The following is a 72,089-nucleotide window of genomic DNA, read 5'->3' as shown; positions in this document are numbered from 1 at the left end:
GGTTCTCTGTCCCCAGTCACCACTCGCATGCTGAGGGCTCCCTCTGGGTGGTAGACCCCATTTCTACACATTGTTCCATCGAACCATTGCAACGCTTCTGGGAGGTGAGACTTGTCACCTCCATTTTCCAGGTGAAGGAAGTGGGGTTTGCAGAGATGGAGCTACTTGTAAGACGCCTGGGAATTAGGAGCAGACCTCCAGGTCCCGGCACGGTTGTCCCGGGTGCACCAGCGCCAGGTTATAAAGCGCTCACTCCATCCATCTCTCTGCGCTGTGTGGTCCCATGGACTTGGGTTCCAATCCCAACCCTGCTACTCACAAGTCCTGCTGCTCTGGGCAAATTGCACCGTCGCCTGGCCTCCCTCTCCTTACCTGCCCAATCAGGACGGCCCTCCCTCTCCTTACCTGCCCAATCCGGATGGGGAGGAGCCGGCTGCTCACAGCTCCTAAGACTAGGAGCTCTGCTATGCCAACCCTGGCTGCCCCTCACCAGCTATGGGCCCAGGGAAGCTGCACCACCCCTCGGGGCTCCATGCCCCCATCCTCAGGGCATGTTTAGGAGTAACACCTGCCCCCCTGGAGTACTGCAAGGACGACAGGAGGTAGTTCTTAGCACATGAGCCCGTCCTCAGTGGACACCCTCAACTGAAATCATATCATACTCCATCCAGTCTAAGATGCTACCACAATGGCAAGAGGGGCCCCGAATCCGGAGGTGCTAACATGTGAGAAACAGTGTGCTTAGAATAAAAGAACACCCTCGCGTGTGTGACGCCTGCTCCACGTGACACATGACACTGGCATCTCATATACACTTTCCCACTGGGTCCTGATAATATTTCTAAAAGGTGGGGTTTGTTCTCCCCATTACACAGGTGAGGACACTGAGTCTGGGGGAGGTGAAGTCACTTCCTCCAAGTTATATAGTTGGTAGGAAGCGAAGCTGGAAGCAACTCAGGTCTGTCTGCTGCTAAATGTACAGCGTGGATGACAAACCCCGGCTATGATCCTGTTTTGCAAACTACACAGTTCCAGTCAGACGTGTAGGATGAAAAATGGAGGAACCTGATAATGTTATTAATAATAATGTCTATTCTGCATCAGGTGCCGATCACGTGCCAGGCACCGGGTTAAGGGATCTACATTTAATGCTGGCAACTACTCTCTGTGGCAGTCTCCGTTTTGTAGATGAACACACCGAGGCTCAGAGTGGTAAAGCAACTTACCTGAGGTCACACAGCCTGGAAATGGTGAAGCTGACAGGCTCTGGAGTTGGCTTAACCTTTAACCTGGGCCGCAGGGAGCTTAGCTGAGAGGACCTTCTCAACCCTTCCTGTGGCCCCCTCCCCCACCGGGCTCCAAGCAGGGAGTCCACTGGGCCCCTCCTCACTTCTCTGTGACCCGTCCATCTTCAGCCCCCGTGGGGACCGGGGCTGGGGCGGCGGGCACGGCGGAGAGAGCGTACAGTATGCAGATCACCCCATTAAAATTTCATGTGGATTCAAAAATTCAGTGTTGACTCCAGTGACGCAAATAGGTATGAAAATTCCAAGGAAGGCACACTCATTGTTACCGAAATCAAATGGTTGAACGGCCACTAATGAGGCAGACAAGAAGCCTGGCTCACCCTCTGAGGATTGGGGGAGACGAGAGGAGCAATCCTGCTACATTATTCATACCCTCTTGTTTGAGCTTCAAATCTCAAGGAGGCTCGGGAAGGGGAAGGGAGAGAGGGCAGAGGCGGCAGAGGGGGGTGGCGGGAAGGGAAGCGGCCCCCCCTCTGTCAGCTGCGGTAGGCAGGCCGGGTGACTAATTGACAACGAGGCGCAGGGCCCCTTCCCCCAGGGCGCCCCTCTCCTCCAGCTCTCATGTTAGCTCCGGCCCAGGAGCACCTGCCACAGCGCCCGGATTTCCTCCATCGGCGCTCAGTGTGCGAGTGTGAGATGCTGAAGGAGGGGTGGGGGGCGCCTGGTGTCCGGTCCTGGCTCTGTGTGAGTTCGGGCTGGTGGCTAAACCTCTCTGAGCCTCAGGCACCTCTGAGGTTCCGATGCCACATGGCAGCACTTCTCAGACCCGAATGGCTCACAGGAATCCGGGAGGATCTTGTGGGACGGTGGTCCCTGAGTCAGTAGGTGGAGGGGGCGGGGCCTGGGAAGCTGCATTTCCAACCAGCTTCCAGGTGGGACAGGTGCTGCTGGCTTGGGGACCACCCTTGGGGCAGGGAGCCAGGCCACAATAACAGAGCCGCTCTGGGCAGGGACCATCCCATCTGCTGGGCATCAGCCTCCGTGGGCAGTTTGTACAAGCACAATGCCTATCCACGCCCCTTGAAGGTCAAGTGTAAGGGGCTGGGCCCAGGCACCTGTAGTCCCCCCGCCCCCCCTTGGTTCTTATATGCAGTCAGATACTTGCAGTTATTCTTCTTAAGACTCCTCTCTTATTGATTCCTCTCCTATTTTGGGGTCATTTTGCAGGACCCCCCCTTGTTCCCAATTCTCCTTCAGCATCCAGTGCCACCACGTACCAGATACTTCCATGGACACATTTCTCCCTTTTCACTGAGCAAAACTGTTTGCAAGGACGAGCCTGACGAACCTCTCACTTGCTCTCCAGGGGGAAGGGATGTCGCCCCCCCTCCCCTACACCCCCCCCCACCGCCCCCCGCCCCCCTAGGAGACTGGCCTTTCTCCAGGTTCTTGGGAAGCACTTGGGGCCCATTCTCTAAAGAGGGGGGTCAACTGGAAATCGAGGGCCACCCGGGCAGCCGCCCCTTCTGCGCTTCCCGAGGTTGCTGACCGATCACACCGCGGACACCTTCTCTGAGCGTAGGAACCGAGGAGCCACGCCGCCGGGGAAGGGGTTGATCTTGGAACGCGCATTCCCCCCCGTTGACCACGCACCCAGCGCCACTAATAAACAGGTTCCTGAGTGCTCCCTGCGTTTTGTAATTATTACTCGGCCGTAAACACCCCTTCTCCCTCCTGCCAGCGTTATCTTAGTAAACGTTACGAGCGCTCGCGAGGTTAATGCAGGGCCGTAAATCCGCGGTGGGTCGAACAAGTGAGACTGGAGGGATCTTCATAAATCTGCGGGAACGGCTCCACGTTGTTTATTTAATAAAATGTCATTTCATAGACATGCACGGGGCACGGCGGGGTTTGCACCTGGGCGTGTGTGTGTGTGTGTGTGTACTAGTATGTGTGCGCGTGGGGAGGGAGTGCGGGTGAGGCCCGCAGAGGACAGCGGATGCGGGCACACAGGCCGGTCGCATGGCCTCAGGGGGCACCGGGGCCCCCACATGGTCTGTTATCACACCAGCCATTCTGAACTCAGTGCCCGCTCCACGTAAAGACACCCCACCTCTCAGGGTTCGGGTCTCGCTACTACTTGAAAGGGGCTGCAATCCCAGGACACGTGCAATGCCGTTTGCGCAACACGAACACCTCCCCCAGGCAGTCTCCTGGGATTTGTCAGGGGCGCGTTGCCCACGCTGGGCTGTTAAATCAACAGGAAGTCAGGCTCCCCCACACGGCACGGAACAAAATGCTACGAGCACCGGACTAGAGTACACAGACATGGGTTCTCACACCAGAGGCTCCACTTACCAGGAAGATGGCCCTGGCGAGCACCTCTCTGGCCTCAGTTTCCTTCTCTGCACCGTGGAGGTCGGCATCGTGCGTCAGGGCGTACAGACGGGAGATGCAGAGGGACTGGCCTGGAGCCCCACGTGGCTCCCCCCCCCCCCCCCTCCCCGCGCAAGTCCTCAGCATTGCAGTAACGCCAGCTGCCTTCGTTAATTACGTTCGGCTGAAGGTCATCTACAGGGCGCTCGCTCTTTGCTTTTTAATTGACTGGGCCCCAACCTGGAAATAAAAGACAGTGGGATGGGATCAATGGACACAGCGGAGACACCGCAGAACCCGGAGCGGCGTTCCTGACCGGCAGGGGTACCATCGCTGAGTCCCTGTGCCGGGTAATCAGGTCACGCAGGGGAGGAGACAGACAGTGCGATGTAGTGGTGAGGGCCGAGGAGTGGAGAGACCTGGGTTCGAGTCCTGACTCGAACACGTAACTATGTGAGGGACCTCTGTGGCCATGTAATTTAACCCTTGGCTTCCTGTGAAATGGTCGTACCCCTCTCTCTCAGGGGTTCTGAGCATTCCAGGAGCTAATGTAGACAAAGTGTTTGCATAGGCCGGGCATGTTGTACAAGCTCTTTAAGTAGCGGCTAGATGAAGAGTGGAGGAAATGAGAGAGAGAAGCAGACGTGAGCATGAGTGTTCCCGGGACTGTCCCGGTCTTAGAACTGAACAGTCCCATATCCTGGGAACCCCCTTCACGTGGGAAAAACCGGACGGCTGGCTGCCCTCAGCGGGAACGGAGAAGCCGATGCTGGAAGCACTCGTAACTCCGGGTCTAATTTGGCCACAGCTATTGATGCTTTAATAACAGCTGGCTGATTACGGAGGCTTCATCTAAAAGACTCTAATATCCCCAGGCTAATTGCTGAGCATTTGATTAACCCACAGTCTCTCATTAGCATCACCTGAGAGCTTTCCAAACACACCAATGACAGGGCCTCACCCCAGCCCTGGTTTCGCACCACCATTGACATATTGGGCCGAAAAGCCTTTGTTGGGGGGAAGGGGCGGGCTGTTGTGTGCAGTCATCTCTGGCCTTTATCCTTCAGATGCCAGGAGAGCCATGCCCTAGTCTTGTGATCAGCAAAAGTGTCTTTTTTTGGGGGGGGGGGGCAGAGTCTCCCCAGTTGAAAACTATTGTCCTGGACCGATTTGAGAATCTGGGGGTGGAGAAGGAACTGAGATTTGGGATTGTGTATTAAGTCCCCTGCACCCAGCCGAGTCTAGCCTTGCCCCAGGGCCAACCTCATTGTGGATGTGGGTGGATGCTGATGTCCAAGGGGAACTTTTCTAGGAGGAGCTGGAACTGACTTGGAGTTTGACTCAGGGTGACCTTGAGGGAGAGGAGATAGGTAAAGGCCTCGTTATAAAAGAGGCGCTGAATTCCTGCCCCCAAATATGCCCCTTTCCCCACCTGCTGCACAGCCCCAGTCTCACCCTTCCATGAGTTCCTTTAGGAAGAGTCCCGTGTGTGTTCTCCTTGGCCTGATGCCTGAGCCGTGGGATCGGATTAGGGGAGCATCCAGAGGTCACAGGCCAAGCTGACAGGTCTGTTGATGTCTAGTCTATGTCTTCAGGCCCCTGAGTTCTTCCCCAAACTCACGAAGCAAGTCAGCAGCTAAACATGTAAATATTGGCTCCCTCAGCCACCTCTGTCCCTGAGGCCTCCTGGGGCGGTACCGAGACTTGAGTTGTGCAGCCAAACCACAATGGATTTAAATGGTGGCTGGGCCTCTTGCTTGTGAGCAAATTGCTTAACCTCCAACAGCCTTGGTTTACCCACCTGACAAGTGGGGATCATAGGCAATGTTAGGTAACAACAGGGCTGACCTCATAGGGCCATTATGAGAATCAATACGTTGATTTGAATTAAAAAAGAATGACAATTGCTATGATGCCCGGGAGGCACCAGGAAGTGTGGGCAGTATGAACCCTGCCAGTGGTGGTGACAGCCATAGAAACTTCCCATAGGAGGTGCCTAAGGGGACTTTAATGGGGATAACGAATGCAAAATGCTCAACCCCTGATGTGAATTATGTGTTCAGGAAGAAAAAGGGAGAGAGGAAGAAAGGGGGTTGGCTGAGGTTGCCGGGGGACCGAGGCCGCCCTCCCAGCACCTCAGTCCTGACCCTTCTCTTCTTCCTTCTGTCCCACCACTGCATGCACGCCTGGCCTTGGCACCTTACCTTGAATCCTATTGCAGGGGCACCCAGCAGGCACAGCCCTGACGGGAGGGAGAAAGGCAGAGCTGGAAAGAGGGGCCTGAAGAAGATGGATGCCGGCATTGTTGTCATGGCGACGGCAGGATGAACTGGAGGCCCCACGGCCCGGGAGCAGCTCCTGTAGTTCATCTCAGATTCCGGAGCTTTTTGAGGGGAGATGAGAGACTTGGATCGGGGCCCTGAGAACACAGGTGGAGCCTCAGGGTGACGGCCCATGAGAAGAGGCTCTTCTGGCAGCATCTGTGGCCTCAATGGGCTCCTAGGAAAGATCTGTCCAAACCCCTGAATTGAAAGGTGGGGAAACTGAGGACGGAGGAGAGTGGCTGGGGACAAGGACCGTGGGAGGTTGGCTATGGGAGCGCACTGACCACCAGGGAGCGGCTCCTGCATTCAGCGTCTGCCTCCTGGTGGTCAGTGCACATCATAGCAACTGGTTGACTGGTCGACCAGTCGTTCGATCGTTCGGTGGCTTAGGCATATATATATATATATATATATATATATATATATATATATATATATATATAATATTATCTGCTTCAGAGAATGGTTGAGTTTCTGAATGACAATGGATATAAAATGCTCCATGCAGTGCTTGGTAAAACATACATGCTCAACAAATGTCACATATACTAATGATATTGGAAGGCTATCCAGAGAAAAGGAAATTTGCATTTTTCTGGCATAAACCCCGCACTACTGTTACTTGTATAGGTGCAGGAGGGATGGGATATGGTTTACTTCTTGAACCATCTGGTTTTGCCCCTTTGCCGGCCTTACATTTATATCTATATTTTTCTGTCTCTTAGAGAGCAGAGCTCGATGGGCTAATGGGAGCACAGGGGTCAGCAGTCAGGAGACAGAGGTTAATAATAATAATAGCTTTCATTTCCTGGGAACCTACAGAATGCCACGCTCCCTGCTGAGTATTTGACATGAATTCGTCACAGTAACTCTTGAAGTTAGGCGCTGTTCTCATTCCATTTCCTAAGAGAGGAACCGGAGGCTCAGAGAGGTTAACATTTCAGCCAAGGTCACACAGCTGGCTAAGTGGCAACGATGGGACATCAGTCACTGGTGGAGGAGTTTATTGTTGAGGATGGGAGAGAGGGGGTGAGGACCAGCGCCGCTGACCATGGTGCTGAAACCTCATCGCCGGGAAGGGTTGAGAGGCTTGTTAGAAGGCTAAGTTTTTTTTTTTGTTTTTTTTTTTTAAATATATTTTATTGATTTTTCACAGAGAGGAAGGGAGAGAGATAGAAAGTTAGAAACATCGATGAGAGAGAAACATCGATCAGCTGCCTCCTGCACATCTCCCACTGGGGATGTGCCCGAAACCCAGGTACATGCCCTTGACCGGAATCGAACCCGGGACCCTTCAGTCCGCAGGCCGACGCTCTATCCACTGAGCCAAACCGGTTTCGGCTAGAAGGCTAAGTTTTTCAGAGCCTCCTGTCCTGCCTCTCCCAGGACTCAGGCAGATGAGAGAAGAAGTTGGGAAAAGGGCACAGAAGGGAGGACACGTTGCGGGGGGTTGTGGGGGAGGTGGAGGGGGGGGAGAGAGAGAGAGAGAGAGAGAGAGAGAGAGAGAGAGAGAGAGAGAGAGAGAGAATGAATCAGAGCCTTATGGAAGGACAAAGCTCCTGAAAGATTGCTAAGGAGAAATTGACCTGATTTGATAGATTTTGGATAACAAAGTCACTTTGAGGAAGTACTTTGGGGGACATGCAGTCCTTTCCCTCCTTGCCACACTCGTGGTCAGTAGCCTGTTCTCTCTCCCGCACAAATAGAGCCTCATGGTCCCTACCTCACCGATGTGTTTTGGGGAGCCCAGGAGAGAATAGCGAAAAGCCTCAGCATGATGCCTGAGAGCATTCCCTTTGGCCCTCTCCTGCCCATATCGCTCTGGCCCAGCCTGGGTGGGCTGCCCAGCAAGTTCCCCACGCAGAACAGTTTCCTGGGTGGAAGTTCTGCAGCCCAGCCGCCCAAGTTCATTTGTCATGGAAGCTTCTCCTGCCATAAAACTCCAAGCTGCCGGGAAGAGCGAGGGACCGCATTTCCCTGCATCAGAAAGTGCCTCGAGTGAGGATCTTGTTCCAGGGGTGGCATGCAAATGCCTCTTTCAAGAGAGGAAATTGCTTTGAAGTTACTATTTCCCTGGCTTTGATAATAATCTGCTTAATGTCTTGTGTCAAACTAATTACAGCATAATTACCTTTTTTAATAACAGGTACTTTTAATTGGTGCGGGGTTAAACAATTCTGTTGTAAAAATCGCTTGTTTTACATTCATGGCTATAGTTTACCAAGATCTGGGACAACCCGGTGATATTAAACACGCCATAGAGCTGGGATGGGGCATGACGGAGGATGCCATCATGCCTCCTGTCCATGACATTGGACTCCCGCTTCCGGCAAAGCTTCGCCTGCTCTCTATACAGAACTTCTGATGTCAGACTCTTGGAAGAGGAGAAGAAGGATGCTTAGGGCTACATGGGTTCACACACATCATCTCACTTCATTCTCATGTGTACATGCTTAAAAGCATGTGGAAGAAGTATTGCTGTCTCCATTCTACAGATGGGTAAACGGAGGCGCAGAGAGGTTAAGCAACCTATGCCAGGCCACAATGTCAAAGGACTGAATCGGAATTTGAATTCATGCCCCTCGATTCCAAATCCTGAGTTTCAGAAAGGTGGTCTAATTGAGCGGTTAGGAGCTTGGGGATGGGCCTGGAATCAAAAAGATCTAGGCTTGATTCTAGCTCCATAACATAATTGCTGTGTGACCTAGGGTTATTCCTTACCCTCTCTGGGCCTCAGTTTCCTCCTCTGTAAAAGTGAGAGGTGCTAATATATCTACCTCACGGGGCTCATAAGAGTCTAAAATAACAGAGGCTAAGTGCCTGACATAGCAGGTGCTCATCCTGACATAGCAGCTGCTCATCCAATGCTACTTCCTCCTATCCGCTCTGAGCATTGCTCCAACCATGCTTTCCTTCTCCCGGATTCTTTCCTTCGAGAACGGAGTACCCCAAGGATGCATTTCCTCACGTCTTGGCTGAAAAAGTGCACACACTCATCTCATTACTGCAGCTTTTTGCATTTCATTAAAAAGCCTGACAGGCCATTTCATAATAATTTATTAGCACAGAGTCAATTTTTATTAATTACGATCATTAATTTATCAGTGTTCCCGTCATCTGAAGTTTGGTCAGAAATGAAAGGCGAGAAGTGCAGAGAGAAAAATGGGGAAAGTGGAAGTTTGGGGGACTAGGATCCAGTGGGGGGTGGGGGGTCAGGGAGGCTGGTAGGCTCCATGGAATGGGAGGCCCCACCTTGAATGCAGATCCAGGGGGAGGGGCTGCACTTGGCGCTAAAGATCCGGGGCCTGGCCATTGAATGATGCTTCCTGCATTGATGCAGGGACAAAGGAAGTGCAAGGATAGCATGTGGCTAGGCTACACACACCTCAGGGACAAAGTCCTCCCAGTCCTGGCTGTCACCCTCCAACTCTAGCCCCTGCCCCGCTCTGCCTTGCTCACTCTACTTAGGTATTAATTTTTCTAGTTGATGTCTGCATCTCCCTCTGGGTTGTAAGCTCCTGGAGACAAGTGACCTTGTCTTGGCCATCATTTGATCTCCAGAACCTAGTAGAGGACTCAGCAAATACTAGTTGGCAAATACCTTGCTTTACTCCATTGGCCCTGTGCTAGCTTTGTTCGTAGTGTCCATGGGATGATAGCTTTCAGTTCCATGTAATGAATTCCATCCTTTACCATTGTCATCATCTCTAATATTTAGGTGTTTTCAAGAATTCCTACCCACGTCCACTGAAGGTCACAAAAATATTCGCTCCTATATTTTCTTCTATTTGCTGTGTAGCTTTTGCTTTTTCATGTTTAATCTATCTGGGCTTTATTTTTGTATATGGTGTGAGGTAGGACTCTGCCTTGACTTTCCCCCAGAGAGTAATTAAATTTTTTCAATAACATTTATTCACTAACTCATCATTTTATGTCATCTGTCTATCTATCTATCTATCATCTATTTATCTATATCTATTCAATTTATCTCTGTACTCCTTATTTTGCTCCATTGTATTTAAAAATGCACTGTTAATATGAGTTTAATCAATAACAGCAAAAGCTGAGCATCCCCACAGGGTTGCAGGCAGTCAAGCCTGCAAACGGACTTAAGACATTACTTCATCTGATCACGTCGTAGCCACATGGGGCAATTAGGCTCCGAGGATGGAAGCTCCATGTTCAAGGACACAGTCAGAAATGAGATTCTTGTCTCCTGACCCCCGCCCTCACCAAGCCCTCCTGAATATCTGTTCCATTTCATGACACCTGAGGGTGTTTGGAAGGGTGTGCCTTTTAGGGGCAAACATATCCCAAGCCTTACTGTTAGATGAAACACCAAGTACATTTGAAAAAAAAAAAGTGACATTTATTATACTGAGTTGTAAACAGAGGAAAAATTACAATAGAACCCAGTGTAGAGCCTACATAAATGGCACCCATTCGGTGTAATGACTCTGAGAATGTCAGTGCTAACAAGCACATAATTGGCACCGGGGAGATAATTTTTGCCACCTTATGCAAAGGGGGAATCGTTCTGCATAATGATTTTACGTAGGAATATTCTTTATTCAACAGGCCTATTTGCATAACCTTCCCAACTTTCTCGAGCGCCACAGAATGCTCTGGAGACATTGCCAAGTCTATGCCAAGTTTATTCCATAAAACCTTCTTCCCCCACCTCCTCCTCTTCCTCCTCCTCTTCTTTGTAGTCAACCCGGCCAGCTTTATTGAAATATAATTGCCACATGTTATTGGGAAACTTTAAGATGTCTTCTTCCTTTTATTAAAAATCCTCACATGAGGACATGCTTACAGAGAGAAAGGAGAGAGAGAGAGAGAGAGAGAGAGAGAGAGAGAGAGAGAGAGAGAGAGAGAGAAAGAAACATTGGTGTGAGAGAGAAACATCAACCAGTTGCCTTCTGTACATGCCTCTTCTAGGGATCAAACCCACAACCCAGGTATATGCACTCTGATAAGGAATGCAACCGGCAACCACTCCAGCCAGTCAAGAGGTACGCTTCTTGAAATAAGTTTCCATCCCTCTCCTGGATGTACTGTGGGCCTGGCACTATGCTCCCTGCCTCCCGTGCATTCTTTATTTAAGGGACAAGCATTTGAGGTCATTTTTTGAGGGCTGGGTTCTTTTCTGTCCCGCCCATCATCATAGTCCTGGCACCTAGAACAAGGCAGCCCCAGACGCAGGGGTTGCCCAGCATTGTTGAGCGAATCTGTGAGTGAATGCCACGACGATTCCTTGAGGTAGTGGTGTTTGTCACTGTAAATTGGAATGGCTTGTCTCAGCTCCAAATTCCAGTAAATGGCCAACTGGGATTTGAACGCAGGCCAGCCTGACTTCGGCTGTATTTATTTTACAAGCATATTTCATTTCCCTTCGGAGAGCAGAGTGTCTAGTCTCATGCTGTCCAATATGCTGGCCACGAGCTACAGGTGGATCTTTAAATTAATTAAAATTAAGTACTATGTAGCTATCAACATACTATCTAGCTAGTAAATACTAGTATTTGAGCTCTGGCTTCATACAGGTCTGGATTCTAACCCTCATTCAGGACTTGACTTGTGGTTTGAGTCTTAACCTCTCGAAGCCCGAGTTTCCCTCTTCTGTAAAATGCAAATAAAGACAGGATGTTGTGAAGAGTAAGAATGGGGAAACACAGGGAGCGTGTAGTACAGTCCCCGTCTGTTTAAAGGGAATGATCCCCATCCTGCAATGAAGAAGCTGGAATCCAGAGACGCGATGGGACTTGTCAAGGTCCTCGTGCCACTGAGCAGGTGCCCTGGGGTTGGAGCCAGCCTCTGTCTGGTGCCAAAGTGTAGGGGCTTCCTGCTCCGGGGGACCGACTCTCGAAGCCTCGCCTCTCACAGGGCGGGGAAGATTGCAGTGCCCACGGTTGGAGGTAGTTCAGAGGCTACAAGGAGTGGCTAAAGGCAGGAGAGCTGTGTCCATGGCAACATGGCCTCTTCCCTACCTGAAGAAGACACCGTTCTGCACAAAGATTTAAAGAGAACATTCCACTTCAAAAGAGAAAGGCTTAGCCACACAGAAGACAACTCTTATTTTACGTAAGAGAGAGTTAGGCCTGGTGAAGGGAAATGAGTGTCCTAGGGTCACCTCACCTGCTTACTGGCTCTGTTAAATCTCAGATCTGTTAACTCCCAGTGCAAAGCCCCGTTCTTCCGCACTTTAGTAACGGTTAACCGAGAAAGAGATTTGGGAAACGTTGCTTTTTGATCAGGGCTGTTTCCCTGACAGATGCCAGGAATCCAAATGGAATGGTCTTCACCGAGAAAGGGAATGTATTGGTTTCTGTTGAAAAAGGGGAAAAAGCGTCAGGTCTGGCTGGTTCCAGGTGCTCGAGCGATATCAAGAGTCTTTGTCTCTTCATTTCTTGGTTCTGGTTTTCTCTGAGTTGGCTCCATTCTTGGGGAAGGACGGTCTCTCTGTGACGGTAAGATGGCCATCGGCAGCTACAACTCCTTTAGAATTATTGGCCCCCCCTCCCCCACCCCTCCCACCAGGGAGCCTGCTCCCTGAGTTTCAGCTGAAGTCATAAAGCTGGCTCTCATTGGATGGCGTGGGTCATGTGCCCATTCCTAAACCAATCACTGTGACCTGGAAGAATAGGACTCCTTCCTGGATCCGTGAGACTAGAATCCCATGAACTGAGAACAGAGGAAGGTGGGTCCCTAAAGAAATATAAGAACTCTGTTCCCAGAAGACAGGGGAACGGATGCTGGATGAGTGAGAACAACAGGTGTTTACTGTACCTTGTCTAGGTCACTGTTTACAATCGCTCTGCCCACTTGCCTGACAGTGTCTGAACGGCTACCCTTACGGTCTTCATCCACAACAAGAATTTAAAGAGGAACAACAGGAGCACATTCAGCCCTTTACACTCATGAGTATTCAAAAGGATTCAGGGTAGCCGGACAGTCTTACGCTCAGAAACGTGGATGGAGAGAGCGATGCCATCAAAAGGGCCACCAACACCACTAACAGCGAAGGAAGGCACCTCAACTCTGCGCAAGGCTGACTGGGCTTGTCGATGAAGCTTCAGGTGTCTTATCAGCTGGCTCAGCAGGAACCAGGAGCTGCCCTGGGGAGATGCGGACGACTGGGAAGGCTTCCTCGAGTTGGTAATGACTGGGTGTTGCAGGAGAAGGACACTGGCATAGACGGAGGAGGCACAGCTGGGGAGAGGAATGTTAACTGTGAGAGACAGCGGGCGATCTGGCAAGGTGCGATCTGGCAAGGTGCAGGGCAGAAAGCTGAGAGATGCTGGGCGTGCCTTTGCCTCCACTCCCTTCCTCCACCTTCTCTTCATTCTTCTACCCAGGACCATAGGTAATCCATTTGACACCTCTGTGCGTGTTAGCAAAGGCTCTTCCTCCGGGTAGTACCTACGCCTGCCCAAGGTATACAGCTTCGTTGGTTGAGCATCCTCGAATAGGTAACGGTCCCCAATAGTCCTCTTCTGTCTGCCTTCTCGTCCCTTCCTTCCTTCCCTCCTCCCTCTCCCCTGGCAGTTCTTATGATAGACGTCATGGAAATCTGGCCTCTTTCAATGTTGGCTGTCCAGCTGCCTCTCCCCATGCATGATCCTGTCCCATCACCATGGTCACCACCTTTGCAGGGAACACTTGACCTCCTTATCCTTTCTCTGAGCCGCTCCCCCCCCCCCCCATCTCTGAGGCTGTCAGAGGGCCCCAACACTGGCCAAATCCACCTTCAATTCCTCCCTGGCTGAAGGGCTTTAACTCACAGGCCAAGACCCACCCCCACTCCCCCCTGTGACAGGCTTGATTTGGCTCCCTGCACATCTGGGCCTCCCATCTGGCCCCCCGCACGTTGACTGTGCGAGTTGCTTTATGGACATAATAAATATTACTTCCTTAATATGATTTCGCTTAGGTTCCCAGTGACTCACTCAAGCACATCTTCCATTTAGCACATGACTTTCTCTTCAGAGAAAATATTGTTATTGGAAGAGGCACAGCCGTGAGGAGCTGGGGGTGGTCACGGTAGTGTGTCCACCTAACCTCCAAGTTTGCTGCTGCCCACAGGCCAGGCCCTGGCAGGACCTCCACCTCCCAGGGAACTGGGGTCAGCTGCAGCCTGGAAGATTTCAAGAAGTGCTGCAGCCATGCCCAGGCGGGTAGTCACAAAGGGACTTTAAATGTCGCACGATGCCCACTGCCATCTTGTGTGTCACCGCTACCGCTTGGTGTGTGGAATGGGACCAAGTCCATTATATCATTTCTCTCCATGGGACCAAGCTTACTGCCTACAGTCAGTTTGTCAGAGCCAAGCAGATAGCCCTTACATTCAACAGAATTTTTAAAAAAATTGACAACTTGAATGTAGGTGTATCTTATTCAATGCTGAAAGTTGAATGGACGGACTGTGAAACGGGACAATGGCACGTCATCTGTCAGCGACACCTACTGGTTGAGTAGGATGCAGCAGCCCAGCTCTACCTATTTGATGACCAGTGGACACAGGAGTTTAACTGCCAATACTATCAACATATAGAGCACGTTCATCTTCTCACAGTCCCTCCTGCCACGCTGCAGTCCATCTCCTGCTCCCAGCTCCAGCTCCTTGCAAGGACCAATTAGATTCCTGTCCCCCCCCAGTTTTGCTTCCCCTCACCCCCCAGAATGCCGTGTAATAGCCCCACACAGAATGTGGCCCTTTGTGTTTGCCTTCTTTCACTGTGCCTAACGCCTTTGTGAGTGTTCCACGTTGTCGAATGCATCGCCAGCTCATGCCTTCCCATGGCTGAGCAGCATTGCGTTGCGTGGGTACATCATCGTTGGCTTATCTTTCCTTCTGTTGTATCGCCACTGTCTTTTGAGGTGACACATGCGCCCCACGATCAGAAGGACCTGGAGCTCCGAGAAGCGAAGTGAAGCACACAGTGTCAGGCAGCTGAAAAGGGGCGGTCACAGGCGTGATCCCAAATTCCGGGAGTGGCTGTACTATTTACCTTCCCGGTTCCTCTCCTTCAGCTGCATGAAGACTTCCTTCGACCAAGAATACACCTCTCCCACAGAACTCCATTCCCTCTTCTCCTCGCTCACTAATTACTTGATAATAAACAGACGAAGACCACTAGGCTGGGAAGGGATCTGTCTTCCGGCGTCCCAGGGCTCAGCTATCAGTCTACGTGTTCTCAGAAGTGTATGGGTACTTCACAGAAGGGACTGGGTGCCGGGTTCTCACCTGGGAGGTCAAGTTATATAGACTCTAATGTCCCTTCTTCCTGAACACAAATCCTGTGCCCTGATCTTCAGTTTTCTCATCGGCATCATGGACATACCCACCCTCCCTCTGAGCCCGGAAGAGGGTCATTCGGGGTGACCTGTGCGGGCATCAGCACGGCATCGGGGGCCCTGCTGGTTCCCATCCCACGTCTTCTCCCCTAAACTGGCCACGGACAGAAATGTGCTTTCCACTCTGGCATCTCTGAGTGAGTGGCTCTCTCCTCCCGGGAGTAGGAGACATGCCCTGAGTTGCCGGGCAACTGGGAGGGTGTTGGGAATCCACTCAGAGACCCTGCGTGTCTCCCACACATGCCTCCGCCTGGCAGATGAACTGCAGATCCACGCTCCGTGCAGTAATTCTCTCAAGGCATTTACCTTGGCCCGGGGCCATGTTTCACGGCCAGAGACCGGCCCCATTCCTGTCTCATCACAACCACCTGGGCTTGTCAGCGGGGTGCGTGCCCTGCCTAATCCTCTTCCCAGTCTCCGAGCACTTCCCCCCAAACCCCTGCTGGGCTGCCTCTCAGATCCCATCCATCTTGTAACTGTTGGTCCAGGACCAACGGAGCAGGGGCTGCCTTACAGCTCCGCTACCTCCCACCTTCCTCCCAAGCCTCGTGCACGGCTAGAGCTTCCCCTTGATTCTGGCCACGGGCCCCACCTAGACTGTGGTGCCATGAGGACATACAATGGGGGGAGGCCGAAGCTCAAAGAGATGACATGGATTGCCCCGGGCAGCATGGCAACCAGAGGACGACAGTTCCCAACACTTTGCCAAAACGGACATTGTCCTCTGTGCAGGCAACGTCACCACATTCTACCGCAAAGTCTGGCAGAAACCTCACGAGAGAGACGCTGCAGTCATCGTCAGTTTTCAGGCGAAGACACTGAAGCTCAGAGAGCTCAAGTCACTTACCCAAGGTCACACAGCTGGTACGGGTTGGAGCTGGGTGTCACACCCTGATATCCTGGCCCTAGAGTGGGTGCTCTCTGCATTCACACCGCGTCACATGTGGAGGGCCGGTCTCTACAAGACACGGTGCTAGGCGCTGCCACCAGGACTGAGCCTGGCAGCTCGGGTGAAGGTGTACCTGCTGGAAAGGCCTGGCGAAGCAAGCCCTGGTGGAATAATGCCTGGAGCAAATGGAACATCACTGGCTTTGAAATTAGGCCTCCACCCTGTGCGTCTTTGGCTCCTGCACTTCCGTTTACCCACCGTGTGTGTGTGTGTGTGTGTGTGTGTGTGTGTGTGTGTGTGTGTGTGTGTGTGTATCTGTTCCTTATTGCCTAGTCCCTTCTGCTTCTCTCTTGTTGAACTTGTTCCCGCCTCCAGGCCTTTGCACTGGCAGTTCCCGCCTTCTGGAATGCCCTTCCCCACATCTTCAAGTGGCTCTCTCCCTCGCTTCCTTCGGGCCCTGCTCCAGCGCCGCTGCGTCACTATCCTCGACCTCTGGACTCAAGAGGCATACACTCCGACCTTCAGCTTTCTGGCTTGTTTGTTTACTTGCTCTCCTTGGTCCCCCATGACGACAAGGACCGCAGTCCCTTGGTTCACAGCGGTGCCCCCAAGGCCTGAAGAGTTGACACTTGATTAACTGTAGGATGGATTAATGAATGAATGAGGTTTCTCCCTCTCTTGGCTTCAGGCTTCTTCTTCTGCAAAATCAGGAAGGGAGACTGGAAGGGGTCTTGGAAGGGGTCCCCACGCTTTCTCCTCGTCACCCTCCCCCACCCCCCAAGGAGGGTGTGCGGTGGGCAGTGATGGGTCTTGGGTGGCCCAGAGTCTCCTGACGAATGAGGCTGATCTGCGCCGGGGCCGGCGGTTATTGATCTGAGCAGGTTGTCAGAGAAGGGGAAGTTGTAATTGCCGCTGTAGTTTCATTGTAACCACCAGCCCCGAAGGGAAATTAAACTTTGCAGCTAATGGGGCTATATGATCCTTCAACCTTTGATGTATTGAATCCAGCGAGGTCCCTGGAATACTGAGTGGCTGCTCAGAGCATCGTTTTGAAGCAGAAGCTGCCTCCAAGCTGATATTCTTTTTCGGGCGCCTGGGGAGGGGGTGGAGCTGAAAGGTTCCCGCATTCTTACATTTCATCAGTTTCCCTAAGAGGCTTAGAACATCTGTAAGAATCAAATCACGAGGTGTTTGAGCTTGGAGGAACCTCAGGGCATCAACACCCACCTGGAGCCTCACACCCTCTAATCCACCCTCCACAATAGCCAGACAAGCTCCCGAAGGCCTGATGGGAGAAATCACATCCTGCATCTAAACCCCCAGTTCAATGCCACTGCCCGAACCTGCCTACTCACAGTGGACCGGCAGCGCAGCTTCCCCTGGGAGCTGGTTAAAAACTGCAGACTCATGCCCTGGCTGGGTGGCTTGGTTGGTTGGAGCATCGTCCTGTACACCAAAATTCCTGTTCGGGGCACATACCTAAGTTGAGGGTTCAATTCCCGGTCAGGTACATATGAGATGTTTTTTTCTCCTCTCTCTCTCTCTCATCAATAAACATATCCTTGGGTGAGGATTAAAAAACAAAACAAAACAGACTCTCCCCCCCCCCCCCCCCCGACCTGCTGATGCAGGAATCTGATTCTGTGCACAGGAAAGCGTGAGAAGCACTAGACTACAGGATAAATTCTAAGTTAATTTTCGTGGCATGGAAGCAATTTTGATCTGAAGAACTAATGCTTATTAAAGACCCAGAGTCCTGACATACACAGACTTTGGCTTAAATCCTGACTTGTTCGCTTACCAGCTGTGTGGCTTTCTGTGATTTCTCTCCTTGCTTTGAATCTCACAGAGTTGTGAAAATCAAATTAATTGTTAAGCGCTCGAAGAATGCATGGTGCATAGTACACACTCAACAAACAGCAATTCGCTTCAGCTCCTATCAAAAGCCTTCACTTATACTAAAGTGTAAATGACTTATACAGTCAACCGATAGTCAACATGTTAATGATTCTTACACAGGCCTATTTTTTTTAAGAGGAGGAAATGAGACCCAGAGAGATAAAGTAAATGATTGGAAAGGAATAGAGAGGGGATGGAAGCACAAGATTATCTGACTCCAGAGTCTGGGTGTTTCATTCAACGAATACATGCTCAACTTAATTTACTAACCAACTGCCTGGTGGGTAGATCTTCAAGTGGCAAAACAGAGGCCCAGAGAGAGGAAGTGGCATCTCAGATTCCCAGCTCATGGATGGTAGGGCTAGGAATGATACTGATTTGGAGTTCTTCACTCAACTGGGATTTATTGAGCTTACACATTGCATCAAGCACCATTCAAGGCTGTGGGGATGCTTCAGTAGTGAAGGCAGGCTCAGGCTCAGGCTCAGGCTCAGACCGCAAGAGCTAAGAGTAGAGCCAGCACTGGCTCCCACATCCTGAAAGGTTCCTGGTCTCACATCCAGATGTCCTGCTGACTCGGAGAATTCCACCCCTCCCACCTTATCTGCTGCCTGCCCTGCCCCCACCAGCCCTCGCTTCTCCCTTTACCCCTCCGCACGCCTCCTCGGCCCAGGCCCAGCACACCACATCTCCTGGGCTTGCATCCAAGCGCAATAGGAGATAGGACATATTTCATCCCGGCACCATTTCTCATCCCGTCATGGGCTTACAGGAAATTACCATTTCTCCTCAGCCAGCTCTCTCTCTCTCCCCTTGCGAGAGGGACTATGGGCAGGCCCTCCATGGAGACTTCAGTGATCGAACTGGGAAACTGATCTCTCCAGGGCCAGCGGCTGCCGATGCGTAAGGTCCCGGGAGCAGGGATGCAGTCCGAGACCAGGCCAGGCAGAAATTCACACGGCAATGGGCCAGGAGGCAGGACCGCTAGGCGAGGAGGCAGGGCCACTTGCATTCTTGCCCTGGCACACTCTTTTTAATAATTTTGGGAAAGTCATCTCAAGATCCTTAACGTAAGCACATCTGCAAAGTCTTTTTGACATATAAGGGGCCACAATCACAAGTTCTGGGTGATGAAAATGTGGGCGCCTTGAGGGAGGTGGGAACTCCCTGAACGGCAATTGATTCCCACACCAACCCTTGCTCATGGAATTGCTTCTTATCTTGTGAACACAGACTCAGGGAGGGAAGTGGCTGCCACAGGTCAACCATCATAGATGACCCCATTGGGATCTGCCCCTGGGACCATCCTCGCCTTCGGTACACTGAGATGCATCTCTGGAGAGGGTCTGATGGGGTCTTGGGGTAAAGAACTGGAGAGCACCACGGAATAAAGGTAAGATGAAGACTCCAGGAGAGTTAAGTCCTTCTTGGTCTGTTTGCTTGTTTACGGACATCTCCACACTTAGCACAATGCCTGGCACGCAGTAGTTGCTCAGCAAACACTTGATGAATGAATCAACATAAAAAAAAAGAAAGCATGAGGCATTTTACCAAAGGGAAAGCAGTGATGAAGTGGAGAATATAATCAGGGCATCAGATGGCAGAGGGTCTTAAATGCCTGGATAAGGAGGTTGAAAGTCACTAGGAAGATGGCTGTGAGCCACTGGTGGCAAATGCTATGAATGTTACTCCAAGGGGGACCGGAGGGGAGCGAGGTTGGAGTCTGGAGAAAGGTTAGGGTGTCATTAGAGCAATCCAGTAGTCTGTCAAGCCTACGAAAGCTTGAAATAGCCAAGAAAATAAAAACAAGGAGGGTTAGTAAGAGATGTGTGATTGCCTTGGGGAAAAAAAGGTGATAAAACTTGATCGTGGATTAGAATAATCATAGCCATAAAAGATGGAATACTTGCTATATATTATAAACCGGACTCGGGACTTTTTAATACACAATCTCATCAACACTCACAGAATCCTATTCAAGGCCTGTTTTGTGGCTGATGCCACAGGAGCTCTGAGAGGGGACGGGAGTCACCAATGTGGGTGCAGTCAGCAGTGACAGAGCTGGTATTTGAACCCTTGTCTTTCCAGAGCCAAACTGGTCTTGTCTCTGTGGCACTATGTCTCTGGCAGATGTGCTGAGGGTGACAGAATGAAGATATACTATAGGCAAAGTCATTCCATGTTGAGCATATGGGAAGTGTGTGATGGGCCTGAAATGATGGCAGTTGGGGTAGGGCTTCTGCTTTGGGGTAGGGTGCAGTGGGACAGTGAACATGGCCTCACTGGGTTTGAGGAGTGGTGATGACAACCCTGAGTTGGGAATTTGGATCTGGAACTCGGGAGAGGAGTTGTAGATGGAGATGAGAATCTGGGAGTTGTGGCTAGATTGGGCACATGAAATGACATCATGTTTATGTGTGCTTGGGCTGTAGGAAATGCCACTACCACGTATTGACAATGCATAATCATGACTTAGGATGTCCTCAATTCCTGGTGCATGTTAAATTGACGTCTCCTTCTGCACCTTGCTTTCCGCCATGGGAAGTTTGGTGGAGTCGGCACTGTCTTCTTCACATCCGCCTTTCATGAGCCTGGGCTTGGACTGAGCCTGGCTTGAGCCTTGGAAAGATTGGATTCCAAGGGAGACAGATTGTTGATGGTCCACGTTTCCTCAAAAGGTGATTTCAGACACTCTGGGGACAGGGATGCCATAGAGCAGCAGTTCTCAGCCTGTGGGTCGCGACCCCTTTGGGGGTCGCATAAGACCATCGGAAAAACACATACATAATTACATATTGTTTTTTGTGATTAATCACTATGCTTCCATTATGTTCAATTTGTCACAATGAAAATACATCCTGCATATCAGATATTTACATGAGGATTCATAACAGTAGCAACATTACAGTTATGAAGTAGCAACGAAAATAATTTATGGTTGGGGGGTCACCACAACATGAGGAACTGTATTAAAGGGTCGCGGCATCAGGAAGGTTGAGAACCACTGCCGTAGAGAAAGCCCAAGTCAAGCACTTTGTGGGAAATTCTTGCCTTGGATGGAGCCTCATGTGAGAGTTGGGGCTGTGAGGTTGTTGGTGTGGTTCTGTGGGTGGTTGAGGGTTCTGTATATGTTATTCCACCAAAGGAGAATTTATGACCTTCTGGTGAGAAAAGTCCACGTTAAGATCTTATTTTCCTTTAAGGTTTAAATTAATTGAACAGCCGTTCACTGCACATTCAGTACAAGCCAGTGAAGCAACAAAGATCAGCGAGCCCGCCCCGGGAGCTGTCCGTGGTGCTGAAACTTGCCTTCGCGCTCTCACATGGTGAAGGGGAGCCTATCCGTGGCTCTTGTCCATGGCCAGCTCTACCTTTAAGAAACTCTCTCGATTTCCTCTCTATAATAAATCTGCAGGTTATGGCACATGGTCTATGTCTTCAAAATAACCTTCAACCACCTAACAGCCCCGAGCCTGATCTAGTCTCAACCACCAGCAACTCTTCTCATTAGCTCCGGTTGGAAAATGAATGGACAATTGGAATCCTTGACTTAGTTCCAAACTTTTCATTCCAAATCCAACAGGAGGCTCAGTTCTGCTCTACCAGCTCATGTCTGGCCGACTTCAAACCATCTTTAAGGAGGGCTAGAGGGCTGTCTTCGGCACAAAAGCGGCAAGGGGTGGCAGAAAGGCCTGGCTTGAATGATGCCTTAAGTATTGACCAGATATGTGTCTTGCACAAATTGTCTAATGTCTCTGAGATGTCACCTCCTCATCTCTACAATAGATAAGTCATATAGAGGGAGACCAAATTCTACCAGGGCTCCATCGATAGGGACAACGAATGTTAAGAAAAGGGATCTTTCCAGCCCAAACTTTTCCGTTCATTGCTCGTCCTCAAAAAAAATGTGCGGCAATGTGTTCTCTTTATTCGCTTGCAGTTTGGGGTAAATCACGTAGCCTCTCTGTGTCCTCTTCTGAGAATGGGAGGTGGTGGTGGCAGTTTGGAGGGGAAAGTCCTTTCCTTCATAGCCTGTGTGGAGGATGAAATTTGTTGAAACGAATGAAAAGCAACATGTAGATTGTAGAGTGTGCATGGGCAAGGGCAGAGCGTAGGTGGCAAAAGGCCAGGCTAACAATGCAAGCAACGGCCAGAGGTCAACATGCAAGTGCTTGACCTTTATGCGGAGGGAAGCATGGAGTGTTTCATCAGGATGAAGACTTGGTCAGATTCATGGTAGGAAGTGGCCCTAGTGGCAGTGTGGATACTGCATTGGAAGGGAGTGAGGCTGGACTCAGCGATGAGTAGGGGGAATGTGGTAAGAATCCAGGCACCAGAGGCCAGTGGCTGGGACGGAGGTACTCATAGTGGGATGAAGGGAAGTGAATAAGACGGAGAGACATTTACAAGGTCCTGTCTGCTGACTGGGTGTAGATGGCAAGGGAAAAGGAATCAGGTTCGAAGCTGGATGTGCGGAGGGAGGGCCTTTTATTGAGCAAAACCCACAGGAATGGAGATGGGTGGGGCTGGGGTGGGTGTGATGTTTCCCAGTTTGGGCATTTCGTCTTTGTGGGGCCATGGGGGATCCAAATGAAGATACAAAAGCCCAGAGCTCGGAAAACCCTCTGGATGGATGATAAGGATCGTGTTAAGATGCAAATGGCTGTGATGTTCTCTCCCTCCACTCTATTCCCCAAAGGCTCTTTCCCTTCCCTGAACTCTTTGAGCTTGTTGGTGCCACACAATTAGGCACTTAATTGCTTTCTAATTGATATGCGCCTTAGCCTGTCTCATCAGATAAATTTGCAAGCTCCTTGAGGGCAGAGGGATCTTCATCATATCCCTCAAGCCTCTCCCTGGGTGCCCAGTGAAATTGATGAGGTTTTTGAATGGGGGAGAGGAGAATGGATAGCCTGTCAGTCATGGATGGTCCCTCTGAGCCTCAGTTTTCTCATCTGTAGAATGGGAGTCACCAGGCCTCCTTCAATCCTTCTGTGATTTCTTAAGCTTTCTAGTTTTTGTTCATCCCTCATAATGGTGGAGAGGGAGCTGGAGAGGAGAGAGGAAGTAGTTGATTAGACTCCTAAAATGCATTCCCTGGCCTTTTGTCCAAGGTCAGGATGTTTAGGCAGGAAATAGAAATGAAAGAAGAAGGAGGGAAAAAAAAACAAGAACAGAGGAGAGAAGCGAATTGTTTCTCTCCAGTAGTAACAGGCGCTCAGCAAAACAAACAAGCCTGACGGAATGCTTTGGCGCTTATACAGACAAACAAATCACTTTCCCCAAGTGCTTCTTGGGGGAATTAGGCTCCTGGAAATGAAACACAAACAGATTATTAAAAAAGAGCTCCCCGTTGGGAGAGAAACAGTATTTACAAGAGAAGATGTGCCTAGCCGGACCTCTAATTGCTGTTCATTATCTCATATTGATTTAATTAGCTGCTGCACTCAGGTTTGAATTGCCTGCTGCCCGCAGCAGGGGACTGCCGAAGAGAGAGGGTTCAGATTGACCAAGCAGGCTCCTGCCATCTCTCCCCCTCCTCCCCCTCTCCACCCCCAGAAACATGGGGGTCAGCTCACGGGGTGTCATTGCAGTGGCAAAGTGGTGGCTGGTGGCTGGTGGCTGGAGGCGGCCAGCCACATCCAAGGCCTTGTGGGCTGTTCAGTCTCGTGTGTGCCCCGACTGGGGTGGCTGCGAGGAGCTAATTAGCCGCAGTAATTAGAGAGAGTGTCTTCATAATGTGGAATTAGAGTGGGCTGGTGAGAGCACAGGGAGATGGATGGCCTGGGCTGGTGGTGGTAATGGGGGACAGGCAGGCAGCGGGGAGAGGAGGTGGCCTCCCAGAGTGTCCTCTGGCCTCTGTCGGGTGACTCTTCTCCTCCCCCCCCTCCCCCCGACTCCAGGGTCACCAGTCCCAGGCTATTCAGCCATTTGTGTCCTCTTCCCTCCTCGGTGACCCAGACCCTCCAACTGAGCAGACATTTCCAGATGAAGGAGGAAGGTTATTAGCGTTTCTCTCTAGTGGGCGTCTGGGACCAATTGTTTTGAAGATTTGGGGTTTATAATTGCAAGTGATTAATGGGGGAGTTGGCAACCAGGCTTAAAAGGTTGCTAATTGCTCTTTTCACGTAATTGTGTCCGAGTGAGAGCAGTGTGTGTGCACAGGCTTGGCCTGCGGGATGCGCGGTGTGGTCGCTGAATGGTGTCTGCGCCTTCCCTCCCTCCATCTATCCACGCAGCAAACCTCGATGGAGAGTCCCCCGGGCTCCTGGTGGAGTGCTGGGTGTTGGGGACACAGCTGTGTATGACACAGATTCCCCTGCCTTCAAGGGGCTCGCTGTCTGTGAGCTTGGGGACACTAAGGCATGGAGGTCCCCTATCCAGTCTATCTGTGGCAAGGCCATGGAACCAACCCTAGTTGGAACCCATTCTCACTAGGGGTATTGTCAGAGAGAGGAAGAGGGGTGGCAGTGAATTTGGTAAGGCCACACTCTCTTGGAACTAACTGCTGATTGGGACAACTACGTGGAGTGCAGCCCAGTCTAGAACCAGGAAAACAGCAAGCATGGTCTTGGGCAGGCTGAGCAAACTACTCCAAGTCAATGTGTGAAGATCCGGCACCACTAGGAGAAATCCTCAGGCCTCCTCACTGAGAGCCTAATAACTTTATATTTACACACAATTACAACAGGCCTGGCCATCCGATCTTCCTTGTTGCAAAAGGTAAAAACAGCCCCGTCGGCATGGCTCAGTGGTTGAGCATCGACCTATGAACCAGGAGGTCACGGTTCGATTCCTGGTCAGGGCACATGTTCGGGTTGCAGGCTCGATCGCTGGTGTGGGGTGTGCAGGAGGCAGCCGATCCATGATTCTCTCTCATCATTGATGTTTCTATCTCTCTTTCCCTCTTCTTTCCTCTCTGAGATCAATTTAAAAAGAAAGAAAGGTAAAAACAAAACAGAGCGCATCTTAGAAGATACGCCACAGCTGACAGGAAAGGAAATTGAGGCTTACGGAAGGTGGGGCTTTACTCAAGGTTGCATAACCTGTGCATTAGGTTTTAGTTCCCTAATCGCATATTCTTTGCTTCAGGCTCATGGTCAGCTAGGAAAACCCCTTAGAATTTATGGCATTAAAGAGCGGCAAGTAGGTTTCATCTTGCTCACAGATTCTGCATTTCTTAGGAATGGCTGCTTGGCATTGGGCAAGCATTCTCCATGCATATCTGGTCACAGTGGAAAAGCAATCCGTGATCAATTAGTAATGCCTGCTTTGGCCCAGGGAGGGGGTGCAAAGGTATGGATGCCACAGAGGTGCCATGTTTGATAAAATCCTGTTTCTTTAGCTTTCAGGTATGCAATCAGAGTTTCAAAGAATAGGAGTGCCTTGCCCAAGGCCCTTAGGAGTCACTTGAGCAAAAATTTACTCACCTGCATTCCTAGGTCCACATGGTGTGTGTGTTGATTATCTTTTGTTTTCTCTCCTGTCTTTCCCTGCTAGCTTCTGGGCAGGGGTCCTGTCTGCATTTCCCCTATTTTGTTCCCATCGCCATGCCTGACTCATAAATATGTGTAGAGTAAATGGACAAACAGAAGTATGGCTCCTGGTGGGCTAAAGCTGCCGGAAGTTCGATTTGGCTGGACGTCCTCAGAATCAGGAAACCTGGACGCAGACCCTCACACTCAGCAGCTGTGTGACCTTGAGCAAACGCTTCGGCCTCTCTGGTCCTCTGTGTCCTCCCCTGTAAAAGGGTGCTAATCCGTGCACCCGCTGCAGAGTGCTGTCTCGGGGCAAAACGAGATAAAGGAGCCACTAAAACCTGAAGTCTGACGCTCAGAGCGCCGCCGTGGTACTCTACTTATTACTGTTACTCTCAGCGTTTCCAAGTAGCAGAATGGACTGCCTTGGGTGGTACAGGGAGGATTGAGGAGGAGGGGGTGGGCACGGGAGAAGAGCCTCCACCATCGCACTGGGGGCAGGAGATTGGACGAGGCCTTCGCGCGCCACCCTGCCCTGCCCATCAGTCTCTCCCTGGTCCCACGCTATAAAGAAACCAGCCCCTTGGAACTCTGATTTAATTAGCCTGGCGATATTGCCCTATCGATCACTCATTCCAAGTCTGCCAACTGGGGGAAGTGCGGTTTGCCCATCGCCCTCTCACTTATCATCGGAATGAGAAGTGGACATCAACTTGTTTATTCAAGCCCAGCTGGGGAGCCCCTCCACTCCCCCCCACCCCCCGATCCTCCTTGCACACATATTTGAGTTTGGATAAATCTCTTCTTCAAGCTCATCAGCAAGCCCTTTATTCCCTCCCTGGGCTTCCAACGCTCTCTCCCCATTGCGTCTTTTCCAACGGAATTAACTTCAATCTTTTTTTTTTTTTTTTGATGGCAAAGTATTTGCTTGCTCTCTGGTGCTCCATATCCTAATTGTTTCCTTCATCTTGGGTAAAACCTCATTAACTTATCAGTTGCCCGCCTCTCCCAGAGCCGCCAGAGCCTTTGGGGGTCTTCTCTGCAGCTGGATGATGCTGGGCCTGGAGGGGTCCCTCAACTTGGGGCTCTTCTCTCTCTCACCCTCCACTTGTTAACTGGTTTGTCACCATCCCTTCCTTCCCCTCTTCTTCCTTTCCCTTCCCTCTCCTCTTGCCACCCTCCCTCCCTTCTTCCCTCCCTTCCTATCTCACTGCTTCTGGCTTCCTTTTTCTCCCTCTCCCTTTTTACTGGACAGAGAATTCAGACCAAGTTACACATGAGAATCTGGCGGGCAAAGGGGATATGCCATTACGACTCAGAGGGGCCCGCTGGGATCTAGGCCACTCTGACTGCCCTCCGCCGCCTGCCTGAAATTCCTTACTTCCTACACATTGGAGGCACAGTGGCCACGAGTCTAGGGTTCCCCCAAATGTGTGACACTCACCGTGAGCCCCAGGGATCTCTGGTCAGGATGCAGGAAGAGAGGGGCTTGGGGGGCTAAGGACTTGGGAAGTGCTTCACATTGTGTAGGGGAACTGCTCGGAGAGTCACAGAGCACATCGGGAAAGTAAAGGCTCAGTGGACTCACTTGTTCAATAGGATCATGACACCTATACCACCGGTACCCCGAGATCATGCAAGAATTCACTGAACAATGTCCATGAAACGGGGGACTTCTGGGAAATGCTTGGCACATTCTAGCGTGTGTGTGTGTGTGTGTGTGTGTGTCTACGTGTGTGTTGGGGTGTGTTTATGGAGGTAAACCTCATACAACATGAAATCGACCCTTTGAAAGTGTACAGTTCAGTGGCATTTAGCACATGCTTAGATGGTGTCATGCAACCACCGTCTCTATCTAGTCCCAAGACATTTCATCATCCCAAAAGGAAACCTCATTCCCACCAGGCGTCACTCCCTGTCCCCCCTCTGCCAGCCCCTGGCATCACCAATCTGCTTTCTCTCTCTCTCTAGGTTTACCTGTTCCAGATAATTCACAAACACAGGGTCATACAACACGTGACCTTTACGTCTGCCTTCTTTCCCTCAGTATGATGCTTTCGAGGTTCATCCATGTGTCAGTGTCTCACTCCTTTTTGGGGCTGAGTCATATTCCGTTGTATGGCTGGGCCACAGTCTGTTGATCCATTTATCCCTCAGCATAGACTCCAGTGGAATTATTGAAGGCACTCTCTTCTCTCCTCTGGGTAAAGAGTGGGAGAGGTGTGGTTTGCAGGACCCACACTGGCGTTGTGGGTAGAGCTCTGGACCGAAAGTCAAGAGGTCTGGACTCTGCTTCTGATTTTTCCGTGTGACCTTGGGAGTCTCCCTTCCTCTCTTAGGGGCCTCAGTCTTCCCCTCTGTAAAATGGGGGTTGATCAAGATGACTTCCTGGTCAGGTCCTGCCCCAACATTCCACAATTCTAGGCATCTTTACACTCTCCAAAGGGGTCACCACATCTGGAGGAAACTCTTCGGAGGGACAGCAAGATGCCTGCTTGGTCAGATGCTCATTCGCGGTCCAGGTCCAGGGCTGCTACAGGCAGAGGAGCCTCGGCATTTCCATGTGGAAAACCAGGAGGGAAGCGCAGAATGAGGCTCCAGCTTCGTGCTCCTGTGAATGACACCCGAAGTGTGACGGAGCTGGCATTTCTGCAGCGATTCCTCACCGGCTGCTGATGGGGCTGAGATTAGTCACACCTGATTTGAAAAACCAACGCTCATCGATCGGACCCATCTGCCAACAGCCTGGTCAACTGCTCTGCGGGTAACGGGTTCCGTCGATCCCCATCGGGATATCCACGTGCCCCCGGGATGTGGGCTTTCTCCTTGGTAGCTCCTCATCAAGACACATCTTGACAAAACTAGGAATGTCCGCATTTATGTCTGTGAAAATGGAGCTCTTGGTGCACAGGGCCTGATTAGGATTAATGAGCACGCGGGCACGGCGGTCTTCCTGCTGAGATGGGGACTGTGACTGCATGAGCCATGTTGTGAATTGCGGTGGGGACGGGGGGGGGGTCTGCTTTGCGTTCAGGGGGATCCCCTATACTCCCTCTCCCCATTCAGGGATCTGGTCTGAGGGCTGGAGAGCCCACAGTTGAGTCTTAGAAGAAAGTCTCCTGGCCAACCGTTATCTTTGGGCCAACAGGAAGCTCAACCTCTTGGGTGCTATGGGGCCAATAGCTGTCACCTTGGGCAAGTTATAAAAGGTGGCCTTAGGCACCAGACTACCTGCTCCAGGGGGAGAGGGAGCAGGCGTGCCATCATTTTGCTCACGGTGATCCCTCCAGTGCAAGCACAGGCCTTCATTCACAGTCAGCGCTCACTAAACAGTCGTAACTTGCCCCGAGGCCATGAAGCTGGAATGTGCTACCTGCGGGCTTGAAACCCAGGCAACCTAGGAGCAGAGCAGCTGGACTTCCTACCTGATATGATCTTCCTTGTCCCACATGCATCACGTGTTGCTGTCATTGTCATCGTCTGGACCGTGAGCTGCTCAAGGAGGAGTTCTTCCTTCATCTTCATGGCTCCAGTCTCCAGCACAGGGTGGGATCTACAGTAGGCGCTCAATAAGTGCTCATGGCATTAAGTTGGATAAGATCTGAGGGAAATTTCTGCAGCAGGAAGGAGACAGAGCATCACAGATGTCCTCCCTTCCCCTCCCTCCCTCCCTCCGTCCGCCCCTCCACCCTCCCTCCCTTCCTTCCTTTCTCTCCTTCTTTACCCACCAGCACTGGGGTGAGGCGAATGAGCCACTTTTAATTTGCGTCTTGTGACTGTGGGATATGTGGCTTCAAAGCCAAAGCCACACTCAGCAGCTTTTAACACAGGCCTTGTCCTTCCCCCCAAGAGAGGCTGTTTGAATACATGCCAATGTTTTGTTGATTTAAGAACTCGGTGTGCCTGTCACCTCCGAGGCACTAGACATTCTGAAAGGTTCCTCCCAGTCCAGTCATTAATCACCCTCTGTAATTAAGTAGCACAGCCACCTGTAATTAGGGTATTGATCTGTGGGTGTAATTGTTTACTCCTGGGCTCTGCCTCTCGCCCGTGAGCTCCATGAGGGCAAGGACTGTGCCCATGTTTACTCGGAGCTGGGTTCCTAGTGTCCCTCTCAGTGCTTGGCACATAGAAGGTTCTCAATAAATGTCGGTTGAATAAAGGAATGGGTGAGTGGATTCAGGGGTTCATGGCCAAGTTTCTTCCAGGTATTCCACCAAGTGTGAGAGTGGGGTGGGCCGTTAGCAAGGAAACTCAGTGATAATGGTTCTTTGCATGCGGACTGTGCTAGCTTAGGTAGCACTTGATACTGACGAGTGCTTAGGGTGAAGATGATGATAATGATGGTGACCATGGTTATGGGGATGATGACGATAATGACGATGAAGGTAATCGTGATGGTTTCATGGTGGTGATGATAACGATGGCATTTTCACCTACCCCACCCCCCTCGTCACTTGACACGGTTCTATGGTCTCCTTGGCCTCCACCGAGTCAGCTGGAATGACCTTGCCTGTTTTTTCTATTCTCTGTCTCGAGCATGAAAACGTGGTCCCCATGAAAGTTGGGCCGTTTCTGTCTAGATTATTGGGGTACCCCCAAATGTCTGAATAAGTGACCGGCATGGCTCAGTGGTTGAGCGTCGACCTATGAACCAGGAGGTCACGGCTTGATTCCCGGTCAGAGCACATGCCCAGGTTTGTAGGCTCGAACTCCAGTCTGGGGCGTGCAGGAGGCAGCCGATCGATAATTCTCTCTCATCGTTGATGTTTCTATCTCCCTTGCCCTGCCTCTGAAATCAATAAAAATATGTATTAAAAAATAGGCATTGAATAGGTACTAGTGGAATAAAGCACCGAGTAAGCGAATTCTGCCCCGTGTTAGTCGGGGGACACGGAGTCTCTCAATCTCAGATAGGAGGTGCCACATCCCCTCTCCAGTCCCGTGAGTCACCGCGCGTCACGCCTGATAAATGGCCATCGTTATTGGAAGGCACCAGACCTCATTTCTCGGCTGGAGCTGACACTGGTGTCTCCTGCCAAATGCGGGCGAGGGAGCCACGTCCAAGCTTGCAAGAGCCAGGAGAAGGTGGGTGTCCTGTCCCTGCTGTTTCTGGAACGACGGTCCCGTTTCCTTGTGTCTCTCTACTTGCGAAAGCCGCTGTCACCCTTTTGTAAAGATGTCTGAGAAAGCGCGAAGCCACAGTTTCCCGGACCCGGGGACGCAGTCAGCGTTTGCGCAATGATAACCCAACAAATCCCAGAAGTCAGGTGGGCACTGGCGGCCCGCGTCATACATCACTCATCTTCCTGCCAGGGCCCAAGACCTTTGCTATCTGGTCGACAAAAAAGAATGAAGTTTCTGTGGCTCCATTAGAAACTCAGAAGTTTAAGGGCAGGAAGAGAGGAGGGGGTGAGTGGGATCATCATGAAAGAGACAGAGATAAATAAAGCACCGGAAGGGGAAACACGGAAAGAAAAGGGAGATGAGGAGAACAAATAAACCTTGCCGGTGACTTGTCGTTTCTCAGGCTTAAGAATGTCAGCAGAAACGTCATTAATTTCTTCCTCCTCATGGTCAGGATTCAGGGACTGTGGCAGGATGGGAAGTAAAAAGCTTTGGGGTGCAGAGGGTATTCTAATCCTCCCTCCTTCCTCCCTCCCTCCCTCCCTCCCTCCCTCCCTCCCTCCCTTCTTCCCTGTACCCTTCCTTCCTTCCTTCCTTCCTTCCTTCCTTCCTTCCTTCCTTCCTTCCTTCCTTCCTTCCTCCCTTCTTCTTTTCCAAAATTTCATTTAAGCCCTCATTCTTGACAAGCCACACTGCAAAGCCCTAGGCATATAAAGTGAATAAACCAGAATTCTACACTGAGGAGGACCTGCAGGCCATTTAGAGAAAAGAAAATGATAGCCCAGATTGATCAGTGTTGTGCGGGTGGAAGCAGGGGAGCTGTGGGGGGCCCCGCGGGGGCACCTGATGCAGCCAGGAGGTGGCCTGGGCAACTTCTCAGACAAAGTGATTCTTCAGTTGGTTCCTAAAGGAAGCATGGGTATTACTCACGCGATGGACAAGAGACAGAGCGGGGGATGGCGTTCTATGAAGAGCGAGCCACAGCCCTGGCCTGGTGGCTCGGGGGGTTGGGACATCGTCGGTACATGAGACGTGCCAGCTGCCATTCTAGCATTTGGGTGAGATTACAGCAGGGAAGAAAACAGATCACTTTCTTGTCCTTTGGGGGTTTGGTTTCTAGTGGTGAGGGGAGGAAAGGGAAGGAAATAAATACACAAAGCGTCAGATGGTTTCAAGTTCTAAAAGGAACAACAATGGAAAACAGGGGAGCGGGCTGGACAAAGAAGGGGTGGCGGTATCGTACAGAGGATGGTTCAGGGAAGGACTCTCCATAAAGGGACTTTGAGCAAAGGTCTGGATGAAGTGAGGAAGGGACAAGCCACCTGGACATGGGGGGAGGGGTGGGGGAGAGATACTTCAGGCAATGGAAACAGCACGTGCAAAGGCCCTGGGGTGAGATTGAAACTCAGGTCTATCTGTGTTTAACACTCTCTTTTCCCATTCTGCTCCACATATTCAGTTCAACATGCACTTTCTTGAGTACCTACTATGTGGGGCATGGGTCAGAAGGTGGATGAGATGACGAGATCTACAGACTCAAACCCTGTTCCTCAGGGAGTTGGCAGACTTGCAGGGGAGGCAGACATACACGGGGCGCATCCTGATGGCCCCAGACAGATAGAGAAAGGGTGACATAAAATAGCATGGGGGTGGCTTGTCTGGTCAGGGAAGTCCTCGCCCTAGACTTTGAAGGCAGGTGGGGTTTCTTTGAAGACTTTTTATCGTTTTTTAGAGAGAGGGGAAGGGAGAGGGAGAGAGAGAGAAACATCGACGTGAGAGTGACGCATTGATAGGCTGCCTCCTACACCCCGCCTACCGGGGATTGAGTGCACAACCCAGGCATGAGCCCTGACCTGGAATGGAATGGGCAACGAATGGTTCGGAGCATGGAATGATGCCTAACTAACTGAGTCACACGGGCCAGTGCCGAATTTCTTTAAACTCCTGGTTTTAGTGGCATAAATGCATTCTGCAAGTGCACAGCTCGGTCCATCTCCACACGGTGAATGCTCTGGGTGTAACCAGAAGCCTGATGGAGAAAGAGTGTGGCCAGCTTCCCCAGACGTCCCTCGAGACTCCTCGCAGCCTCTCCCAGGCAGCCCCTAACCCACTTTCTCACAGCCTGGGCTCATTTCGTCTGTTTTCATAGACACCGTGTGCTCTTCTGTGTCTGGCTCCGCTTCCTTAAGATTATGTTTGTGGGACTCATCCATGTTGTGTGTAATTGTATCTCATTTACTCCCATTGCTGTGCCGAATCCCAACGTGTGAACACAGCATGGCTTTTTTTATTCTTTCTGGGCCTCTTCTGCTGTTTCTGGAGCTCTCGAGTCATTTCCATTTCGGGCCATCGCTGTGGGGGGGGGGGGGCTGCTCTGCCATTCCGGCCCGTGTCTTTCGGGGGAGCATATGTGCGCATTTCTGTTGCGTGCGATCGAGGCGTAAACTTGCTGGGTCAAGGGCTGCGCATATGCCGAGCCGTAGCAGACGCCGCCAAATGGGTTTCCAAAATGGTTGCACCAATTAACACGTCCCCCAGAAGCATCTGAGCCTGTGAGCAACGCATCCTCGCTAGCGCCGGCTATGTTCTGCTGTTTTCCTGTTGCTTCCTTTCTTTTGATCGCGGTGCCTGTGGGGGGTGAGGTGGCATTTCGTTGTTGGTGTCAATTTGCCTCAATGACTAGTGTAAGCCGGGCATGTTTTCATACGAGGGTGGCCCATGTGCTCCAGCTCTTTCGAGATCCGTGTCTAGATCTTTCTCTCTGATTCCCACTGGCCCTTTCTCCAGAGACCCCTGATGGACACAGAGCCCCAAGGGAGGACGTCGGGCCAGGGCTGCTGGGAGCAGAAGGAGATGGGCGCAGCTTCTTCCATCCTCTTCTGCTCCAGCCACAAAGACCTTTCTGGTCCTCCCACGTGCCCAGCCTGTCCTCTCTGCCAGATCTTGGCATGTGCTGTTCCCTCTGCCCGCAAAGCTCCTCCCCCAGGTACATGCGTGACCTGCACTGCCACTTGGTCCAGATCTCTGTTTAAGTGCCACTTCCTGGAGGGACACCTTTCCTGGCTACTCTAATCGACAATAGCCCCCGCCATCATCCTTCTTCTCAGATGACGTTTGCCCAAGGCTTACCACTATCGGCTATTTTATATGTTTCTTTCCATTGTCTGTGTCTCCCGCTGGAATTCGAGTTCCCCAAGACTGGAGATATGACCTTTGCCCTCCTGTTTCCTAGGTCCTAGCTCTGTGCTTGGCACGGAGAGGGCACTCGGTGGGTTTCAAACTGTGGTGGGTTTTGAGTATCGTGCCAAGTGATTACAAGGAGTTTAAATCAACTTCACCCACCAATCTCCCCCTGACAGCCGTGGACTCCCAGAGGGACGCTGTAAGGGGGGAGGGGAAGATGCGCCAAGAGATGCCAGCGAGAAACAGCTTGGAGGTACTTGACAATTCCCCCTTATCTCCGATGATCCATGTTGTCTGGCCAAGTTGTTCGTGGAGGAGGCCTTACGACGCATCTCAAAAAAGCAACCGCAGCCTCTCAATCACTCAGCGAATTTTGGAAGGAAAAACAGATATCAAAATCGAAAGTGCACAACAGTAACATATGATATCAGAGCCGTCATTCTTTACAGCAACATGGACGGCGCGCTGGGGAAACGGCAGTTGCACCTAAAAGATAGACAGGCAGATCTGACACGTCTTGCTGGGGAAGAATCACCCACCTCCATCCTCGTCCCCCCACCCTCCCGGCTTGATCGGGAGGATGACAGAATTACAAACAAATCAATCAGGCAGAGAACAGAAGCGGCAGAGACTCGGGGCTTGGATGGAGATAGTGAGAGGCCCCCAGGGTACTAGGTGTCCGCCTATTGTCATCACAGGCAAATGAGCGACTGCCCAGGAAGTGAGGCTGGGTGGGCCTGGTGCGTGCGCTGTCCGCGGTGCTGAACAACCACCCCTCGGGGTTGATTCGTGTTGGAGAGAAGTGGTCAGAGCAGTCACCGTTATCGGCCATTTGCTTGATGATAAACGTGGAAGGGTGCATTTATTGTGGATTAATGAAGCTGGGATGGAGGATAGATATCCATAAATCCAATCTCACAAGCCTACAAGGACCAGTTGACGACATAAACAAGAGATACAAGCTGTCATGCGATAGAGAGTGGTGGGGACTGTGGCTAACTGGAAGGCACATGCCCATCTCCAAAGGCAGCTGCCACATGGCTCCGGTTGTTTGAGGTCATGTGGGAGTTTGCTAACATAGACTCCAATCAGAATTTATAAGAAAAGCAATACACCGATTTTATGTGAAATACCACGATCTTTAACTGCTGGCACTAATGAAACTTGTTCTGGGCCAGCCTCTCATTTTATGATGGAAGATTGAAGCCCTGAGAGGAGAAGAGACTTGCTCAAGGCAGCTCAGAAAGGTGGCGGCAGGGAAGGGCTTCGAAGCTCAGTGCTGACTCCCAGTTCTGTGCGAGTTCCCTGTCCCTCCAGCCTGCTTTTCTGTTTATGAAAGAGTCCTCTTTTCACTGGTCCCTGGACCTAGGAAAGGCCATTGAAGGGATAGGACATGGGGAAAATGTTGGAGCAAACCAGTCCTAAATTTTTCAAGAACACAGTATTAGTCACATTATTCCGATACACCCCAGCTCAGTGGAAGTGCCTAGGGGAGAGGGGTTGAGGAGAGGAGGCAGCAGGACTTGGGGGGGGGGGATGGGTGCCTTTGCAATGATGTGCGCCCCTCTGGATCACCTGCAGGGTTCTGGGGGGCCCTTTGGGAAGTACCTCTAGGCTCAACATGAGATGCTTCTCCTCCTCATCTTTTATTTTAAGCAAGATTCACAAGAGCAGGTCCCGTGACCCCCAGATCTGAATCCCAGTCCTAGCCAACTCTCCTTGTAGGAGTTCTCTGTGCCAGACGGATCAGGCAGACCACAGAGGAAAATCAGCCAGGGTGCATCTGGTCTATCCAGGAGCCCCAGCCCCCGCTTAGCCTCACCCTCACCCTCCTTCCACTGCCTGGCCTAGGGTCTCTGAGCCCTCACCCCCCAAAACTGGATGAGTCTTTCTCTCCTAACAATTCTGGGGACACAGTCTGCATTAGGCGGATCAACAAGGCCATCTCAGAAAGAGACCAAATAGGAAATAAGAGGCCCCATTGCCTAATGGGACTTATCAATTATGATCTAGGGCCATATTTCTTTGAGGGGTGATTGTTTCACGGAGTCTGACATCTCATATAGCTTTAAATTACTCACAACCGGGACGGCTTACAAGATAGCAGTAAAATCAGGAGAGGATTGGGCAATGTAATTATAGTATGGAAATGATGTTGATCACTCAAGCAGGGAACAGACCTTGAATCGAAAAACCCTGCTCTATCTCCCCACCCCCTGCCTTCCACGGCTGCGGCTTGCTCAGGGCTGTAGAGCGCACAAGATCTGGGAAACACGGGGACAACCTCGCTGCTACTTAGGAGCTGGAAGTTGGCCGGGTCACTGGGTAGGGAGGGTGTAATGAGAGAATGGGCCGGTGTGGGCCAAATGATCAGGACCAAGGACAGAGCTCACGGGTCGTGGCAGTTGGACAGAAAGGCCAGAATGGCAAGTCATTGTTTTGTTTTGTTTGTTTTTTCTGGTGTATGGAGGTAATAATTTTTAAAGAACTGGTCCAAGAATTACATTTGATTCTGAGATTATAGAGTGCCTTCCTTCCTTCCTTCTTTCCTTCCCTCCTTCTATCCACCCATTTCCTAAATATCATCTTTATGCCAGACACTATGGAAAGCTTTGAGGATACAGAGATGAATTATTTCAACTCTTTAATGAGCATACACTGCATGCAAACATTGCGCTGGACTTCAGATAGAGAAAAGCTTATGACTCACACTATTTATTCAAATACTTATTGAGGATGGACTAGTTTGTAGAAATGCTAAACTGCTCATCAAATCCATTTCCTCTTCTTCCTGGCACCCAGTAAGGCTACACTTCCCAGCTTCCTTTGCAGCTAGGTGTGGCCATATGACCAGGTTCTAGCCAATGGAAAGTAAACAGAAGTGATGTGAGTCACTTCCTGGCCTGGCCCATAAAATCACTCGACCTGTGACCTTTGCATGCTCTCTTCTCAGTCTGCCAGCTGAGTGCTAACACCCACCGGGGGTGATCTTAGAAAGCCACTTGTTGCAACTGGCAGAGCTAACAGTATATTTTGTTCTTTAAACAAATTTTTTAGAGTATATTTTTATTGATTTCAGAGTGGAAGGGAGAGGGAGAGAGAGATAGAAACATCAACGATGAGAGAGAATCATTCATCAGCTGCCTCCTGCACCCCTCCCACTGGGGATCAAGCTTGCAACCCAGGCATGTGCCCTGACCAAGAATTGAGCCATGACCTCCTGGGTCATAGGTCAATGCTCAACTACTGAGCGACACAGGCCAGGCTGTATATTTTGTTCCTGAATAAAGAGGTGGAGCAGAGTCCCTCTCCCACCCTCACACCTCTTCTGACCTGGGCCTGCGTTGTACCAAGATACACCAGGCCATCATGCCGACTGCTTAAAGCGTGCATTAAGGACAAGACACACCTATACTTCTTGAGCTGCAGAAATATGGGGTTTGTTGGTTATAGTAGTTTACTAAACACTATAGCAGGCAGTGGGGGCATCAACATTTCTTCAAGCCTTTTCTTGGCATTTACTATGGTCTAGGCAGCAGCAGGAACATGGATACATCTCATTCATTCAAATACTGGGCTCGGAGGGTATGGAGATGAATGACAAATGAATAATAATTCATTAATATCTTCACAAACATTCATTAGGTAACTGATATGCCCTGTCTTGGTGTTAACTTTGGGGACACCATGAATAATTCATTTGAATGTGGATTAAGTTTTCATCAGGTGCTGGGCACTGAGTTGGGCATTTGGGGGTGAAAGATGAACAGAGCCCCTCTCCTCAGGGGTCCCACCATTTGGTGGAAGAACCCCATCATGGTGACATCATGTGGAAAGTGCTAAACATCAAACGTTTTAATGAGATTCTGCAGGGACACAGGAAATGAACCCTGCTTGTGGTGGCTACTGGGGCAGAGGAGGGAGCAGGGAAAACCATAGACAACTGGGTCTTCTGATCTGGGCTTTGATGGAGAAGTAGAAGTTTTCTAGGCAGAGAATACGTGGAAGGGAACTCCAGGCCGAGGGAACAGCATGTGCAAAGGGACTGTGTCCTGGGATCAGTGAAAAGTTTGGTGTGACCTGAGCTCAGGGGTGTGTGGCAAGGAGAGAATCAGGTGGGCAGGGCTCCAGCCTGGGTCTGCGGCAGACGCTCTCGTCTTTCTACCTGCGGGTGACGGGAGAGAGGAGGGTCAGAGACTAGAGACTAATTCCATCTTGGCCTGAGGTGGGGGTAGACACTCTGTCTTATGCCCGTGCCACCTCCATGGACAGGGCCTGTGTTGTTCCTCCTCTTCTACTTATGCATTTAATGTGAGTGCACCTTCAGGATCCCACTAACACTATCCCCATGAGGTAAAGTACCACTCAGATCACACAGCTGTCTGGCGGCAGGGCTGGCGTTTCATCTCCCAGGTGAGGCCACACACCCAGCGTGCCTGTGGCCTTCACCAGGTCCAATGACGGGGAAGCTCCGAAACTCTCTGGGGTTAACTGACGGTATTTGGCAAAGGATGGGGGGCTTCTGCTCCCAAGAGGTAGTCAGAGCTAGCTCAACACTGAGCGTGTGTGTGTGTGTGTGTGTGTGTGTGTGTGTGTGTGTGTGTGGTGAGGGGTGTAAGGGTGGGGGGAGATCGAGCTGAGCTGGGACCAGCCCGAGCTGTGCTGGGAAGGAATAAATCTCCCCGTGAGCCAACATTAATACAAGCTTGGCAGGTTCTGGGCAGGCCCCTGGTTGATTATGCCAATGGACGCCGGGGAGGGGAAGATTGAGCTGCCGGGGTGGCGTGAATGCATATCACACAGGGTAATGCCTTGGAAATATATAGCGTCCAAGCAGGCAGACAGATGACGGTGGGGTGAAGGGGGGTGGGGGAGGGGGAGCGGCATCTGTTTGCAATTACGGTGACCAGAACCCAGGGAACAAGGCTCTGGGAAGGGATGCCTAGGGCACCTCCTTTGGGTGAGCTGTGGGAGTACCACTTAGTCATTCATCATCAGTTTATTGAGCACCAATGTGGTGCCAGGCACTGGGGGCCCAGGACTGAGAATCCAGAGTGCTGCCCTCCTGGAGCTCACAGTCTGGTGGGGCAGACAGGACTGAGCAGGCCATCACGCCAATTGCATACCGAGTGCATTAGGAGAAGAACAGAGAGGGGTGAGGGCCCATGCAACTTAGGTAGAGGCCCTGGAGGACTGCCTGGAAGAGGGGACATTTGAAACGAGGGCTGAAAGATGCATTGGGGGTAACTCGGTGGAGTGCGCATATGTGTAGAAGGACATAGGATGACAGAGAAGAAACATAGATAGAACTCCTGCACGCCCCACACCGGGGGTTGAGCCCGCAACCCAGGCAGGTGTGCCCTGACCAGGAATCAAACCGAAACCTCCTGGTTCATAGGTGGACGCTCAACCACTGAGCCACGCCGGCCGGGCATGTACCCAGCTCTTTAGTCTGGTTCTGAACCACGTACTCAATCCTTCCTCACTTTGCCCAGGACCATCTCCTCCTCCCTCCAGTTCTCCTGCCCCAGGTGGTTTGCCGGAATCGGATGCTCCATGGATTCTTGATAAAGAGGGTCAGCTGCCCTGCATGAAGATCTATGTGTCCCTAGCGTTGTCAGCCAGTCTGCAGACCAGAAGTCACATCCCTGTACGTCACCCCGCCTGGCTCCCCAGCATCTAGGAGATGAAAGCCCGAGTCTCTTTTTTTTTTTTTTTTTGCATCCTGTAGAAAATTTTCTATTAAAAAAATGTGATTAACTTTAAAGCACCCAACCAAGACCTGTTGGGAGGGGGGTCCAATCCCCCCATTTCTAACGTCCCCACGAATAGAACGGAGGCTACACATTCCAAGCACAGTCACTCACGTATCTAAATTCGATTTAGCTATGGGAGGCTATGAGTTCTGCCCCCTGGTCCTCAATTTCACATTCCAGAAAGCCACGCCCACCTAGAAATCTGATTACTCAGGTCTGCCTTGTGCATTATCGAAATGGACCTAATTGCTTTAACTTTTTTATTATTATTAAATATAGTTGGCATGCAACCCTGTCCTTGCTTCAGGTGTATGACACAGCGATGCGACATGGATATGCCTGGCGATAAGATCGTGATACGTCTATTACCACTAACGTACACGTTCATCACGACGTTATTGATTCTGTCCCCTGTGGTGTGCGCTACATCCTGGCGGCGTGTTTATTTTACCTCTGGGAGTTTATCCCTCTTTTTCCCCTTCACCTGTTCCACCCACCCCCTTCCCTCGGGCAACCGTCAGTTTGTTCTCTCCGCCCGTAAATAAGTTTCTGTCGGGTCTGTTTCATGTTTCAGCCTCTGCAGCTAGTCTCAGTGAGCCCTTCCCACAAACACACCCTGGACCGTGTGGCTCTCTCTAATCCCACATCGGGGGGCACGAGTCCTAATCAAAGCCTAATCATCAAAGGTCAACAGCTAGTTAGAATTCCTTCTGAGTTGTTTTTATTAAAAAATATATTTGTATTGGTTTCAGAGAGGAAGGGAGAGGGAGAGAGAGATAGAAACATCAGTGATGAGCGAGAATCATGGATCGGCTGCCTCCTTCACGTCCCTTACTGGGGATCGAGCCCGCAACCCAGGCATGTGCCCTTGACCGGAATCGAACCTGGGACCCTTCAGTCTGCAGGCTGACGCTCTACCCACTGAGCAACACTGGCCAGGGCTCCTTCTGAGCTTTGATGACCGGGGATGCAATTAGGAGATGAGGGGGCTGTGGTGTCCAGAGCAGGAAGACTGGGGAAGGTCACCATTCCCACGTTTATTCCCTGTAACCCACGCGGATGGATAATCTAAGGTCTGAGGGTGATGCTCCGGACGCTGCCCCTCCCCTCTGAGCCTCAGCCACCCCCATCTGTTCAAATGGGGGGCCTGGGCGGGCTCAGAGCCGTGACCCTCTGAGAGGAAGCCTTATCCGGTGCCCGCTGGGTCGTGCTCGGGCCTCATGGGGCAGGAGGACTTTGCAAGCATTGATCAGTGGATGCATCACATCTTCATTCAAGATTCTTTCTGGACATCCCCGCAGCTCCTACATTTCCAAGCCCTCGGCACCCCCCTCCCAGCCCTGACCGGTGCTGACAAATGGCTGCTTGAAGTTCATGGTCCCCAAGGCCTTCTTAGAGAGCCCAGGAATGCAGCCATGGGGAGGGGGGGGTGCCGGGGGAGAGGGGGAGGGTTTGGGCTGGAAGCCACAAGCCTCAGCAGCCAGAGGACGATGCAGGGGGCGGGGTGCAGGCACCCTGAGATTGCTCAGGCAGCAAAGTGCGCGGTGGGCGTCTGGACTTTGAAAGCAATCCAAAACAAGGCCCGCGTCCCGGTCTCCAGTGATGTCACAGCTAATCATTAGCCTGGTAATTACACTGAAAGCCTTCTGTGATCTTATCCTCAGCAGGGTCATTAATGCAAGGCAACCGCACCAGTAAATGTCTCATTAGTCTTATTTTAGACTTATGTATTTTTCAGGACTACAGAATTTTAATAGTCGCCCCCCCCCCCCCCGCTCTCCTCCCTCGGTGACATTAATATCTACTCCACATGCTAGATTCCCAACTCTCCCCCCACTCCTTTCCCTCCTCAGCGCCCCCAGAGGAGGCCCGGCAGGGAAGGCAGGCCCGAGTGGGGGTGATAGGGACTAGGGGTTCCCTCCCTCGCCGGCCCCAGCTCTGTTTCTGACCGTGGTCTCTTTTCTGTGATGACAACCTTTTCCTGAATTTTCTCTGTCTTCCCCGGGAAGCTTCACGCTTTTCACTTTAACCCCTTTTGAAACCCTTGTCCTCATTATTAAAGAAATGCACGCTCATTTCAAAGACAGAAAGAAAAAAGATTACCATTAATCTCAGACCTCAGGCAAGAAGGGCCCCTCTCCGCCCCGTGCTCACCCCTCCCTCGATGCTGGCTTTCCTGTCCCTGGAGTGGGCTGAACAGCCTCCTCTCAGGCCTTTGACAAGTGCTGTTCTCTCTGCTGAGAGGGTTTTTCTCTCTCCTCTGCCGTGGAATAACTCCTGCTCCCTCTCCAGGGTACAGCCCAACACCACTTCCTCCTGGGAGCCCTCCATGCACGGGCAGCTGTGCCTCTGCCTTCGGATGCCATTGCCCGTGCATGTCACAATCGCCATTAGTTACCTACAGGAGACACTAATTGTTCGGTTGCCTTCTCCCTGACAAGGAACACCTTTACATGATTCATGAACCCTGTAGTCCCAATGGCTGTCTCAGGGGCATAGATACAGAGACATTAGTAGGTACTTGTTGAACGAATGGATGGATGAATGGATGAATGGGTGGGTGGATGGATATATGGATGGATGGATGGATGATGGATGGATGGTTAAATGGGTAGATGAGTGGGCGGATGGATAAGTGAATGAATAAATAGCTGGACTTATTTTGGGATATTCTCCTCCAATCTTTCCTTGACATTTTAGATACGATTGAGATACTATGACATGTAATTTGTATCTGGCTTTTTAGTCCACACTTTTCTGTATGTAACAGCTGTACGTATTTTTGATGGCTGTGTAGTATTCCATCAAGTTGCTGCTCCTAAGTTAGTTTTTCAGTTAATTTTCTACATTTGGGAAGGCGATATTTCCTGCAAGGTAAGCCTTTGGGCTCCAGCCCCCAGCACCAGGGTTCCAGTGCTGCCACAGCACCATCCCAGCGGTGCGCCCGGGCAGTTATGGGCAAGTCACATGATCTCTCCGTGCCTCCGTTTCCTCATCTGTAAAACCAGGCTGATCCCTTAAGGGGTTAAGGGAGAAGTCAGTACAAGTGAAGTCTACAGACCAGTAGCTGACATCCAGAGATGCGAATTATTATCTCCAGTTGTCACCCATCCACGGCCCAGCGAGGCGACTTTCTTTCTTTAGCATCAGGAAGGGAGAGAGGAAACCCGCAGGTTGGTGGTGATGATCCCACGAGATGATACACTTTCCCAGCTGTTGAGATGTGGCGAGTGCTCGCCAGGAGTTAGCTCAGGTTTATTTTCTTGACAGTGGCCAGGGAAATGCCAAACAGTAGCTCAGAGAGAGAGAGGAGAGAGAGAGCTGAAGATAGCATCAAACTGAGATCTGCTGACTCGGATGCTGTCCCCTGCACTGGGCCTCCATCGTGAATGCTTGCTTGGTAAGTCACAAATGAAGGTGATTCTCTCCCTGGAATCTTCTCTCCCTGGAATCTTCTCTCTCTGGCCACACAATCCCTCCAGTTCACAGAAATGTGTCCCTAAGTTTTAGGACTTTCCCCCGGGGTGTGTGTGTGTGTGTGTGTGTGTGTGCGCGTGTGTGTGTGCGTGTGTGCGTGTGTGTGTGTGTGTGTGTGTGTGTGTGCGCGCGCGCGCCATGGGCCATCATCTGCGTTGGTCTCCTTAGCTGCTGGGAATCCAGAGACTGGCAGGTGCCTGGCACACGCACAAGTGGGGGCTCAATAAATATCTGTCTGACGAATGAATGGGGATGTTTTTACCTCAAGAAGGAGCTGCAATTCCAGCGAGGCCAGCAGCCGCCACGCCTCCCTCCCCGGCTGCTTCCCCGGGGCCTGCGATATTTAATGAATACGAACCAAGCAGAGCCCAAGTTACGGTGCTCGCCCAGGGGCCACTCATGATTGAGAAACAATAGGAGGCTGGAGACTTGACCTTGGCTAATGATGGATAGATCCACGGGGGAGATCAGGAGCCAAAGACCCAGGGGCTGGAGCCCTGGTCCAGAGCGCCCAGGTGGCGGGAAGGACAGCGCGGTCTGCTGCCTGCCCTGCGGTCTCAGGAGGCGCCATTCTCTGGGGAGATGAGGACAGTAGCGAGGGCTCACTGTGGGCCGGGTCCTGGGAGCCTCTGAATGGCAGTCCTGTAGCTTTTTTCAGCATTTGGACACGATGGGCACTCAGACTGGGGCACTCCGGAGGGAGACGGCACGGAAGGGAGGTTTTGTTCAGTGTGGGGTGCTGTACAGGAGAGTGGGGATTACAGGGGTGCAGTCCTATTCTTGCCTTTTCGCTCTGGCCAAGATTTGGGGGTGGGGAGGAGCTCTATGTGGCTAGCCCCAGTCTGGGGTCACCTCCTCTAATCTCCCGGCCCCAGTGTCTTAGCCCCTAACGAGGCAGCCCCCTCATTTCCCTCCTAAGGAGGGGACGGCTTTACTTAGGGAAGGAGCTGCTGTAACTTTTAGCTCTGGGGGGAGCAGGGGGCCCAGGACCTTGGGGGCCCTGAGTAATGTCTGTGGGAGGCTTTCATGCCCTCGAGGGACACATTACAGTCTCTGAGGGCATGAAGGACAGAAATGACATTCAGATGACAGGGCCCCAGGAGGGTGAGGGTGGGGCAGGAGCCCAGGGAATGCGGGGAGGGAAGCCTTTTGCCTCCAGCCCCAAGTCCAGGAGGTGTGGACCTTGATGACCAGGAGGTACATGGAAAACACTGCCGAGAACAGCATTCTGGAGTTGGCAGAGCAGGCTCAGATTCGGGATGGAGAGCAGGGAGGACGATCGATGCTCCTCCTTGATGGAGGTGCTGACTGCTCTTTGGAGAGCCAGGTGGCATCGGCCTTCAGATTCTAAGCAGCGCTCCCTGGTCCATTCCCTTCCCTTGGACGCTCGCCCCTCCAGACCCTCTGAACCTGCAGGCTCTCGAGAGAGTCCCATCTCCCTCACTGTATTCGTGGTAAAATACACAGATCATAAAAGTCACCATCTCGGCCATTTGAAGGGTACAGTTCAGTGGCACGGAGTGCATTCACGTTGTTATGCAGCCATCGGCCCCATCCATCTCCAGAGCTTTCCATCTTCCCAAATCGGAACTCTGTGCCCATTAAACACCAGCTCCCCGGCCCCCCTCCCCTCGGCCCGAGGCAGCCGCCATCCCACCTTCTGTCTCCATGGCCTTGACGACTGTAAGCAGCTCCCGTAAGTGGCATCACACGGTACCTGGTATTTTGTAACGGGCTTGCTTTACTAAATAGCATGTCCTCAGGGTGCCTCCATGCTGCAGCACGCGTCCTCGCTTCCTTCCTTTTAAAGGCCGAATACTATTCTATCGTATAGCTAGACCACGGTTGTGTTTCCTTGCGGTGCGGTGTCAGACGTGTTCGGTAAAATCGCTATTCTGCATTTGCCAGATGGCAGAGAGAGATCTGCTCTACAGCAGCGGTTCTCAACCTGTGGGTCGCCAACCTGTGGGTCGCGACCCTTTGGGGGTCAAATGACCCTTTCACAGGGGTCGCTTAAGACCATCAGAAAACACATATATCAGTGGTTCTCAACCTGTGGGTCGTGACCCCTTTAGAGGTCAGATGACCCTTTCACAGGGGTTGCCTAAGACCATTGAAAAACACATATATAATTACATATTGTTTTTGTGATGAATCACTATGCTTTAATTATGTTCAATTTGTAACAATAAAATTGGGGGTCACCACAACATGAGGAACTGTATTAAAGGGTCGCGGCATTAGGAAGGTTGAGAACCACTGCTCTGTAGGCTGCTTGGGACAATGAGATGCGATGCTTTGCCAGGTGTGGAAGAAGAACTCAAAGGACCCTTAGGCCCTCAGTTTTGGTGAGCGTGGCATGCTCCCTGGTATGCAGTAGGTACTCGATACATTCTTGTGGCCAAACACAGAAATTCTCCCCCCCCCCCCCCCCCCCGCCGCCCCCATATATCCATTTAGGCAGGGAATGGGGCCTTATCTCTGCCCACTGCATCTGGAGTCTTTGTGGGTCCACTGTGGGCAATTAATGAGGCCGCTCCAGACCTCTGTGGCTCAAAGCACAGACCCAAGTTCAAAAGCTGCCCTTGACCCCCAGGTCGGGGAGGGGGGGCTTTCCTGTCCTGGTTCCCTGTCCACTACGCTCAGCCCCCAGCACGCGGCACGGAAGTGATGGAAAGAAGTCAGTCAGAGGGAAAAGACAGATTGAGTGCCTCTGTGGCCCTGGCATTTCCCTGCAGATCTCTGGATTTCCATATATTTGAAAACCTAATATAAACAACAGAGAAGAAATTTGCATTTCGGGCAGCAAGGAATGAAAAATGGAGGCGGCATAATGTATTGCCGCGTGTGGAAGAGGGATGACCGTGGTGAGACCAACCTCTTACGACAGGCCCAATCGGCCAGTGGCAAACTCATTTCCTGGCAGAATATAGGGTTCATCTGCTGGAACGTTTAACAGGCATCAAAGAGCGATCACTCCCGCCTCTCCCCGCCGCCGCCGCCGCGCGCTGCGCGCTCCTGCCTCTCTTTTTGCCATTTTATTAAACCCCTTTATGCGGCTTTAATACAATATGTATGATCCACGTGGAGACAAATAAATTCCTATGTACTTTTCAGGATTCGGGGGGTTCTAATGGTTATGTATGCTTTATTTATACTTTCTGAGAGACATTAAAAGGGCGATGTGTAAATATATGCAACCCAAACCCATGGTGATTTATGGCTACTCACGGAGCCAGAGCAAAATGGGAAGTTATGAAGTTAATTTCTAGGCGCGCGGAGATGGGGGCGGAGCCGCGGCCGGCGGAGTATTCATTCTGGAAAAAGCTGGGCTTGGTGGCAACTTTGTCCTAAGGTTGCTTCTGAGGCTGGGGCTCTGAAGGAAGTGACGGAGAGGCGATGCTAGGGGTGTTAGAAATATTGCTGTTGCCTATGGGGAAGGCGGTGCCCAGAGAGGTTAAGTCAGTTTCCTAAAGTCACACAGCAAGCCAGTGGCAGGATTCAGATGAGACGCCCCTCTGTGGCTCCTGCTTGGGCTGTCGCAAAGCTGTTTGAGAATCGGTCACGGGTTCCATGACCTTCCTTGCGGCCTCCACGTGGCAGGGAGACCCTGAGGTGGGCAAATAAAGGCCTGAAACGATCTCTATTATAATGCTTCAACCCATTCCCTCATCGACTGCCAGCCTCTGCCCTCCAAGTTCACTATCTATTTCAGCTCCTGATTTCTGAGTCAGGGGCTCCAGGGCATACATGTAAGCTAATGCTTAAAGCACAGGGGTTGGCACCTGAGAGCCTGGGTTCTAATCCCAGCCTCCCTGCGCATGAGTTCTGTGAGCTTGGGTGAGCAGCTTCCCTTCTCTGGGCCTCATTTCCCCACATGTGCAATGGGGTGATGTCACTGATTTTGAAGAAATGTTGTGAGCAGAGGATGGTTCAATGTGGGGCAGGAGTTTGCCACAGCGTCCCCAGTCTTAATAAATGTCATTTGTTTTTGTTAATCCTCACCTGAGGATATTTTTTTTCCATTGATTTTTAGAGAGAGTGGAAGAGAGGAGAAGGGAGAGAGAGAGAGAGAGAGAGAGAGAGAGAGAGATCAATGTGAGAGATACACATCGATTGGTTGCCTCCTGCACGCACTGCAACTGGGGCTGGGGATTGAGTCTGCAACCAAAGTCTGTGCCCTTGACTGGAATCAAACCTGTGACTCTAGAGTCCGAGGGCTGATGCTCTAATCACTGAGACAAACCAACTAGGACATAAATATCATTTTCTTTTCTTTTTTTTAAATATATTTTATTGATTTTTTTTTACAGAGAGGAATTGAGAGGGATAGAGAGTGAGAAACATCGATGAGAGAGAAACATCGATGAGCTGCCTCCTGCACACCCCCTACTGGGTATATGCCCACAACCAAGGTACATGCCCTTGACCGGAATCGAACCTAGGACCCTTGAGTTCGCAGGCCGACGCTCTATCCACTGAGCCAAACCGGTTAGGACAATAAATATCATTTTCATCACTGCTGTTATTCCACCTGTCTCACTGTGGGCAGGTCCTCACCCCTCCCTGGGCCTCAGTTTTCCCATCTGTACAATAAGGGCACTTAAAATAGATGTTCCAGAATTATCTGGTCGATGTCTGGATTTTAAGCAGAAAATCCCCTAATCTGGCAACTCCAACATTCATAAAGCTTGAGGGATGATATTTACAAGGAGTCCGGTCTACTTGTTGGCTCTATGCATCAAAAGCCATAAAGGCATTCGTTTCTTTTGGTTCAGCAACTTTTTTTTTTTTTCTGGAGCTCGTACCTTCGAGGATTAATCATGGTGTATGCAAAATAGTCACTACAAGCATTTCTGTTGTGGTGTTTAAAATAGAGGGAGGCCCTAGCTGGTGTGCTCAATGGATAGAGCATCTGCTGTGGACTGCAGGGTCCCAGGTTCGATTCCAATCAAGGGCACATGCCCGGGTTGCGAGCTTGATCCCAGTAGGGGGCGTGCAGGAGGCAGCCGATCAATGATTCTCTCTCATCATTGATGTTTCTATCTCTCTCTCCCTCTCCCTTCCTTTCTGAAATCAATAAAAATATATTTTTTTAAAAAAAAGGACAGAGGAAAAGCTGGAAGTGACCCAAATGGCAACAAGAGGGGGCAGGTTAAATAAGTGGCTATTCAACGGGGGAATGTCTGTGGCTAATTGAGCACTTACTGTGTGCCTCTCCCAGGAGGAACCACATGTCACACTGAATTCCCCAATCACCCTGTTAGGCTGCATTTAGTTCCTCTGGTTTGGCTGCAGGGGAACCAAGCTCAGAGAAAAGCAATTTGCTGAGACCTGCGTGGCTGGCAGATGGCAGAGCTGGGCGTCACCTGGCCACCTGCTACCACACCTGGCCTCTCCTTTACCTCACTGCACCCCCCATGTCACGTCAGGAAGGTAACTCGGAGGGAAGGGGGCCCATTGATGACTGGCGGGCACAGAGTCATGTGGGAAGTATAGGCCGTGAGACTGTGAAACCCATGGCTGCCTTTGCCCTGCTGTGAGGCCAACCCTTCATCCCTGTGTGTTTGTGAATTGGCCCTGGACCGCCTTGCTCTCTTGTTCTCTTGTGGGATAATTTCGGCTTCTGTTTATTCCAGTGCTGATTTCTGAGCACCAAGATTCAAATGATATGGGACCAGGTTTATGTTCCTTCTCTCCATTTCATCCGCTCAGTGAAACATCCACAAATGTTCGTCCAACCAACCAGGTATCTTTTGACTCATCTATTCATGACTCCCCGCCACCATCATCTCACCCCAGCGAGATCCCCTTTTAGTCCGCTCCTGCCCCCACCCCAATCTTTTTCCCGACAGCCCGGCGGAGCATTCTTCCAGGAAGCCTCAGTGGGGTCCTGTCTTCCCTGTTGAAGTGCTTCTCATGGCTGACGTTCAACGCCTGCCCTGACCCAAAGGCTAGGTCTGCCCGTCGCCGGTCCTTCCGTCCCTCACTCCACCCATCCTTACACTCTTCTCCAGCACACGGGCCTTTGTTCACGTCCTCGAATGTACCAAGCCCTTTCCTGCCCTGGTATCCGCTCAAATGTGTTGGCCCTGGGAGGGGATGCTCTCCTTCCCAACTTCTGGCTGTCACTCATCTTTCAGCTCTCAGCTTAACCATCACTCCTGGGAGAGACTCCTATTTCTCTCTTCTCTCTCTCTCTCTCTCTCTCTCTCTCTCTCTCTCTCTCTCTCTCTCCATCCCTTCCTCTCTCCCTCCCTCTTCTGATCAGAATGGCTATCTTTCAAATGTCTAACAGATTTGTACAAATAACCCCTCCATGAGGAGCTGGTTCTGCAGGAACGCACAGAGGGGAATGCACAAGCCGGGGGCAGCACCATAAATTGAACATCGCCAGCCCAGGGCGGGCCCGGAGCCATAACTTTCTCCCCGGCCCCTCCCTTCCCACCAATGCCTTGAGCCCCCCTCCCAACATCGTTCTATTTTCAGAAAGGCTCCCTTGACCTGTGGGTCCTTCAGCCGCAGCAGAGGTGGCGCCGGCTGGAACCCAGGCGTGAAATTATGAGAGAATGGGGCTGCCGCTGCCTCCAGTGGTGCTCTGGCCTCAGATGTGAAATTGTGGTTTTCTCCCTCCCCCGCCCCCCCCCTCCCCACCCCCCCTCGCTCCGGCCTGTCGCATGCGGGGCGGAAAAGATTGTATTTATCACCTGTCAGGATCTGCCAGAACTGAGTTACGTGAGGCAGGACAGCATAAAATTATCATACACAAGCATGAAATTACAAAATCGCTCGGAACTGAACAACAAAATTATTTCATTTCGGAGGGAGGCCATTCCATTTTTTAGCTCTGACACCTTGACTGGCAAACTTTGAATTGAAATTGAGTGTGAGGGCCCTGGAATAGAGACAGCAATAACGAGAAGTAGCATGTAGACTAGCCATGCAGACACACTACCTTAATGGCCCCGGCACCTCCCACCGGAGAGATGTAACTAAATAAATGTCACATGTCCCGGTTATTCGACTTGCCTTCCACAACTAGAAACGACTTCAGCCGATGTTGGAACCAGATCCGTTATCCGGGGGTCTTCCAGTCCAGAGCGACGCCCCGATGAAAGAGAAAACACGCAGGCTTTGGAGTCATGTAAGTTGCCAGCTGCAACGTTAGTGAGCTGTGTGACATCCAGTGAATTTCTTAACCTCTCTGGGCTTCTGTTTCATCATCTGTAACATGAAGACAATCACAGGTTGAGGACAAAAATATGTCATACCTAGTGCCTGGCTCATCGAGGGTTTTCAGTACAGGAATGATGAGGGTTGAGGCAGGAGGGTCACACACTCTTTTCTTCCCTCTTTCAAAGTGTTTGTGCCATTTTATACCCTGTAGTGAAAACATGTATCTGATAACCATTTGTTAAACTGAGAAAAGAAAACTGTGACAGTAATTTGTGTGCAGATATAAAATGAAGTTAGGTTGAATAATTGATTATTGTTCCCCATTTTTTTTTTTTTGGCCTACCATGTACCCACTCTTTGTCATGTGACTTTGAAGCCCCTCCCACCGGAGGTGGGGCTTATTTCCTCATCCCATTGTTATTGGGCTTGGCCATGTGACTTGTTTTAACCAATGGCCCGGGAGAAGACTTGATGCAAGCAGTGGCTTTATAGTGTGTGGTCCGGCTTGGCATCTTGCACTCCTGCTCTTTGCTTGAGAATGGCATGACCCAGGGAGGTGCTGGTCTCTGGGGAAGACAGGCCTAGGGTCAAATTCAGCCAACCTGTAGATCTGCGAGCAAGGGAAAGAAATGAGTGCTATTAGCCACTGAGATTCTGGGGATTGTTTGTTATGTGGCAAAAACTGACTCATACACTAGCTAGATTCAGATGATTCTACACAGAGGTTTGTCATCATAAATGCTCTGCAAAATATTTAAAATTCATGGGGGACTCAGGACAATTTAAAAAAATAAATATTTTTATTGATTTCAGAGAGGAAGGGAGAGGGAGCGAGAGATAGAAACATCAATGAGGAGAGAGAATAATTGATTGGATGTGTCCCGCATGCCCCCTACTGAGAATCGAGCCCGCAACCAGAATCTAACCTGGGACCCTTCAGTCCGAGGCTGTTAGGGCAGGACAATTTGTTGCTGAGTGGGATTATTCTGTACATTGCAGTATATCCAGGGTCTCTGTCATCAGCACCTTAAATGCTAATGTCCCCCTTCAGTTTAGGAACTAGTCTCCAGCAGACCCCACACTCTCCTGTCCTTACATCTATTTTATGGCACCCACTTTACCACCTGGCAACGAAATACATGCACTTCATCGACACATAATTTCAAAAATATATATATATATAATGTTCTAACTGCAATACAAAAGAAGAATAAAATGAGAGCAATTTATAATAAGAGAATATCTATTTCAATATGCAAATGCTCAGGAAACCACTATATGGCAGAAGACTTCATGAAGGAGTCTGATGCTTGTACCTGCTTATAATGAATAAGTTGAGATTTCAGACAAATATTCGGTTAAATATTGTCGACATTTCCCCTCGTTATTTGACATATTGAAGAGCTGAATTAGTATATTCATGTGCGTGGGTGACACCATCCTGAGTGGGAACTACTGCAGATGTCGGCCCGCACAGGTGTGTGGCTGCAGCGACTCACAGTGGAGGAGCAGCTTAGGGGCCAATACCTGGGTTTTCCCAAATGGGAAACAAATCTTGATGGAATTCTGGGTAAAACAGAGCACCCCCTCCCCCGATTTACACTGTAGCTGGATTCCAGGGAAACCCCACAGAAAGTAAGCCAGGTGAGAACAGATTTTGCTTCACTTAAGATGGATGGAAATTCTAGGCTCAAGTAATTATTCAGTAGGAATTTTTTTATATGGATGTCCAAAAGGGCATTCACAGTTCCTGAAGGGAATGGGGTCATTCTTCTGGGTGTGGGATTGGCCTGGCCTTGAGTGTCGGGCAAGGGCGATTGAATCCTTTCCAATGCCTAGGGCAGGCCTCCTCAACCTCAGCACAGTTGACATCTGGGATTGGATCCTTCTTTGATGAGCAGGGTCACCCTGTACTTAGTACGCTGTTTAGCAGCATCCCTAGCCTCTCCCCACTACACGCCAGAAACACCAACCCTAAAGTGGTAACAACCCAAAATACCTCCAGATATTGCCACATGGCCCCTGGGGGTGCAAAATATCCCCCCGTTGGGAACCACTGGTCCAGGATAACAGAAAATGCTGCCCCATCACCCCATATTCTCCCAATTCCCCTTGGAGGTGGTGCTCCCTCCATTAAAAATACACTTGTCCCACCCTGGCCGGTGTGGCTCACTTGGTTGGGCTTCGCCCCATACACCAGGAGGTTGATGGTTTGATTCCCGGTCAAGGGCACATGCCAAGGTTGTGGGCTCGATCTTCAGATGGTTTTCACTTCCTGCTCTCTCAAACTTCAGATCCAGCATCTTGTCTTGGTGCAAGTCTCGCCCATCCCCTCGATAGCTCCCCTAGTCTGGATCCGGTCCATTCGTTACAAACTCTCGTGCCACAGTGCACCTCTCCTGTTTGCATCCCTAGATTTTAATCTAGTCTCCTCCGCTAGGATATAAACCCCAAGAGGGCAACCACTCAGCTTGCTCAGCTCATATTAGATTCCATCTCTTAGCTTAGTGCATAGCACATAGGAGGTGCTCAAAGAATGTTTGATCAGTGAATGAATGAATGAATGAATGTCTGTGCTCTGTCTTCTACAACCACAACCTCAACAAGACATTTGGTTGGCTTTGCCCTGAGTGAATTTACCTCCTCCTCCTCCCCCGCTTTGGCTGGGCTCATGATAGCCCGTCAGGGGACCATGGTCTCTGGGGCCTGGGAGTGAGCCGCTGTTTTGCCACCAGCTGCGCGGGCTGCAGGCTCCCATGGGGAGAGCTGCAGGCTGCAGCGGGCAGCGAGGCTGTCATTGTGGAGCGCTAACAGCTACAGGTACCGGTCACAGGCCATTGCCCCCAGCCTTCGCCACGTAAATCCTCTACTAACGATTTGTATAAACTTGTGTTACACGTGTTATTTATCACTGCAAATAACTCCGCAGTGGGTTGGACCGTACGCTTTGTTCACTCACACGCACCTCAGGCGAAGGCATGGGCTGAGTGGGTGAGAGGGTTCCTGCGGTCGCGTTGGCTGGGTGGGGACCCTGTCTCCCTCTCCCAGCTGTGTGGCCTTGGGGAAGGCCCTATCCCTCTCTGTGCCTCGATTTCCTCATCCGTGCATTAGGGATAGTAATAGTGCTCACCTATGAGGGGGGTCTTCGCTGCCTTCCACCTGCTCCGCCAACCCCAGGCGGGGCTTGGCCATCTCTGTACGCCTGGCCTGCCTCCCACGTCACCTGGCCCATGGCTGTCCTCGGGGGCCAGCAGCCAGCCCAGCGGAGAGTGTGCTGGAGCCTGATCCACTTGGGTTGCTGTTGGGGGCTTTGGACCAATTCTTTCCTGTGTTTGTTTCTAGAGCTGCTGGGAGAAAGTATTACAAATGGGGTGGCTTAAAACAAGAGCAATTTATCCTCTCAGTTGTAGGGGCTACAAGTCCGAAATCCAGGTGTCGGCAGGGCCGTGCTTTCTCCCCTTGCTCGAAGGGAGCGTCCTTGCTGGCCTCTTTTGTGCTCCTGCATGTCTCCAAACTTCCAGCCCCGAGAAGGCACCAGTCCTTGGATTCAGGGCCCACCCTCATCCAGTGTGACCTCATCTGAACTTGATGACATCTGCAAAGGTCCTATTTCGAAATTAGGTTGCATTCATTCACCCATCCATCTATCCATCTATCCATCCAATCATCCATCCATCCATCCATCATCCATCTATCTATCCATCCAATCATCCATCCATCCATCCATCCAATCCATCCATCCAATCATCCATCCATCCATCCATCCATCCATCCATCATCCATCTATCTATCCATCCATCCAATCATCCATCCATCCATCCATCCATCCATCCATCCATCCATCCAATCATCCATCCATCCATCCAATCCATCCATCCATCCATCCATCCATCCATCCATCCATCCATCCATTTGTCCGTCCATCCATCCTTTACAAAAGGGTGCATGCAAGGTGAATAAGACATAGTTTGTGTTTTCAAAGATCTCCCACCCTCGGTGTATGCAGGCTGTCCAATATGGTAGAGACATATGTCTATATTTAAATCTAAATGTAAATTAATTATAATGAAGTGAAACTTAAAATGTAGTTTCTCAGCCAGAGCAGCTACATTTCAAGTTCTCCACACGGAACCCGTGGCTCTTGGACCGGACAGCAGAGACCTACAACATTTCCACCATCAGAGAAACCTCCATTCACCGACGCTGTTCTGGAGGCAGAAGAAGAATGAGACACCAGGATGGAAACAGGAGGTGGCCTGTGAAAAGTTCTATGAAATAAACAAAGAGCTACGAACACAAGGACCATCAGGACAGGGGCAGCAACCACAAGCACTGCCGGTAACGTACGTGGCGATTTGCAAAACCCGGCTCTAGCCATCTGCTGTTTGAAACACTTTGCTAAGTAGGAATTTGAGTCCGATTTTACCTGATGTCAAAACTGAGGCTTGCAGTGGGAACAAGATTCACGCAGGGGAGGTCGGGGCTGTTTTTGGATTCCCTTCTCCTTTGATCAGGAAACGCCCAGCAGCCAAACACATCCTCTCATTGGCATTTTATTGTTATTATTATTTTAAAAAATTCCTTAGCTCTGGGTGAATCTGATGCAGCGAGCTTCTCTGCTTCTGGCATCTCTCCTTTCAGACCCCCCCTCCCCCCCCTCCAGCCACTAGAGCGTTTGCCCTAAAAGGCAAAACCGAACCGGCCTTTTCCCGCCTAGAACCTCCCCTGGCTCCTTTTCCCATTTAGGGTAAAGTCCCCACTGCACACCAAGGCCCGCGAGCCCTCCAGGATCCAGGCCCTGCTGGATGCCCAGCCTCACCTGCTGTCAGACCGCAGAGACTCCCTGTCCTTTCACACTCCTGGGCCCAGCACGTATCCTTTACCCTGAACTGGATGACGGGCTTCTAGCAGGTTCCCACCACTGTTCTCACAGGTGGAGATCTGTGCCTAGTTATATGTGGTGGCGAGAGAGAGGGAGAGAAGGAAAGAGAGACCTGGAGAGATTGGGAGGGGGGAGTAAGGGAGGGAAGGAGAGATGGAGGGGTGGGAGCCAGAGAGAGAGAGAGAGAGAGAGAGAGAGAGAGAGAGAGAGAGAGAGAGAGAGAGAGATCTCTAAAAGAATGTTTGCTAAGACATTTAAAAAGAGTGATTATGTTCTGAGGAGATACACTTTGGGGGTTTTACTTTCAATTTTGTATTTTGAATTTGTTATAATTACTAGTATCTTTAGTGCAGCGGTCAGCAACCGGTGGTCCGTGCACCACTGTCGGTGACCACTGCTTTAGTGCATTAATACATAAAACTTTTGCCGAACTGGTTTGGCTCAGTGGATAGAGCGTCGGCCTGTGGACTGAAGGGTCCCAGGCTCGATTCCGGTCAAGGGCATGTACCTTGGTTGCAGGCACATTCCTACTGGGGGGCGTGCAGGAGGCAGCTGATCGATCTCGCTCATCGATGTTTCTAACTCTCTATCCCTCTCCCTTCTTCTCTGTAAAAATTCAATAAAATGGCCGAAACCGGTTTGGTTCAGTGGATGGAGCGTCGGCCTGCGGACTGAAGGGTCCCAGGTTCGATTCTGGTCAAGGGCATGTGCCTGGGTTGCGGGCACATCCCCAGTGGGAGATGTGCTGGAGGCGGCTGATCGATGTTTCTCTCTCATCGATGTTTCTGACTCTCTGTCTCTCTCCCTTCCTCTCTGTAAAAAATCAATAAAATATATTTTAAAAAAAAATTCAATAAAATATATTTTAAAAAAATACATAAAACTTTTCCCAAAAGCACTCACCTCTGAGGTCTCAGCGTTCAACTGTCACTCCCTCCCTGGCCCCGCCCTCGGAACGATGCACACCTGGGGACCATCGGAGGCCAGAACCAGCCTCACCTGTCTGGGTCCGGGGCCTGCGAGGAGCTCACCAGGACAGGATGGGCCTTGGAAATACCTGTGTAATGAACAGAGAAAGGCAACTCATTCGAACATCACGTGTTGTCCGGTTAAATAGCAGAGAGGATTATTATAGCAACGATGCTGCGATGTACCCTCAATTAGCCATGGCTACACAGAGCGCCAGGACCGTGTAAGCTGGTAAGGGAGCAGCAAAGGCAGCTGGACCTGCTCTGGGGCGGGTTTCACTTTATTTGTGTTTTTCTTGTTTGGGATTTTCCCTCCATCGTCTTTTGCTTTTGCTTTTTTTAAGGGAAGGAACACGGATTCGCATCTCAATTGTACTTGGTGGATGCTCATAATTAAGCCGTTGGTTTCTCGATGGGAGTGATGACTTGGCAGTCGGCAGCGGTTCTCAGACTGGTCCCCAGATTTGCAACGTCAGCATCGCTGCCTGGGAACTTGTTAGGGGTACAAATTCTTGGGTCCCACCCTGGACTCCTGACTCACAGACTTTGGGTGGGGCCGGGCAACCTGTGTTTCAGCAAGCCCTCTGGGTGATTCTGATGCGCGTTCATGCTTAAGAGTCACTGGGGCAGAGGGTAGGCCTGTGGATTCTGGGGCTTCGCCTCAAATTCCGGAGATGCCACTCACTGGCTGTGTGTTCTTGGGCAAGTCCCCTCACCTCTCTGTGCCTTTGGGACCTCAGCTATACTTTGAGATGCCTACAGTGCCCGTCGCATAGGTTGTGAGGGCGGGCTGAGGTAAGGGATGCAGCGTGTTAGACGCTTAGTCCAAGCAAATGCTACCTGTTACCATATTTCACGGAGTAGAAGCTGCTTTTGATGGTCAGACTCACCCACATTTCAGGTAGTCAATGTGGAAAAGCTTTTCTCAAACTTCTGTGCACACACATCACCTGGGATGGTGATGGGAGGCAGATTCTGATTCTATGGGGCGGGGCCACGGGTTCCGCATTCCCCGCAAGCTCTCCGGTGGGAGGAGGCTGCGGGCCCAAGGACCGCACTGTGAGCGCGGCTCGAATCCAGTGTCTGGGGCTCACATGGAGCTCCCATGATGAGCGGGCGATGGTCCTGGCCTGGTCCTGGCTGAGGGCGGGGGAGCAGGGTGAAGGGCATGTGCCCATCCGTCTCTGACCAACATGACAGCCCTTTCGTGTCCACTTCCCGGGTGAGACCCAGTCCCTTTCCGTCTCTACCCTCAGCACCTCATCTCCCACGCAGGCCAGTCGAGGCCCTTTCTCGGGACAGGTGAGGAGCATGAAACACACGTTTTCCCAGCGAGTGAATTGATGACAATTTTCCTCGGAATCATGAACTTGCCAGAGTTTAACAATAGTGGAATGACATGGGGATTTAAAGGACTCAAGACAGTTATTGTTGATGGAAGATGGTGGCTTATTACAATGATTACTATTACTACTATTATTATTACTATTATTACTACTGTCAGGGTCTCAGTGTGATTGGAGCAGTGATAGACCCTGTGCTGAGGCTCGCTAGCACCAACCCCAGGCACAGGACGCTCTGCAGTCACACCGGAATTCCTACGGCCCCGGGGGGCCCTGTCAGGGTGGGCTCAGGGCACCAAGGGCCCTGCAGACAGAGCCCCACAGCCTCGGAGCCTCATTACCACCATTATCCTATTTGCAGCCACTTTCAGAACCTGAGACAATGCTCACTTCCAAGGGGAAGTGACAGGGCTAGAGAGAGAAGGGGTCACGCACACTCCTTTCCAGACCGAACAAAGAGCACCTATGGGGGGAGGAAAAATGCCTGTGGGTCACCCCCCCATCCTGACATGTGCACAGGAACACACACACACACACACACACACATACACACACGTATATGCACATGCGCACGCACACACACACACACATGCACGCGTGTGCGCGCACACTGGCTGCCCCAGCTCGCATGTCACCATCAATCAGCTCCCTCCCAGTTGCTGTTTGCAGGCAGAGTTCCCTACAGATGTGCTGGGGGCTGGGAGAAGGAGAAGGTGGAGCTGGGGGCTGGGGGCTGGGGGCTGGGGAGGGAGGGGAGGCAGAGGTAGCCTCAAAGAGTTAAAGCCTTGCCTCGCCAGACTGAATTCTCCTAGACGCTCCCCCCACCGCCCACCACCCCCCCTCAATCCAGCCAAACAACAGCTTGACATTTTCCATCCTTCACGAGAAAGACAAAGACGGGAAGATATTCCCATGATCCCTTTCTGCATGCCTAACCGTGAGCTCAGGTGCCGGAGCGTTTGCCCTGCGCCGGCCCCATCAACGTGAAGGGCGAACTCATCCTCTCTGCATCTTTTTCTCGCCACTGCTTGATTAATTGGCTGACTACTACGCCGGCGGAATACCTAATGCCTCCCCTTCCCTCTGTTCTTTCTTCACAGTTTTTTTTTCCCCCCTCCTTTGCTCCATTTACATATACTTTATATTCCATAATTTTCACCCAAAAAGAAAAAAAAAAAAAAAAGAGGGAGCAGGCCCATCTCAGTAATTTGATGTAATGACGGCATGTCACCAAAAAGAGGAATTAGAAAAATCTGTAGGTATTTAATTTATTCTTGTTTTTTTTTTTTTTTTTTTCCCAAGTAGATCTCTCTGAGAGGAGCATTAATATTCATGGGCGAGGGGAAAAAAGTATACTCAATAGGAAAATTCCAGATTTTTTTAGGGGGGGGAGGGAGGCCGCTCCATTCAATGCATTTTTAAGCACCATTATTTAACTAATAGTGCTCGAGCCCGGACTACGGTTCCTCCCCCTCAATCAAAATAAGTTGGTTTTCCTTTGCCCCAAGGGTTGTGTGTGTTGGGTTCACACCCACTCTGCTGAAACAGGCAAAAAACAACAACTGGGTTCTGTGTTTGCCTCCCTGCCTGGGAGGACTTGAAGAGAGGAGAAAACACAAATAAAGGACTTCTCAGAGCCCCAAGCTGGAGTTGGGGTCCCTCCAGTCTGCCCCCCCCCCCGCCCCCCGGGCTGTCGGAGCATCCGATGGGATGGCCCCATGGGCAGGAAGGTTTCCCCAAGGTTTCCAGCGAGGCCAACCTCTTCCCGGGAACTTGGGTTCAGGCTTTGTGCTGTTAATGAGCTACCTGGTTATCAGAGTCGGCACTGAGGCGAATCCTAATCCTAACAGTTAGAAAGGGAGCGTAGGGAAAACCCAGGCTTGCAAAAGACGCCTGGAGGGGGAGACCTGGGTGGGAACAGCCCCTGTCTCCAAGGCCGGTCTTTCCCCAGGGCCTGGGGTGGTTGGCTGTCCCAGGGACAGTGAGCTTTGTGGGGTGCCAGGAGCCCAGGCAGCCTCGTAGAAAGGGGGGCCGTGACTGGGACATAGAGGTCTGTCCCCATCCTAATCAATGTGATCGGAAACATGTCTAAATCCGTGTTCCCTGAGGCGGAGGCGTTTGCCAATCGCAGTGATCTCCGTGATGATTCTAACAAGCAATGCTGTGTGCTATTTTTTTCCTTATCGTTCTGAATTAAGGTCAAGCTCACATACAATGAGCATAAATATTAGGTGTCCTATTGATGAATATTTTAGCCATATCCCAACTTCACCGGATTAAGACATAGAACATTCTCAACACCTCACAAACCCTCTCGTGCCCCTCTGGCCACACACCGCTCCCCAAGGACAGCTGCTCTCTGACTTTCTCGGCCCGTAGATTCGTTTTGCTTGTTCTTGAACTTCCCCTAAGTGGAATCTTACAGTCATTGGGTCTAGGCCCGTGGTCGGCAAATTACGGCTCGAGAGCCACATGCGGCTCTTTGGCCCCTTGAGTGTGGCTCTTCCTAAGCCTTAGGAGTACCCTAATAACAATGTACCTACCTATATAGTCTAAGTTTAAAAAATTTGGCTCTCAAAAGAAATTTCAATCGTTGTACTGTTGATATTTGGCTCTGTTGACTAATGAGTTTGCCGACCACTGGTCTAGGCCTTTTTCTTTTTTTTTTTCCTCTCAAGGCATAAAGTTTTGGAGATGGGTCCATATTGTTATGGCTAGCGGTAGTTCATTCTTTTCTCACCGACTGGCATTTCCCATGTATAAATAAAGCAGCATCCAATTAGCCTTCCTCCCGTCAGTGGCCATTTGGGCTCTGTCCAGTTTGGGCTTTTAAGAATGGAGCTGGCAAGCATGTTCTTCTACATGCCGGGCGGGGGGATACACGCCCTCTTTTCTTCTCGGAACACACCCAGGCAGGGAAGAGGGGGTCTTCCATAAATGCGGCGTGAGTAGAAACCGCCAAACCGTCTTCAAAGTGCTCACGCCCATTTGCACGCCCGCCCAGAGCTCCCGAAGTTCTAGCTGCTCCCCGTTTCCACCAGCAATGAGTCATCCTGGTTCATTCTCGTCGTTCTCACGGGGGCAGGAAGAGACAGACACTCGCTACTCGGAGAGAAACCAGGAGATATGAACCCAGGGCGATACAGAGGGAGAGAACCAGCGGAATGACTAGGGGGAGGAAAAGGGACATCGAGGCAGAAAGAGGCAGAGAGACGCAGGTGGCTACCCAGACAGAGAGAAACTCTGAGACGATGGCCATGGAGGGAGGGGAAAGGCCCAGGAACAGAGAGGAGAACGGGAGAAAGAAGAGACGAGAGAGAAGGCGGCAAGGATGGTGAGGAGAAGAAGGCGGCCGGGGAGAAGGCAAGGCGATGCTTACAGAGGAGAGGAAAGCGGGCAGAAGAGCAGAAATGAGAGAGCTTCCTGGGTGGACTGCGAGCGTGGAGATGGGCCTCTGGGTATTTTATGAAACATGTCCTTTTTTTTTTTATTTAAAGTGCTTCTTGATATTTTTATGTTTATATGTCTTAACTTGGGCCCGGCTTCATGGAAAATGCATGAGGAGTAAGTGGTTTCTGGGAATGTTTTATACATGGCCAGGGAGTCCGGAGGAGGCAGGGTGGGTAGGAGAGACAGGGGGTGTGGACTGCTCCGTCCCTGGGCCTCTCTGGCAGGGCCCTGGTGTGGGCAGTGGGCAGTGGCCAGAGCTGACAGCTCATGTCTCACGTGTACATGAAAGGCACCCCGGGGTGGCGGAGAAGTTGGTGCAGCCAGGATCCACCAGCCCCGAGACTTTGAGACTTTGGGCAGTGCCCGTCCCCGCCTCCAAGCCACGGTTTCCTCCTCTGCAGCTGGTCTATGCTGCTAGGGCTGGTTTCCGGGTGCGGGGGGCTGATCTGACCTGGCCAGGGGAAGCCATCAGGGTGATCTTTCCAGGCGGCAGGAGAGAATCCTGGGATGGCACTCATCATACTTGGCCACGCCCCCGGGGACCTGGCATCCTGCAGATTGAATTCAGGAGGTCTGGGGTGAGTCTGAGGGTCTGCATTTCCCAGCAGCTTTCCGGAAACGCTGCGGGCCCAGGACCCCGGGGACCTAGGAACATTTGGGTCGTCCATGGTTTACAGCCGAGCACGAAAGACGGAAGGGCGACTGGCGTTCACAGAGGCCTGGGAAAAGTGCCAACTTGAGCATCAGAAATTCTTCCTGACAGATGACTTTCTTCTCCAGACTGAGGAGTGCGAGGCGTTGGACCTGTGAGCACGTCTGTCCCCTGCTCTGCCCCCACCCCCACCCCCCACCTTCGAAGATTCTAGTTCTCCAACACGCCACACACAATTTTACCCCCATTCCTGCTCGGTCACTGTCCTCCTAGGTGACCGTGGGCAGGTCGTGTCCCCTCTCTGGGCCTCGGTCTCCTCATCTGTAAAATGGGGTTGGCGTTAGCAAGGTGAGGAGGGAAAATGTTCAAGGTCCCTGCCCCTCCTGCGAGTTCCTGAGCTCCGAGGCTGCTGGTGGGGAGGCTGTGATTTATATCCCAGATGTGCAGAGGGAAGCAGTTGTGTGGGAATCAATTTCCTGCTGTAAATAGGATCCCTTTGAAAGCTCTCCAGGGAGAGAAGAGGGAACTAGAATTTCTAGAGGGCCCACTGCGAGGCCGAAGGCCCTTTGCGCGAACCTGGTTTCATTTAGCTCCCTCCTTACACTAAAGTTCAGTTTGCAAATGTATTCCGTGCCTAAAAATGCTTAAAAAGGGTGACGTTTGTTTCACAAAACAGGAGCCGCCTGCTTTCGAGGAAAACACGGGAAAGACAACAACAACAGTAACAACAGAAGAAGTAGGAGGGAAAGTAAGCTACTCATCATACAGGTATTGATTAAATATTCGCTATATGGCAATCACCATACAGAGAAACTCGGTTTCTACTTGGCTTTTACCAATACATACGGGTAAGCGCGTATTCTAGAAAACGCAAATTCTGCCGCGGTCATAGCTACACTTGCATTCTGTTCATTTTGAGCTTATGTGGCTAGTTCTGAAGCCCACCCACTTAGAACTTGGCTTTCTTTCTCCTGATTGCAAAAGGAACATGCAGGTTTATTGAAGAAAACGCGGATATTAGAGGCGCATAAAAGACATAAGTCAAGATTACCTATAATCCACAGCCCCGGCTCTTTTTTTTTTCTATCTGTAGATCCAGACTCTCAAAACACACGCTAATAAATTGTTCCTGCCTTCCTCCAGGGGACCCCCACCTCCGACTCACCCTCCCCACCAGACGTAGACACACTAGAATGTGGAGAGCTACGTAAGGTCAGTAATTGTTGTCTATTTAAATCCCTGCTTTTTATTTAGCACCTAGAACACTGCCGGACACACAGCAGTGGCTTCATGAAACGTTGCAGATCATGAAAAAAAAAAATGAATGAAAATGGAGTCATACGGAACACGCAGTCGTATCATCAGCTTTTAAAAATTATCAATATGCCAGAGGTATTTTCTACGATCATGAAATGTTCTCCTGTCACGGAACGGACGATGACTTCATAGCATTTCAGCACGTAGATAAATCACAAATAACGTCTCCCGTCTCATCCTGTGGCCAAATACATGAGGTCTCCAGGAAGATCCAAGAGGCTGTATTTTGCACAACTTCGCGATCACTTTCCAGGTCCTCCCAGCACTTGCAGGAAGAGGGGGAAGTGGGAGGATGTGCCGGCGCTGGAACCCGCGTCTCCTGGGTCTTCACGCAGCATCTCGCCGGGATCCCCGGCCTCTGTGGCTCCAGTTGCCGGGCAGCTGCTGCAGCGGAGCCCCTGAAGTAGCCAAGCTGAGAAGGGACCGGTGGCCAGGCTTTAAGGAGTTGGCAGAGGCCGGGGTGCTGGCCAGGGGACACCCCTTCCTGAGAGCATTGGGAATCCCAGGGCAGGGATGTGGCTTGTCCGGGGAGACCAGAGCTTGTGAAATCCACGCAGATCAGAGAAAGCCTGGGCCAGGAAGCTCGCTTTCCCTGCAAAATCTTCAGAGTGACGAGGGGGCGGGTTCTGGCTTCAGTTTCCATTGGCCGATGCCCTCAGACATTTCAGGGGGAGGCCAGGAGGGGGCCGAGGAGCCCTCCTCTGGGCTGCCTGTGCCAGCTGCCCATCCATAGGAAGCCAACATGTCAGCCCTGCTGCCCACCGATGCCAGCCCAGAGGTGCCAAGGCACCAGGCGTAGCAAAGCCAGCTGGCAGCGTAACGGTGAGCCAATGGCCCGGCCAGCCGGCCCATCTGCTCCTTGCTGCCAGCTGCATGCCTGTGGGAGGCAGGCCCGCAGCCCATCCAAGTGGCCGAGGTGCCAGCCACTGGGTGCTCTGGCCAGCTGGCGAGCTGGCAGGGCTGGCCAGCGTACCCATCTGCCAGCCAGTGCCAGGAGAACAGGCAGGGAAACGGGGCCCTGGGACCTCGTGGTGCCCGCCTGCCTGGAGTTCCAAGGCAGAGGGTGTCCTGACTCTCTTCTTGCCTCCCTCCCTCACTGCCTTGTCTGAGATGTCGCTAATGATGTCCCTAAGCGAAGGCAGAACGGGGTTGGGGTGGGGGGCGGGGACATGAATGCTGAGGACACAGGACTCCAGAACAGGAAGGAACATCACAGGATGTTAGCCGTGGGGCGTGTCGATAGTTAAGTACATGGGCTCTGGGGTCCCCCTGCCTGGGTCTGGATCTCAGCTCTGACACTAGTTAGCCGCGTGACCTTGGGCAGGGCACGTCCTTTCCGGCAGCCTCTGTTTTCTCATCTGTCAAATGGGAAAGTAGCACCTGCTTCGTTGGACGAAAGCAAGGATTAACATGAGGTGATTGTTATCATCAGTGATATTATTAGGATCAGAAGATTCAAGTGTTTTAGCTCCAATGAGGTTCAGATCTCATCTGGCCCAATTTCATCATTTTGTTGAACTTGGGGAAACAAGACCCAGATTGGAGAAGGGCCTCATTCAGGCCACAATCAAACAGCGGGATTAACAAATCAGCAGCGAGGGTGGGGAGAGGGGGAAGTGGAGGAAGGTGGTGAAAAGGTATAAACTTCGGCTGCATGAGGAGTAAGTCCTGGGGGTGTAAGGGACAGCAGGGTGACTTCAGTCACTGCCGCTGGGTGACAGGTAGGAAAGCTGCTAAGAAATTAGCCCTGGCCGTGTGGCTCCGTTGGCTGGAGCTTGTCCCATACACCAAAAAGTTTGTGGGTTTGATCCCCGGTCAGGGCGTGCGTTGGAGGCCGCCGATCAATGTTTCTTCCCCCCACCCCCTTCTCTAAAATCAATAAATAAAAAAATTAAAACAAAATTTGTCATTCTGTGTGGTGACGAATGGTAACTAAATTTACTGTGGTTAGCCTTTCCGATGTACACCTGTGCCTAGTCATTATGAACGACACCTAGACTAATACAATAGCGGGTGTCAATTAGATCTTAAGAAAAAAAATCGCAGTTGCACACGGAGTCATTTGGGGACCCGGGACTAGACTCCAGGTTTGACACTCTTCTTGTCACGAAAGGCTCCCCTGGGTTAAAGGAGGTGATGGCCAGGTAGGGAGGGGCCTCTGTTCTGTCCAACCGACCCAGGTGCCCCAGGCGCTCAGCTGACACACTCAGCACTCACCCTCGGCGTGCACGGCCTGGTGTGCGAGGGCGTGTATTTGCAAACGCACACGTGTAGACCACACTGTTAAGGGCAGGCGCTCATCTTTTTCAGGAAATTCTCACCCATCCACAGCTCATCTTGCGGGAAACCTCAGGTATCCAGGAAGCCTGTGGCGTCCCTGAGCCCCTGTGCTGAGAGCGCCTGGCATGTAGCTGGAGCTCTATGATGAATGAATGAATGAATGAATGAATGAATGAAACAGATAGAGCGTTTGTGCATCCTGGTAAGCTCTTAATTTGCTGGACCAGGACTCTTACGGTCCACACAACAACCAATAAGAGCAAGGAGCTCAATGTTCTAAATCCTTCATCCTGACCAGCAACTCCCGGTCCTCACGCAGAGCCTCGTCACCCCGACTTTGCGCAGAGCGCTAACCAAAGGGTCGGCTGTCCTGGTCCGCAGGCCGCATGCAACAAGTGAAGCAGGAAATGAACCGATGAGGAAGGGGACACGCACTTGCAGGAGGGAGATGCCGAAGGTGCTGCTGCCACCTTTGTGGGCTGGGAAGAGAAAGGACTGTTTAGGAAAAGCCTCACCAAGGTCAACATCGGAGGGGGCAAAGGCCATTCTGTGCAGGCGCCCACAGCCCCTGCGTGCGCAGAGCCAGGCATCGCTCCTGGGAATGGAAGTGAGGCTCACCATGACAGAGCTGAGATTCAGTTCAAGGGCCCCAGTGCAAACCATCAGAGAACAGAGTGCGTTTTGCAGACATTTCCATCCAAAAATGTACTTTTTAAAAAATGGCAATTAGACAGTGTGGCCTTCCATCACCCGGAAAGCTTGGCTTTCTTAAATGACTCAGCCAGGGAGGGTCACACGCTGCCAGGATCCACTGCTCTTTGTGGGGACAGAGGTGACAATTAGAGAATTTAGGGAAAATGAAAGGGAAGGGGAAGGTGTGGGGAAGGTCAAGATGGCTTTTCACCTGGACATGCAGGTTAACTCTCCTTTGGTCCACGTATTCAGGGATGGGCCGTGTCCACACGATTCCACATCCTTTTCCCATCACCTCATTATATTGGGCTTCTTGTCTACCAAAGAAGACGCCTCTATCTATTTACACACACACACACACACACACACACACACACACACACACACGCACACACACGCACACACACGATGTGCACCCATACATAAGAACACACACTCACACATACCCACATGTACGTACAGACATGCATGCATGCACACACATTCAGACCTGCACCACATACACTTGCAGACTACACAGACACACAAACATGCGTGGTATTTTACATCCCATTTACATACCTCTACCTTTTCCTGCTCCCTCCCACCTTCCTTCTTTTCTCTCTCTCTTTCGTTTTCTTTATTTTTTTCCCCTCTGAGCTCTCCGTGAGTGCTTCCTCATTATAAAACATCAGCACAGCTCTGACAAAACAAACCCCGCCCCCTTTCTCATTCCTGCCTTGTCACTCCTCAGTTTCTTAGCCATGATGACTGTGATCAATGCCAAGTGCCTCCCATAAATTTGTCAGGGAGGCAGTTCTACTGCAGGTCTAGAAAAGAGCCTAGACGTCCATCCACGGCATCAAGGTCAAGTGCATTCTGAAATACCATGCAACGGCCAGCAAGAACCAAAGCCAGGTTTGGAAATAACATGAGCCAGCATGTAGGTAGCCCTCACCAGCGGCCGGGCACTCTGCAGCCCATCGCTTACTCGTCTCATCTGCACCATGAGCCTTATCGCCACCCCCACTTCACAGATGTGAACACTGAGGACAGATGGGAGTGAGACATTAGGACATTTGTCCGGCCTTCCTGTTGCAGAGCTGAGATTTAAACCAGGTGGCCTGCCGCTAAAGCCTGCCTTCTTCAGCCCCGCACGGAGATACTCAGGAAGCAGTAGGTGAGACAATGCATCTTTGCGGAAGACTGAACAGACTACGATGCCATTGATACCTACAGGGAGGTGCATCGGGGGATCTCTGGCCTCCTGTCACTCTGACGACACCCCTTATTTCTGACAGAGGAATGGTGGAACGCAGAGGCCACGCAGCCAGACCCAAGGCCAAGGGCACAGATTGTGCTGTTCTCCCGACCCGTTTCTTTTGCTGATAACAGAGGGAACCGGGGAGCTGGGAGGAATTGTTTTTCCAAGACTTTGCCCAAAGTACACTGCGAACCTAAAAACAAAAGGCCGAGGGAGAGGCAACACGCATTTACTATTTGAGATCAAAGAAGAGCTCTCCGGGAAGCATGATTCCGGCAGAAGCCCAGAGAGTGTTCTGATTTGGAGACGCGGGCGAGGGGATGTTTATGAGAAAAGGAAAGGGAACTATTCCATCAATAAAAGGGAGGCACGCCGACGGGTGCCGACAGGAGAACAGTGACGCTGATGCGAAGGAACAGTGCTTTTCGTTGTCAGTCCCGTAGTCATCAGTCTGGTCATCGTAACATCTGCTTTCTTGTTATCTTTGCAAATAGTTCTCTGGGACACAATGTTGCTTTAGGCTCCGTCCAGAGATTCTTTTGCCCTGTTTTCATATTCCGAAGGTTTGAGGCATAAGACATGCGAGGCAGGGCCTCTGGGAGGGCAGCCCTGACTTCGTTTGAAAGTGGCTTCCTTTTTTATTATTTTTTTACAGCATCTTCTGGGGAGAATGTCTGCCCCTCGAAGTGGCCCCCTCTGCACTGTCGCCGGCTTCCAGAAGGGCATGGGTCGTTGTCTGAGGTCAGAGAAGAGAGAGGTCTGGGCTGCATGGAGTGTGAGGCCCGTGCAGTGGCTGGCCATTGGGTAATGCCTCCGGCCCCCTTCGTGAGCTACCTAGTCACCTGGTCTCCTCGTTTGGCCCTGCAAAGAGCCTGCAAAAGTCTTAGCAAGCTCCCAAGGCACCCTGGGGTTGCTCCTCTCGGAGACAAAGGCACCGACTGTGGACTGTGTCCCCTCGATCCCTCCATCTTTACTGATGAGGAAGGAGACGCCCAGAGTGGCCGAGTGACTCGCTTGAGGTTGCAGAGTTCTTGGATGGGAAAGCCAGGAAGGAACCAAGCCAGGACTCGAGGGAGGCCGTCGCTGGGCACACCATTTAAGGAGGCCCCCAAACCCAGTAGTCGAGATAAAAGAACACGTCAATGAAATATTTTTTAAAATGAAAGTTAATACAAACAACTCTCTGGTGAACAAAATAGCAACATTTTAAGCAAAATCCGGGCCAGGATTACTGATTTTTCCCTGTGGTCTCAGGCTCCTGGGTGATTCCGCACGACACTTCCTTTAACATTCTTAGACTCTATTCATCACACATTTTTTTGCGTTAAATTTAACACTTAAAAATACCCGATTAAAACATTGATCATAATGACTGCGTCTTTTTAGTGCTCCTTAAATTCCGTGCTGGAGGTGTTTACCTCGCCTGCCTTACCCTAGTCACAGCCCTACAGGGACTTGCTTTGCCCACCCCATGCTTTCTCCCTTCCCTGCATCTATTCTCTCACTGATTTGTTTCTTCATTCAGATATTCAGCATATATTTTGGAATATTCACGGTTCCAGGAGCTGGGAAAATATCAATTAACAAAATAATTATGGTTTCTGCCTTCCAGGCATGGACAGCCTAATTGGAGGGACAGATAGGTCTGAGTCAAATAATCAGAAAAAGGAATGTAAGAGTAAAAATGTGGCCAATGCAGCAAAGGGGAAATCATAGAGGTGTTGAGCAAGAGTGGCAGTCAGGGCAGACTTCCTGGAGGAGGTGGTGTTTGGATGAGATAGAGTTAACCAGATCTCTGGGGCAAGATCAAGAGTGTGGAGTGGAGCCCTGGCTGGTTTGGCTCAGTGGATAGAGCATCAGCCTGTGGACTGAAGGGTCCTGGGTTCAATTCTGATCAAGGGCACATGCCTGGGTTGCAGGCTCGATCCCCAGTAGGGGGCATGCAGGAGGCAGCCAATCAATGGTTCTCTCTCATCATTGATGTTTCCATCTCTCTCTTCCTCTCCTTTTCTCTCCAGAAAACAGCAACAAACAACAACAAAGAGTGTTGAGTGCAAAAGGAAGATGGCGTAGGCAGGGCCTGGAGACACAGAGGGGAGGATCTGAACTCTAGGCAAGGACACTAGGGAGCCATAGAAGGCTTTGGAGCAGTGGAGTGACGTGATCAGGTTTATTCTATGGAGTGACCCTTTTGGTTGCTGGATGGAGAGAACTTTACACGATGTATAGAACCCAGACTCCCCAACTTCCTCGTCTGGCTTCCCCCTTTCTTGCTGGGTGACCTTGGGCAAGTCACATAACACTTGCCTTCTCTGTGCTTCCGTCACTCATCCACGAAATGGGATACCCGTCTCTCAGTGCAGTTAAGACGACTCAACGAGATAGTAAGTGCTGGTGTCGACAGTAGGCCTGACACCCGAAAAGCACTCTATACATATTAGCCATACTGATGATCACCGAGGATGGATTTTTTTTGGGGGGGGGGCAAACTAGGAGAGCATGAGAAAGCAGCCCCTGCCCTCAGCCCAGGGCAGCTCAGCCTGAAGCTCAGCAAGGGGCTGTTCTTTCTCCCTCGCTTCCAGGAGGAGTGGGCCCAGCGGGGGCGGCAGGCACGCGGTGAAGGTCTTAAAGGAAATTATAGCCTGCATAAAAATATTCACTCCAGCGGAGGGCCTTCAACCATTCCCCGGGGCACTGAGCAGTGACTGAGAGCGTATTACTGTGCACTTCCAGCGACGCAGCCACCCAAGGTCAGAGAGGACGGGAAGGGGAGCACTTAAGCATGGAAGTTCCCCGGAGCAGGAGCGTCCTTCCTTGGGCCATCTCTTTCCAGACCCTCCAGGCCCCTGGTCTCTGGCGTCCACATCCGCAAGAATAAAGAACAGTCACTTAGGGGTGGAGGGCAGGGGAGAGGACAGGCAAGGGCGGGAGCAGGAGACCGTCCAGCTCTCACCCTGCTGTGATCTTGGAGAAGATGGGTGCACTCATGCAGGTCCAGGGTGAAGGCTACCTTCCACTCCAGGTGTGAGGGGTGGCGGGTGGGGGGGGGGGGAAGGGGAAGAAATAAAAACCGCAGTAGCCAATGTCTAGGGCAGGGGTGGGCAAACTTTTTGACTCGAGGGCCACAATGGGTTCTTAAACTGGACCGGAGGGCCGGAACAAAAGCATGGATGGAGTGTTTGTGTGAACTAATATAAATTCAAAGTAAACATCATTACATCAAAGGGTACGGTCTTTTTTTTTTTAGTTTTATTCATTTCAAACGGGCCGTAGTTTGCCCACGGCTGGTCTAGGGGCTCTTCCAACTTAAAAGTCACGGCCTCTGTTTGAGTGGTTTCATTTATTTATTTTTCTTGAAATACCTCTTCCGTGTCACTCTTCTCTGTTCTCGTCTGTTCTTGGCTCGATGCATAACACCATCAGTGTTTTACCGACTTGGTTTCCCTGTGACAAAATCACCGCGCAGTTGGGAGATGCTTAGTGGTTATCTTTCAAGAAACTGCTCCAGCCCGGGCGGTGTGGCTCAGCAGTTGAGCATCAACCCAGGAACCAAGAGGCCGCCGGTTCGATTCCCGGGCAGGGCACATGCCTGGGTTGCAGGCTCGATCTCCAGTAAGGGGAGTGCAGGAGGCAGCCGATGGATGAAGTGCCTCTCTCTCATCGATGTTTCTATCTCTATCCCTCTCCCTTCCTTTCTCTAAAAATCAATAATATATTAAAATAAAATAAAATAAAAAGAAGCTGCTCCCGTCCCACAGGGGACAGGCCAAGGGGAAGGCAGGAAGGCAGGGCTCTGCCCAGGAGCCTGCAGCCCGGAAGGCTCCCAGCTCTCCCTCCGCCCGCTGCCCGGAGTGATTAGTTGGCATCCAGGACAGCAATGCAAGGAGTGTCGTCGGAGGGCGTGATGGAGTGGCTGCTGAGTGCGCCACAGATAAGCGCCGTGATTGGGAGGCCGCTTCATCATCTCGCCGCACGCACATGTTCGCGGGTGATTGTTTGAATGTCTCCCGCTAATAGGATATTATTCATAACAGTCTGGCTAGTTGGAATGGGAGATGATAAGAAATTAAATCCTTAATGGCTTTCTTTAAGCGAGGACTTTTCCCAGGGGAACCTGGGACCCTGGGAATAGATGTACTCCCTGTGCCCTGACAATGTCTCCACGGAGGGCATTGGCTTCCAATGAACCGCACAGGGAGACCGAAGGGTAAAAGGAAGAGGACACAAAGCAATTGACCTTGACTGGGCACCTACTGTGTGCCTGGTTCCTAGTAGACGTGGTACCCGTTGTGCTGGCATCACCTCTGCTGGGAGCAGGGGCTCATAAGCCCATTTCAGAACTGGGGGATCAGAGGCTCAGAGAGGGGTGTCGATTTGCCCGAGGCCTCATGTCTGGTGCCGGAGCCAGGATTTGAGTTCTAACGCAATTTGTGCACGAGATGCAATGAGTGGAGAGGGGGTTGTGTGGGAGAAGGAGGAGCCTTAGCATGAGATCTGAGAGGCGGAAAAGAAGGAGAAGTCGTAACTTCCCAGGGGGAGTTGTCGCTGCAGGTGCGTGCGAGGTGTTGGAAAAGCCAGGCCCAGGGGGCGCCGGTGTCTTCTATGTTAACTCCGGGAATTGTCTGCTTCTGGGATACGTGCGGCCACCATTTCCCAGGAATATTCTTGGGATTCCTATGAGTGGTTTTTCTGGAAATCCAGGGCTTTGTTCCGTCCATGTTTCCAACCGTTAAGGAGGAGCCCAGCTCCCTGTGTTGAAACCCCTCCTGCTTGAAACACCTTGAACAGAGACTGAATCTTGACAAAGTACCTGCCAATCATCACACACACACACACACACACACACACACACACACACACACACTCACACACACACTCACACACACACACACACACTCACACACACACACTCACACACACTCACACACACTCACACACACACACACACACACTCACACACACTCACACACAC

This window comes from Myotis myotis, unplaced genomic scaffold, assembly GCF_014108235.1.
Source record: "Myotis myotis isolate mMyoMyo1 unplaced genomic scaffold, mMyoMyo1.p scaffold_m19_p_20, whole genome shotgun sequence".
Lineage (NCBI taxonomy): Eukaryota > Metazoa > Chordata > Mammalia > Chiroptera > Vespertilionidae > Myotis > Myotis myotis.
Note: the sequence above shows the minus strand (reverse complement) of the source record.